Source organism: Anomaloglossus baeobatrachus, chromosome 2, assembly GCF_048569485.1.
Source record: "Anomaloglossus baeobatrachus isolate aAnoBae1 chromosome 2, aAnoBae1.hap1, whole genome shotgun sequence".
Taxonomy (NCBI): Eukaryota; Metazoa; Chordata; class Amphibia; order Anura; family Aromobatidae; genus Anomaloglossus; species Anomaloglossus baeobatrachus.
The window spans coordinates 706,381,070-706,453,158 of record NC_134354.1 but is presented as its reverse complement, the minus strand read 5'-3'; the positions used below and the strand labels follow the sequence as shown (position 1 = coordinate 706,453,158).

At 44.7% G+C, this 72,089-nt stretch overlaps 1 protein-coding gene and 1 long non-coding RNA gene across 3 annotated transcripts in view; both read left to right on the top strand.

Annotated features, from left to right (window-relative positions):
• The window catches only part of LOC142290624 (uncharacterized), a 119,853-nt gene extending 105,513 nt beyond the window's left edge, over positions 1-14,340 (top strand). For both annotated transcript variants that reach the window (XR_012750353.1, XR_012750354.1), the window contains exons 2-3: positions 1,460-1,554; positions 14,276-14,340. This is a non-coding gene — a long non-coding RNA (uncharacterized LOC142290624). The remainder of the gene's footprint in view (positions 1-1,459; positions 1,555-14,275) is intronic.
• A 1,400-nt stretch (positions 14,341-15,740) lies between these two features.
• On the top strand, positions 15,741-64,822 carry LOC142290621 (mitochondrial ornithine transporter 1-like). Its single transcript, XM_075334591.1, has 8 exons — positions 15,741-15,793; positions 15,877-16,168; positions 36,067-36,168; positions 38,456-38,714; positions 51,130-51,267; positions 51,350-51,522; positions 58,912-59,070; positions 64,360-64,822. The coding sequence occupies exons 3-8, from the start codon at positions 36,114-36,116 to the stop codon at positions 64,479-64,481; spliced, it is 906 nt and encodes a 301-aa protein (XP_075190706.1). The 5' UTR covers positions 15,741-15,793; positions 15,877-16,168; positions 36,067-36,113; the 3' UTR covers positions 64,482-64,822.
• The last annotated feature ends 7,267 nt before the right edge of the window (positions 64,823-72,089 follow it).

Below are 72,089 nucleotides of genomic sequence, written 5' to 3'. Positions count from 1 at the left end.
CTGCACCTGTAACAGCAAATCACTCGAGTGACTGAAGTGAGCCGTGCGATCAGCAGTGCATTCATTCAATTGATTTCTGGTCACAGCTCAGGACTCACCTGAGTGACGTCGCCGCTGATGGCGCAGCTCACTTCAGTCGTGATCTGAATCTCACAGCGGTGATACACTGTGACACACGCCGTACTACGGGTCCCGCAGCTGTGATGTCAGGTTCACCCAAGTTCATTCTGATCACGTGGCTCTGTCTACACTCACAGTAGGCGATCATGTTCTATGACGCTCACTGTGACAGGACAGAGATGTAGCAGAGCTGAATCACCGTGGGACTTCGTATGAATTACTTCGGACCTGGAGGGGTGTTTGGGGGTGAAAATGGGGGCTTTTATTTTATATCAAATATAGGATTTTTTGGGCTGTTTGTGGTTATTTACTTTCACTTACAGATTAGTGATGAGGGGTGGCTCATAGACGCTTGCCATGACTAATCTAGGACTTAGTGGCAGCTATGGGCTGCAATTAACTCCTTATTACCCAGATTGCCACCCCACAAGGGCATTTGGGATGAACTGGGTAAAGTCCCAGGTCTGTCGCATCTAATGGATGCGGCAATTCCTGGCGGCTGCTGGCTGATATTTTTAGGCTGAGGGGCTCCCAATAACGTGGGTCTCCCCAGCCTGAGAATACCAGCCACTAGCTGCGAAGCTTTATCTTGGCTGGGTATCAAAATTGGGGGGACCGTATCCCGTTTTTTAAAATTATTTATTTATTCCCTGTACAATATAGACCCGCCCACCAGCAGCTGTAATTGGTTGCAGTCAGACAGCTGTCACTCAGCGTGGGGCACGTCTGACGGCAACCAATCACAGATGGGGGAAGCAGTGAATATGTATGAGCCTAATGAGCGGGTGCAGTGAATATGTAATGAGGCTAATGAGGCGGTCGGGAGGAAGAATGAGAGGCTGCAGGAGCAGTATGACAGCCGTGCCACGCCGGTGATCGGTGAGTATGAAGCGGAGAGAGAGAGACAGAGAGAGAGAGATATGTAAGTGACCTGCATTTTTGTTGACAAAAATGCATCCAGAACGCATTAAAAGTGCGGTGCAAACGCACAGCTAACATTTTGTTTGCGTTTTGACACACCTCATTCATTTCAATGGGTCACAAAACGTGACCAAAGTGCAAAAAGAAGTGACACTGCTTTTTTTAGGCAAAGATTTTGACAAATTTTTGTCAAACAAAACTCTGCCTAAAAAAAAGCAACGCGTGCATGAAAATGCTGACTTCTCCTAGACTTTGCTGAGGAAGCACAACACATGCATTTTGTCATTGACACAGTGCAGTTTAAAACGCAAGGGAAAAACTCAACATGCGCTCATAGCCTAACACATTGTACTTTATTTTCATCAAATCAAGCTTTATTGCTAAATTATTTTTTTTTTCTTTTTTCTTATATTTTTAGATGCATGATGGCAACAAGAAAACACAAGTGGTTGCAAAGAAGGGATGTAATTTACCAAAAGAAGTGGTAGACGTTGTCTGGAGGAGATCAGTAATGTAGCCACAAATGATTTAATTTAGGATGATATTTTTTTGTATTTATTTGTGAAAATATCAGAAATTTGCAATTTTCAAACTTTGGGATTTTTGTTAAATATTTTTACAATTTTTTTTTTACATTTTTACTACGTCCCCCCTTTATGGGACACTAACTTTTCTTGCCCTAATTGCTGATATAATCTATTGCAATGCACCAGTATTGGAATGAGATATACCTGTCAGCGCTGCACTGACTGAAGCCTCTGAGACCGTGCTCCTGGCATTGTCTAACTGGCTTGCCGTAAGTTGTGATGACCTCGGGTGGCCATGGTAGCAATCGGGCCCCCGTGGTCACTTTGGGGGAGTCCTGATCAGGTTGGAGAGGGAGCAAACTCCCTCTACCAGCCTCTTAAATGCTGTGATTACCATTGATCACAGCATTAAGGAGGTTAAACAGCTAGTGGCGGTGCGGGGACCATTCCTGGCTATGACACCCAGAGCTCGGCTATTAATTACTCCTGATGGCAATTGTGCAGGCACAGCTGCTGTGCCCACGCAATTGCCGAGATGTAAGTTTACATCACAGGTCGTGAACCCCTATCTGACAATAATGTAAACTGACGTCAAAGTTCGTTAAGGGGGATTATGATAGAAGTGCAGGATAGTCCTGCAGCATAACTACAGAGACAGTAATACAAGGTAGAAGGGCTGGACGAGGTGGTGACCTGCCCACAGAGCACAACTAACATAGCACAAGTATGAGTGCCACAGTGGCATCCACTGCACTGCATTACTCTGTATACTTTTGTTTAGTGTACATAGTTTTGTTTCCAACCATCTGGCAAGGTGTGACATTTATGTCAGCACAGTTGCTATCTAGTCAGGACTGTATTGTGCTGTTAATAGGAATTGGACTATCTGCACTATATTCTCTGAGCGTGGAACAAATGGTATATCTATTGTGCTCAGTCGCACCACGCCAGAGGGTCAGATCACACAGGAATTTATGAAAAAACACAAACTGCTGAGATATTATAAAAGTTATACATGACACCTTACACATAGAATATTCACCAGCGCTGTGTTCATATTTGCATATAAGGGCTCTAACCCGCTGCATGCGGACACTAGTATTGTGTAGACCTCATTGACTACAACGTGGGTTGTTTTCATCATGGAGTCTGACATTTCGCCAGACAAAATAGTGCAGCATGCTGGGTTGTTATCTTCTTACCTCCATCTCATCTTCTGACAAACTGCTATTGTAAATCTTGGAAAATTACCAGCCCTGCAGCTTTTAGAGTAGGTCACCTAATCATGGCTCTCACTGTCCCAAACAGTGTACATTCCAGAACAAACCACTGATGGTTTATTGTGTTGTAAGGATGTGCCTGATTTACCCATCAGAAAAGGCACAAGTAAAACTTGTGTGAACAAACATCACCATCTGTTGGCCCAAGTTTTAAGAGCAGTTATTCACAAAGGAACTGAGATAAAAAAGAATTGGTTCCCAGGGTGAAGAAGAAGCAAGAAGGACAAAGTCATGTGACCATCTGTGTCACACTTAGAAATTATAAAAAGCCCCTGACGCCAGAACAGGGGAGAAGTCGTCAGCCAGAATTGTACCAAGTCGGATGTGTTAAGCAAGCAGAGCTAGCTTATAGCCGCACTCAGAGGCACAAGTGTAACGGCGCCCAGCCCATGAAAGAGGTTGAACATGGGAGCTGAGAAGACCGAGTTACCGAAGAGGATGACCGTATGAGCTGAGGAGAGTGAATTAACAATGATGATGGCCGAGGAGAGCAAGTTACCGGGAAAGGATGACCGTGTGAGCTGAGGAGAGCGAGTTACCAAAGATGATGGGCGAGGAGAGCAAGTTACTGGGAGAGGATGACCGTGTGAGCTGAGGAGAGCGAGTTACCAAAGAGGACGGCTGTGTGACCCGAGGAGAGCAAGTTACTGGAGAGGATGATCGTGTGAGCTGAGGAGAGCGAGTTACCAAAGATGATGGGCGAGGAGAGCAAGTTACCGGGAGAGGATGACCGTGTGAGCTGAGGAGAGCGAGTTACCAAAAAGGACGGCTGTGTGACCCGTGGAGAGCAAGTTACTGGAGAGGATGATCGTGTGAGCTGAGGAGAGCGAGTTACCAAAGATGATGGGCGAGGAGAGCAAGTTACTGGGAGAAGATGACCGTGTGAGCTGAGGAGAGCGAGTTACCAAAGAGGACGGCTGTGTGACCCGAGGAGAGCAAGTTACCGGAGAGGATGACGGTGTGAGCTGAAGAGAGCGAGTTACCAAAGAGGACCGCTGTGTGACCCAAGAAGAGAAAGTTACCGGGAGAGGATGACCGTGTGAGCTGAGGAGAGCGAGTTACCAAAGATGATGAGCGAGGAGAGCAAGTTACCGGGAGAGGATGACCGTGTGAGCTAAGGAGAGCGAGTTACCAAAGAGGACGGCTGTGTGACCCGAGGAGAGCAAGTTACTGGAGAGGATGATCATGTGAGCTGAGGAGAGCGAGTTACCAAAGAGGACCGCTGTGTGACCCAAGAAGAGAAAGTTACCGGGAGAGGATTACCGTGTGAGCTGAGGAGAGCGAGTTACCAAAGATGATGGGCGAGGAGAGCAAGTTACCGTTAGAGGATGACCGTGTGAGCTAAGGAGAGCGAGTTACCAAAGAGGACCGCTGTGTGACCCAAGAAGAGAAAGTTACCGGAGAGGATGACCATGTGAGCTGTGGATGCCGGGAAGCTTAGTTGAAGGACGGTGTACTCAAGAGTGCTAGAGGCCAGAAGATCCTAATAACGCGGTACAGATTTCAGCTACACCCCTGTGAGACGGAGGAAGCTGGTGCGACCCAATGGGGTAGAAAATCATCTGTGGACTGTAGTGAAAGACTTGATGCTTAATAGGGAAGCAGAATTAACCCCCATTAGAGCCTGTTGCGGTTACCGGTATCGATAATTCTAGTGAGGGCAGCAGAGATTCCTACAGTGACGATATGGACATTGACGGTTAATGGACAGTGAATCTATTCAAATATTATGTGGGGAAATGTAGAGCTAAAGTTTGTGATTTTATATTGTATTGGTTGTACAACTGTGGCACCCCTGAGGCTTCAGTTGCCACAGGGTACTGCACCTCACTGAAGGTGAGGTATTGTGAGCACATTTGGACTGGGTTCCGGTTTGGGGCTCCCTCTTGTGGCCAGTGCTGGTAGTAGAGTTAGTCTGCTTAACAGAAGTCAGACAGCTGAAGATGATTGGAAATCAGGCTGCTCAGACTGGGCCTATATAACTAAGTAGTGTTCTCTCGGTCTGGGCCGGTGATCAATGTTGTCTTCTGTAGTGCTGTGGACATTCTGGAGCCTGCCCTATCTTCTGTTCCCACCTGATCTCCTTGCAGATAAGTTTTGTCTTTGTACCATTTGCTGGTTTGTTTCCACTTTCTTGTAGTTTTTATTTCTGTGGTATTAAGGCTTGTTTCCTGGTTCCTGTTTGTGTGGAGTTCTTGGTGGAGTTGGATTATTCCCTGCTGGGAATGTCTGTGTACCCAGCTCCGTATTCTGCAATGTATTTTTGTTTTGTCATGCTTGATATTAATTTCAGTCCTTCCTCTATATTAGTGTTTTGCTTGGATCCCAGTAACACCAGAGTACTGATATAGTGGAGGAGAGATCGTGTGGTCTCATTTTTTTCATATCAGACATGTTGATTTTTTGCTAGGGTTTTGCGTGGCTGCAGACAGTGCTCTTTTCTGTCCTTTCCTATATAGATAGTTTGGGCCTCATCTTTGCTGAATCTGTTCTCTACTTGTGTACTGTGTTTCATCTTGTCTCACCAGCTTTACATGTTTGCGGGCTACCTATAATCTTTGGGGAACTGCTCCAAGGCACATTAGCATTCCTTGTTTTTCTCTCTTTAGAAACAATTAGCTCTCTGACTGTGTCAAGGCGACCAGGTCATCGTAGGCACGTCCCACAGCTACTTCTAGTTGTGTTGTCAGTTAGAGGTCTGCAGTCAGCTGAGTTTCCAACCACTCTGGTGATTCTGTGGGTTTCCAAGTTTCTACCCCTTTGATCCTACTAGATCACTGAATCACAGCAGTGCAGTACTCATCCTGGGTCTGGAGGAGGTCGGTACCGGTTTCGAAACACACCAATTCACACACATAGTAGGTTGCCCTCCTTTACTGTGGACCGGGCTAGGCTTGGATCAAAAGGGGTCACCAACGTGGTTGGGTCTTTAGGATACCACCACACCTGGGACCACCAATCCACTAGTGGCGGGAACCTGGGACGGGAGGAGCAGCCACCAGGGGGAGTTAGGAGCAACACAACAGTTAGAGAGTTCTCCAGCAGGAGAGGAAAAGAGCAGTCGGATTTTACCAGTTGCTGTAATGGGACGCAGCAGACAATACGGTTGCCGAGGGGAGAGCTGGATTGCTCCCTTGGGACTGGCGCAGTGCAGGGTGCAGAATCCTAGGGTGGATTATACTTCAAGTTGTCCATCAAAATCTGCAGGCCAGTGGAACTGCATGCCCCTCCAGCTCCCACAGTTCCTGGAGCACACTGCCAGATAGGATCCAGGGTCGTGTTCCAAGGCAGGCCCCACAACTGATCCGCGGCACCTGCATACGGGACGGGAGTAAACACTTTCTACAGAACCGGGGTTCCCAAAAAGCTTCAAGCCACGGGGATCCAATCAATACGCGCAAGGAGGAAGGGCCCACCATTCACTGTACCGGTTCTGACCTCCAACGAATTCGTGATCGGCTGGGGCCCATCACGGCGGGGACCGTCATCTTCCGGGTGAAACCAGAACTGTGAGTAAAGAGACCTTGAAACCACAGAGGCTATGTCCGCCTCTCCTTGCCGGCGCCCCGCGCTTTGGCGCCCGCCATTACTACTCCCCTCATCATCCTCCCTGAGGCCTGCTCCACCTGTCAGGAGCAGAAACATCTTAGCTGCTACCACCATGAGCCCCGGAGGACAGCGACAGCAGCGGCGGCCATTCCCTATACTGCAGGTGGTGTCAAAAAACAATCCTCCACCATCATCACCCTTCCCCCCTCCTTTATTGTACACCTCGGGGCCACGAAACTGGGCAGAAAGGGCCACCTGTGACATCCCCAGACCTCACATCATCAAGCCCGGCGACGAGTAATTTAACCATTGCCCCGTGGGTGCTACACAACAATATAACATCTGCTCTTTCATAATCTGACATTTTCCTTAAAATTGCACTTTGATCATTGAAACTGTAAATAGTTAATCTCATTCTTGCTCCACTGATTCCACTGGGTCTGCATTTTCCGTGCTGCTGCATTTGCACACCTTTTACAGTGGTATAGCAAAGTTGTGCTGCGCTTTATAGTTCTACTTATACTACAGCTCTGCTGATCACCAGAACTGTCATTAAGGAGGAGAGTCCACCCCGCCAGAGACCAGGACCTAAGGAGACTGCAGTGTAAGCTGCTCAATAAGCAATTTGAGAATATCCCTTTAAGGAGATTCTGTGGATCACTGTTTCTCCAGGTTGCTATCAGTCCAGGCAGATACAATTATTTTTCATGTAGCAGTGATCCTGAAGGGGTTAGTACAAACAACTGTCTCTATATCTTTCTTTTTTTTTTCTCTATGAGCTGATTACATGTGGCAATTATTGAAAAGAAATATTATGTATCAACTACTAAACTAATTCCATGAAAGTACCGCAAGATTATACACCAATGCATATTCCTGCATATATCACTTATAACATTAAAAGCATTTTTCAGAGAAAAAATCCTGCCACATTCAGAATCATTACATTTTATATAATTTTTTTTTTGTTGACACTCTATAGCTTCACAAGTTTTTTTTTTTGTTTTTTTTTTTTTGCTGGATAACTCATAAGTAATGATGGACGATTGTGTTCAATACTCAATCGAGCATCGGGGTGGTCGGGTATTCGCGGTGCTGGGTCGAGTATCGTGGATGCTCAGATGTGTCGTCCGTGAAACAACGAACCCACAGCCCAGGGTTACTTCACTGCATGTTGCAAGCCGGCACCCCAGTGAGATCTACTTGCAGTCTCTGAATGGCTTTGAATTTTGAATGGGGGTTAAAATCAGGGCTGTTGGGTCGGGATTGTTGAGTCAGATTCGGTGTCTATTTTGGTGGAGTCGGAGTCGGTATAAAATGGACCAACTCCGACTTCTAAAATATATAATAATTTATAATAATTGGGTGCAGCGGTTCAATGCAGAATGTGCTGAATATTTTTTCATAAGAATTTGGGAAAGTTATGAAATGTCCTATAAATGTCTATTCTTTTCCTGATCAAAGAATCTAGGCTTTTAGTTGAGATGAATCTGTGCTGCACTTCAGCTACATGATATAAGTAGTGAAGCTAAACCTCTACAGTTAAGGGTAAAAACAAAGACACAAACAACGCCTGCAATCATCTCAGTACTGCTAGTTACTCTAAAGTGAACAGGAGAATAGGATTAAGGTAAGTACTTATTGAAGCAATAAGAAAACAATAACCAAGTATAGCGGAACTCATATTAATAGTAATATCCATGAACCCCATAGAATGCATATAATAACTTGTGAAAAATAGGGGGTATTGTCATGTTAAAGATAAAACTATGATACCACAATTGTGAAAAAAGAGGGGGAATCTGTCAGTGATTACTACAGCGAGTCCCCGCCTCCTGCATTTTCCTTTTATCCACCGCCGGCGCACTGCTGGTCACGGTCTCCCGTCGAAGCACACGCGAAACACGTGTCGGGACCGGTTCCACATGTGAGGCTGACAGATTCCCCCTCTGGTGTGCTACAACTATTATGGGTAGGTCTTCAGGTGCCACTCTACCACCATGGTATTGTTATTTATGATGGCAATTACTACAGCAATATATCCTTGGTGGTTCTGACGATTTTTATATTGGCCCTGTTTTAGACCATATACTTTGTGAGTGTTGTTAGAGCACAAGTACGTGTTGCTCTAATGGTCCAAGGGATTTTTACCATATATACCATACATATATATACCATACATACATACATATATTTACCATACACTTCCGTTCTGGTTAAGGTGAATGTTTTTATGTGTCTTCCTTGGATCCAGGGACATCCCCTTATTATTTATTTTTTGCCAGGGGGCAGTCTGTCTCACCTCGTGGGACCCTTTTTCCTCCTCTTGTCTCGTTTAGACCTCGTTTTAACTTCGTATGTCTAACTTTCAATTGTTTACCACACGTGATTGTATTACTTAAAATTTATACACTTTTTTCACAATTGTGGTATCATAGTTTTATACTTATTAAAGCAAGCCTAAACTTTCAATAAACAGCAGATTGATCCTTTAGAATTAGATGATCTTGTTGAAGCTGCTTCACATCTCTCTCCTATTTATCACATGCGCTGTGTTGTGCACACGCTGCAGCTGGCAATTAGAGATAATCTGCAAGAAGGACATGCTGGAACTCTGATTGGCAATGTGAGAAAATTGGTTATTGCTGTCAGAACTCATAAAATTAATTCCATCCTGAAGAGATGTGCTGGAAAAGGGGCAATTGTCGATCAAACCACTCGGTGGGGCAACACTTTTTTAATGATTGAGCGATTGCTTGAGCTGAAACCCATTCTTGTAGACATGACCAACCCTCAGATAACACTAAATGAAGGTCAATGGACACAAGTGGCTTAATTGAAGGAATTACTTCATCACCCATTTATAGTGACTAAAAAATTACAAGCTGAGGATTTAACGTCCAGTATTTTCATAAAGGAGTGGAAGAACTTGCTGTTTTGCCTGTCCCAAAGAGGAGGTTTAATCGCAGATTCAATAAAATGAAGATAGACACTGCTATTAGAAAATAAATTCTTCTTGCAGCTGTGTATGTGGACTCAAGTCATCGTATACTGCTTGATGATCAACAGCTTACTAAAGGAAAAGCAACTCTGATAGACGTAACAGTTAGGATGAGTGGGTTAAAGGACAACCAAGAGCAAGATGACTTGGATCCTGCCAGTTCTACTGCTGCCGTGTCTTCAGCCTCATCAGATGAGGAGTTTAATTTTGAAAAGCATTGCTACAGGGAAAAAAGATTCCACTCCCATAGCAAACAGAATGACCAGATTTCAGCAAAATTTTTGATTTGCTCTAAAAGAAGTAGAAGAGTTAAACCGTTCATCAAAACTGACTGTGCATGAGGCAATTCCTTTATACCTTGTGATTGTTAGCGATATTGCCAATGTGGTCAGCTCTTTGCCACCAACCCAAGTTACTGTAGAGAGGTTGTTCTCCAGCATTAAAATAATTAGGTCAGATTTGAGGTAATCTATGAAGGAGGATCTGATGGAGGCCATACTATTTCTCAGAACAAATTCATAGACTGCACAAATGTTATTCCGCACATTTTTATTGAAAACTGTATTTTTTCCCCACTTACTGCACAGTGTATTGTATATTTACAATTTTTTAAAGTTTTTTGTGTTCTAAACTTGCATTCCAATAAATATATTTTATGTTCTACCTAAACAGTTTGATTATTGTATCATAATGATGTTACCACTTTACTACAGTAAACTTATCACAAACATGAGTCATGTATAAGGGAGTTGGAGTCAGAATTAGGGAAATTGAGGAGTTAGAGTCAGAGGTTTGGCTAACCGACTCCACAGCCCTGGTTAAAACAATGTTTTTGGATGTTGTGTGTCCACAAAAACAAACAAACCCTGCCCTCCCTTTCCCGGAAATACTCTCTTTATGGCTGGAAGTATGTGGGCATAGAGCCAAACTGTCCATTCATTGACTTCCATTATACTTGTTACTTGAGTTGAGCACTTTTCAGAGCATCTGACCTGCTCGACTCGAGTAACGAGCTATACCAGAGACTATGTGCCTGTCCACTACGGCCTTGCCTCCAGCCTTAGTTCACCCGGTGACCCTAGCTATAACAAAAACTGTGCCGGTCCACCACGGCCGTGCCGACAGCCTCAGTTACCCCGGTGGTCCTTGCTACACCTGAGACTGTGCCTGTCCACCATAGCCCTGTCTTCCACCTCATTCATCCCAGTGGTCAGAGCCTTGCTAGTGCCTCTGCCTGTCCATCCTGGCCGTGCTATGTGCCTCTGCCACTTCGGTGATCCCTGTCTACTCTTGATACTCAGCCCTTTCTACACCTGTGTCCGCCCCTGCCGTGGGAGTCAGCTGCCACAATCCCAGTCTTTACCACACAAAAGGGTAGGCTTGGGGTCTCCCTGTGGTCTAGTGGGTACACTTTTGCTCATCGCAGTGCCATCTCCAGCAGCAAGCGTTACATTACTCCCCAGCACATTGTCAGACTTCTGCACACATGCTGCAGGGCTGACTGTCAATGTGCCAGGAAGGGATTACAGGTGATCCACTGTGTACTGTGTGGGGAAGTGATTACAGGTGATCGCTGTGTACTGGGTGGGGAAGTGATTACAGTGATTACTGTGTACTGGGTGGGGAAGTGATTACAGTGATTACTGTGTACTGGGTGGGGAAGTGATTACAGTGATCACTGTGTATTGAGCGGGGAAGTGATTACAGGTGATCACTGTGCACTGAGCGGGGAAGTGATTACAGGTGATCACTGTGTACTGGGTGGGGAAGTGATTACAGGTGATCGCTGTGTACTGGGTGGGGAAGTGATTACAGGTGATCACTGTGTACTGGGTGGGGAAGTGATTACAGTGATCACTGTGTATTGAACGGGGAAGTGATTACAGTGATCACTGTGTATTGAGCGGGGAAGTGATTACAGGTGATCGCTGTGTACTGGGTGGGGAAGTGATTACAGGTGATCACTGTGTACTGGGTGGGGAAGTGATTACAGTGATCACTGTGTATTGAGCGGGGAAGTGATTACAGGTGATCGCTGTGTACTGGGTGGGGAAGTGATTACAGGTGATCGCTGTGTACTGGGTGGGGAAGTGATTACAGGTGATCGCTGTGTACTGGGTGGGGAAGTGATTACAGGTGATCACTGTGTACTGGGTGGGGAAGTGATTACAGTGATCACTGTGTATTGAACGGGGAAGTGATTACAGTGATCACTGTGTATTGAGCGGGGAAGTGATTACAGGTGATCGCTGTGTACTGGGTGGGGAAGTGATTACAGGTGATCACTGTGTACTGGGTGGGGAAGTGATTACAGTGATCACTGTGTACTGAGCGGGGAAGTGATTACAGGTCATCCACTGTGTATTGAGCGGGGAAGTGATTACAGGTGATCACTGTGTACGGAGTACCTATACTCTGGCTGTAACTGCTATGTGCACTCCCAATGCCTGTACACAATCTACTACAGAGAACATGTAAGTTCACTTATCTTCCTGTGTCCGCTGCTCCAGTAAGATATCCAGGTATTATTTAAATGCTATTTACCTGCATATTACCCCTTTTATGCAGGTAAATAGCATTTCTGGAGGTCATCTTTATTTCAGAGCTTTCTTTCCCTTTAGGCTCATAGAAAATATATAAAGCAAGTCTGAAAAGAGCAGCAGAAAAGTGCTGGTATCAGCAGGTCAATAATTACAAGAATGTTTCTGTCTATTAGTAGTTTGAGTTATACTTTAAATGTATTCCTTTACTGTACAGCATGTGCTGATCCTAAGTATATTTTTACCTTACAAAGTAAAATAATCATTAAATGATCATCACAGATACAAAGTATACAGTATGCTGCACTGACACAGAACAACAGAGAAAAAAACATATATGTTCAGCTCACCTTTTACAATAACCAAGAAAAATAATCCCTAGGGATCAATACCAAAAAACTACCAAAAAAATAAATCCCCATAAAAATATCTTTATTTAAGTCATCTTTTTAAAAAAAACTGTCAATACAGTGCAAAAAATAGCCACTCAGAGGTGGATTAATAGTGAGGGAGGGACATGTGCGCCAACCATGAATATTCAGAAGGGGGTTGTAGTTGAAATGATCTCAACGGGCTTCACTTTCCCTGTTACAGCGGAGTGTAAACACCCTAATACTCGGTGCCCCTGCTCCTCGTCGGCTGTCCCTCACTGACCCTATCTACCATCAACAATAAACTACCACCATCACCACATAAAGTGCCAGTGCAGTGTGCAGGCCAGCTATTTGTTAGAGTAATGTGCTATAAAATATTGAACACAGTATCTAAATAATTCTGTATATAGAAAAATGCATACAGGTTAAAGATGTATAATATATCCACTGAAAACGTACGATCAACCAACTGTGGATGAATCTCCAATTAGAATATCACATCAGAATTATTTCAGTGTCAGTGGAATAAGCATCCCGTCCAAATATACCTTATGCATATAGAAGTTATCTACTAACACATATATAACTGTCCCCTACACACAATAAAATAATGCAATACTCATCACTCATCCCAACGCGTTTCTCCCTCAGGATGTCTGGGGGTTCATTAGGTGATGTTTTCTTAATTCCGGACACACAATGGAAGTCCGAATATGAATGACCGGTGGATTCACAGGTGACCTCAAAATGGGAATCTCTTCCCGGATGGTGTCAGATGCAATGTCTTTGCATGACATTGCATCTCACACCATCCGGGAAGAGATTTCCATTTTGAGGTCACCTGTGAATCCACCAGTCATTCATATTTGGACTTCCATTGTGTGGGTGGTATTAAGAAAACATACATGTGGGTCATACATTACATAAAACTGAGGGATCCCTGCATGTAACAAGTTGTATATAGTGCCTGTCACTGTACTTCTCAACTAATGTCAGTATATTAGAATATTGCCAACAGGGCCGGCGTCAGCACCCGGCACACACGGGCAAGTGCCAGGGCCCTGAACTGCCAGGGGGGCTCACTTCCCATCGGCAGAGGCAGTGATGTATTCTATGGTGCATGGACCGATTTCCAAGGACCGCAGTGCTCGGGCCGTCAGCCGCACTTTCCTGGCTGCCGGCCTTTTAAATCTGCACTTGGTGTGTGCACACTTCATCTGTGGGCGGAGGTAGCCCGCTGTGTGCTCCTGTCCCACAGATGAATAGAAAGAGGAGCCGCAGCGCCAGCAAGGGTCCCTCCGGCGCCGAGCTGTATACCCGTCAGAGCTGTATGTCACCCACCCCAGTGCTGTATACCCTACCAAAGCTGTATATCACCCACCGAAGTGCTGTATACCTCACCAAAGCTGTATGTCACCCACCCCAGTGCTGTATACCCCACCAAAGCTATATGTCACCCACCCCAGTGCTGTATACCCTCTCAGAACTGTATGTCACCCACCCCAGTGCTTTATACCCTCTCAGAACTGTATGTCACCCACCCCAGTGCTGTATGCCCCATCAAAGCTGTATGTCCCCCACCCCAGTGCTGTATATCCTCTCAGAACTGTATGTTACCCACCCCAGTGTTGTATACCCCACCAAAGCTGTATGTCGTCCACCCCAGTGCTGTATTCCCCACCAAAGCTGTATGTTACCTACCCCAGTGCTGTATACCCCCCAGACCTGTATGTTACTCCCATAGCTAAATGTCTCCCTCTAGAGTTGTATATTCCCCATTGCTGTATGCCTCTTCCCCAGAAATGTGTATGTCCTTGAAGCTCATCAAGAGAATGCCAAGAGTGTGCAAAGCAGTAATCAAAGTAAAAGGTGGCTACTTTGAAGAGCCTAGAATATAAGACATATTTTCAGTTGTTTCACACTTTTTTGTTAAGTATTTCATTCCACATGTGTTAATTCATAGTTTTGATGCCTTCAACGTGAATCTACAATTTTCAGAGTCATGAAAATAAAGAAAACTCTTTGAATGAGAAGGTGTGTCCAAACCTTTGGTCTGTACTGTATGTCAGTGTATATGACTGTGTATAGATTTATGTCTGTTTATATGTATTTTTGTGAATTTGTCTTTAAACATACAGTAGATATATACATATGCCTGTATGTGTGTGCCGCTCCTGTGCCAGCAGCCGGGCTGCTCGGATCCGGATCCACGGTGGCTCGAGGGGTCTCCGTACCTGGGAATCATGTGGCCACTCAAATATAGGGGGTATTTACAGGGGATTGTGTTAGAGTTTGTACCGCCACCCGTGGTATGTGGTAATTTGGAGTACCACCGCTGCAGCAGGGAGTACCTGGGGGCGATGGAATGGGGCAGCCAGGTGTTAGAACCCTCCACGGGTAGGAGGGATGCCCCAGGACTCGGTGATGGTGAGGGGGAGTGCCGTTGGATGCGAAGGGGTCACTTGCGTACTCACTCAGTCCATTAAGCTGACACGACAACTGGATAAACCAAAGTTCTGGATACCGCTGCCACTGAGGGGAGCTAGTTCGGGTCCCATCCCCAATGGTGCTGCCTGGTGATCTGTGACCTGCCTTCTGGCACTAAGTTTGCTTCTCTGTTGGTCCTGGTAGTATGGAACTTGCCGGGTCCCACTCTCCACTATGGCTAAGTGTGGGAGCTTGCAATCAGGGTTCACGCTTGGGATTTCCTGGACCATTTGTGTGGAAAGTCCTATCCCCCTCGTTGCTCTAGTATCCTGATTTTGGAGTGAGTGGAGAGCGGATCTTGAAGGCTCCGTTCTCGTCGGGTAAATTGTCAGGTTGCCTGAAGCTACTCCCTGACCTAGGGGTCCATGTACCCCGTCGTGCCCTGGTCCCAGCCCGGTGATGGTGCAAGGCTGCTGGCTGTCCTCCTAGACAGTTCTGTGCTCCTTGCCATGATCCCCTGCGACCGAGGGTCCAGCTCCTCTAGGCCCAAACCACCGTCTGCCACCTAGTTAGCTTCCTAGGAGCCCTGCTCCTGACCTCCTCTCTCCTTCACTTCCAAACTACAACTCCCCTACTCCTGACACTCCTGACCTCCCCTAACCAACCCCCCCCCCCCAAGAGGGCGACCCTATTCCACTCAGGCCGTCCACTGGTGTGTCTGGTGGGTGTGGTGCAGATTGTACCTAGGATTTTGATTAGCTGATGTAGGCAACACCATATACGTGGGGACCCATAACCAAGATGGAGGTGGATATTGCACAGAAGGGCAGATTGTGCAATACCCTGTGACGACCTGATATTCCAGGGGCGTCAAATGTGTTTGTATCTGTATATGTGTGTCTGTGTGTGCATGGGGCCCACTGAGACTCTTTCGCCTGGGCCCACAAAAACCTGGAGCCGGTCCTGATTGCCAATAATGCAATATATTTTTTTTTTCCTAGGACAAGGTCCCATGGGCTTTGAGTTTGACACTGTACAGGACACTTTTCGCTCGGTATAAATATAGTGAGCTATGAAATGCTGATTCCTGGTTAATGCTTTGTGCTGACTCTCACATGATCTTCTAATCTTTCCCAGCTTTAGCTACAAATCTGCAATGTGAAAAGCGCTCACAGAAATCTGCTGAGTAAAGTCTTCTCATCTCTGTGCTACAAACTGAGGAAAAACAGAGTTCTCTGCTCTCCGTGGGTCTTCTCGTAACAGTGAATGATCTGACCATCCATATGTTCTAGATTGTTGCACGTGGCAGAAAGGGGCCGTGCATGCATTTACTGCCAGAGAACGCTGCTCCTTATACTGTTAATTCGGAGCAAAGGCCAAACATAGATTTATTATCGAGATGAAGTTTACCTTCTTACACACCGCATAGGTAGGTGAAGCTCTGTATTGAATCTTACTTTCATATGTTCTGTCTTTCAAGTATGAAGTATGCTTTGAAGGAAGATTGTTTCATATGATAAAATGTATATCATAAAGGATTCCTTAAGCATTACATTAAAGCCAGACGAACCCGCCATTATTTTCGGCATCAGCAAAACATCTAATGTGTGGGGACCTCTCTACAGTCCTAAAGAGATGATGTCAGACAGAAAAGGATCTTTGTGGGAATACAAAGGTATTATCCTTTTGTTCTCCAAGAAATAACAAACTACCAGATGTGGTGAGAAGTTGCTTTCTCCACTCTCCCCATTGAAAAGACATGAAAGCTCAGTTATGATTAAATGGGTTGTCTGAAGTCAAACTAAAGCTCATTCTAAATCCTTACCTATTTAGTGCCATAATCAAAGCTATTTTCCAATATACTTGTATGAAAAATGTGCTATCGTTCCCTAACTACACTAACTAGTATTATTTTTTTATTTTCCTATTTCCTGTATTATGATGCTTAGTTTGAAAATTCCAATGCTTGTTGGGATACTTAAACAAAGCGTCATCAGAGCAGGGGCAGAGGCTGCAGTCAATGTCACAGCCTCTGTCCCTTACCTGAAACAAAGCGTCATCACTCAGTGACGCTCGTTTAAGGTGCTGTGCTGATCCCTGTTGTGTCCCTTCCTGCACTGTGCATTGTGTAATCTGTATAGAGACAGCGTCCTCTCTGTTTTCTGTTCAGATCCATAATAATCAACCAGAAAGAGCAGTATCAATACCCTAAGCTAGTGACATCACTGGTCTCATGCCGGTATTGAATAGCACTAAATAGATAGGGATTAGAATCAAATTTAGTTTGACTTTGGACCACACGTTTAAGGTCTATGTGAGTAAGGAAGTGAGACCACTCTTTTGGCCAACAGTTATTTAAGGTGTATGGTCAGCTTAACTTGGACTTTTCACCACTTTTAGCATGCTAAACTAGCCATACCACGGAATAGTGGCTGTAAAGCTCGAAAAGCATAATTCATCATTTTTATTTTTTCATTTCTCATTTCTGTTGCGGAGATTTTAGCTTGAAAAGTTTAGATGTGCATTTTTACTAAGACCAAGGAGGTATTAGTAGAGATTCGTCTCTTAGGGCCCCCAAAGTTTGTCATACCTGGCTTTTTCTCTGTGAGACATGGAATCACAAACATCCCTACTCTCCTCACTTATCTTAGTGCCAGCATCTACTGTGATTACAATCATGGGAGGGGAGTAGAGCAGAGCTGTGTGTCATTACCAACATCTTATGTATCTGCTGCTCTCATCCCATGGTATTGTTAGTGTGGAAAGAGAGGGAGCAGAGTACGGCTGTCAGTGCTGTGGGATGAGAGCTGCAGATGTAGAGGTGTTTCTAATGATACACAGTTCTGCTCTACTCTCCCACAATTGTAATCACTGTAGGTACCAGCCTCGATATCAGTGACGAGGGTAGGGCTGTGTATCATTACATGTCTTTCCATATCCATATCACACTGAAAGTCAGGACTAATATTGTTCGGGGGCATATTCTTTTTTTTTCCATGCATGATGCCTTCTGCTCATAGTTGGTCAGTGCCCTGCATGGAAAAAAAGTAACAGTCCCCAGAATGAATGTCTGCTTATACCCACTTAGTCTTAGTGGAAATTAAAGGGAACTATTCACATGGAAAAATGCTATTAACCTGCAGATATAAGGTTAATCTGCAGGTTGATAGAATTTTGAACCTGCCCAGCACCTGCACATTAAACCCTGCTGCCGGGAGGAAATAAACTTTAATCCTCTCAGCAGCGTTCCAGTTCCAGAGGCGGGGGCTGTGCTGGTCCGCTCTGTTTGGAGAGTAGCGGCTGTAACTACACCCCCTACACTAACTGACAGCCGTTCAGCATTAGAGGAAGCTGTCAGTAAGTGCAGGGGGTGTGGTTTCAGCCGCCGTTCCCCATACACAGAGCGGTGACTGAACCCATGCCAGTGCCGCCTCCATGACTGAAACTGAAACACTGCCAGGCGGATTAAAGTTAATTTCCTCCCAGCAGTGAGGTTTAATGTGCAGATGCTGCGCAAATTCAGAATGCTACTAACCTGCAGATTAACCCCATATTTGTAGGTTAATAGCATTTTTCCACTTGACAAGTTTCCTTTAAAATACAAACTTTAGAAGCTAATATCTCCAGAACATAGTAGAGAAATTAAAAAACAGAAACCATGTTTTATTCAGCTGTATTCCATAATGTGGCCAGTATGACATGCAAAAACCAATAAAAGGTCCTTTTTAAGTTAGTTGTAAGACCAACAATAAGCCTGAGATGGGAAGAGCATCTCTCAAATTGTTGGACATGATGCCGGCAACAGCATGTGCAGCCAACAACAACCGCACTAGGATCACTAGGGTCAAGAGCTGAACCCACAGCACACAGGTGATCTTTGTACCAGTTCCCGTTTTAAAAAAAGCTTGTTCATTTGTGACATCCCCTATAATATAAACTATATGGCCAGATGTATCGGGACACACTTTTTAATTATAAAATCATTAGAACTACCAAGTGTTTTCAGTGACCCAGATTTGTAGTTCTAGTGATGACTCATGGAGGAAAACAAGACTATCTGTTTCTAAATAGAGTTTAGAAGCATTCAGCTAGTCAGTTTTTAATCATGTGATGTCAGAGACCTAATAGAAAAGAAAATAATTAGGTAGAGGGGCAAAATGAGCAATTGTAAGTTCACAGTGCTAAATAATATGATGATTGCAATATATTAACCCCTTTGCGAAGTGTTACATTTTCGTTTTTGCCTTTTCGTTTTTTGCCTCCCTTTCTTCCCAGAGCCATAACTTTTTTATTTTTCTGTCCACATAGACATAATGGAGGTTTGTTTTTTGCAGAACAAGTTGTACTTTTGAATAACACCATTCATTTTACCTTATAGTATACCGTAAAACAATATTCCAAATGGGGAAAAATTGTGAAAAAACACAATTCTGGCATCTTTTTTTGGGTGGAATTGTTTTTACGCTGTACATTTTCTATTAAAAATTACCTTGAAATATGATCCTCCTCATCAGTATGATTATCGCAGTATCAAACATTGCCAGTTTTATTATTATTTTAATGGTGAAAAAAAATCTGAAATGTATTGATTCCATTTTGGGAAATATACAATATTTTGATGACTAATTACATAATTTTTTGTAGAGACTAAAAAACGTAATTTTGCCGTTCTCTAATTTTTTTTGTTTCCAATCTTTACCAGTTGTGTTAATTATTTTTAGATTTTGATAGATCAGACTTTCTGAACACAGCAATACCACATATGTATATTTTTTATTATCTTTAATGTTAATGGGACAATAGGGGGTGATTTGAATTTTTATGTTTTCTAATTTTTTAACAAAAAAATTTAATTCAATAGTGTGGGAACTTGAAGTTGCGATCGTCTGATTGCTTGTGCTATATACAGCAATGCCACAGCATTGCTGAATATAGTGAAAATCACAGTCTCCTTTGAAGCTCGGCTGCAGGCAGGCTTCAAAGGAGCGCTGCAATGACAAGCACGGAGGTCTTCAGCAGTACACCTGCTGTCGTACCAACCCATCAGCGACCTGCGATCAAGTCACTAGCGTGCTTTGGGGTGTTTAAATGGCACACCACCATGCTGGCACATGTTAAATCCCGCTTTTAGAGTTTGACAGCTGGATTTAACAGATTAACAATTGCGGGTGGAGGTCCTGGCTGAAACACACAGCCATTACCTGTCAGGTATGGGGCCACCTCACCCCGTTAGCCCACTCAATACACCCACTTCTGATTTGTGCCATACATGTACAGCGCATGTCATGAAGTGGTTAAAAGGATAAAAACTTTGATATGGTGCCTGTTTAAGTTACAGTGTGGGGTCGGTGAGAGCTGAGGATCATAGTGTATAAAAGTCACCAACGTTCTGCAGTATCTAAACCTCCTCTTGCATTAAAGGGAACCTGTCAGCAAATTTGGGGCCTATAACCTGTGGCCACCACCAGAGGTCTCTTATATACAGCATTCTAACATGCTGTATATAAGAGCCCAGGCCACCGTGTAGAACGTAAAAATCAATTTATAATACTTACCTAAACGGTCGCTGTTGTGGAGTTGGGTCATATGGGCGTCTTCGTTCTCCTGTGCCGGCGCCTCCTCTTTCGGCCTTCTTTGTCCTTTTTCTTCTGTAGCCTGGGTGCATGACACATCCTACGTCATCCACACATGCCAGCATTGAGGTCCTGCGCAGGCGCACTTTGATCTACAGTCCCTGACAAAAGTTCTGTCGCTTATCAATGTTATGTAAATAAAAGCTTCTAACCTGACTTTAAATTCATCCATTGGTTTTATAAATTACTCTTTTGAAAGCTGAAACCTTCCCAAATTTGGTTTAGGTTATGAAAATAAAGTTGCTGAAAAGCTGAAATATTGATCATTTAATGAACACAGAAAGGTTATATTTTAACAAGACAAAAGTTTTGTCGCCTTGTCATATAATGCACCCAATCCTAGTTTACATGCTCTCCTGTGCTCACTAAATGATCGGTTAATTAGTGGGTGTGTATAAAAAGAAATCCAGCACCCCAGACCTTCAGTTGAACTGCAACTTTACCTCTGACAACAAGCCAAAAATCCACCCTGCGACCAAAGCCTTAATTATCAAGAGGCTGAAGACCAAATCCACTGCAGAGGTGGCTGGCACATTTAATGTGTCTCAGCGTCAAGTACAAAGAATTAAAAAAAAATTTCAAGAGACTGGAGATGATTTTGACAAGCCCAAGTCTGGCAGACCCCACAAGACAACTGCTCAGGAGGAACATTTGTTGGTTAGAAAATCCAGTGCCAGCCCCTCTTCCACTGCAGCAGAGCTCCAACAGGCCTGTTCAGCTCAAGTCCCTGTGTCAACTAGAACAGTTTGTAGGATTCTGTCTCGAAATGGCCTCCATGGTCGAATCAGTGCCCAGAAGCCAGAACTAAAAAAAAGGCAATTAAAAAACCGTGTGGCATTTGCTAAGTCTCACAGCCTGCTAAACAGATGGACGCTGGAAAAGTGGCAGAAGGTGGATTTTTCTGATTAATCTTCAGTTGCATTACACTACAGCTGCCGCAAACACTGCATGAGACCTACTGGAGCCCGTATGGACCCAGAAAACAGTTACGTTTGGTGGTGGAAAGAAATATTAGCTACCTCTTCTGCAAATTCTGCAGCAGGATGGTGCTCCATCTCATACATCTATCTCTACAACAAAGTTCCTCCTGGTAAAGAAGATCAAGGTGCTCAAGGACTGGCCAGCCCAGTCACCAGACATGAACATCATTGAGCATGTTTGGGGTAGGATGAAAGAGGAAGCTTGGAAGACAAAACCAAAGAATCTAGATGAACTCTGGGAGGCATGTAAGACTGCATGCTTTGCTATTCCTGATGACTTCATCAATAAATTGTATGAATCATTGTTGAACCGCATGGATGCAGTCCTTCAAGCTCATGGAAGTCACACAAAATGTTAAATATGACTCTAATAGCACCACAACTTCATTCACCAATGTTATGCAACATATCTTTGTATTAGAAGTTAATTATTTGTTTGAATTTCACATTACATTCTCTGGGTGACAAAACCTTTGTCTTGCCAAAATCTGACTTTTCTGTGTTCATTAAATGATCAATATTTCAGCTTTGCAGCAACTTTATTTTCATAACCTAAACCAAATTTGGGAGGGTTTCAGCTTTCAAAAGAGTAATTTATGAAACCAATGGATGAATTTAAAGTCAGGTTATAAGCTTTTATGTACATAACATGGATAAGCGACAGAACTTCTGTCAGGGACTGTACCCTGTGCAGGGCAGATCAAAGTATTGTAGTGCGCTTGTGCGGGACCGGTGAGTGTGTATGACTTAGGACGTATCATGCACACAGGCTTCAGAAGGAGGCCAAAGATGGCTGAAAGAGAAGGCGCTGGCACCGGAGAATGGAGACGCCCATCTGACGCAACTCCACCGCAGCGACCGTTTTAGGTGAGTATTATAAAGTGATTTTTACGTTCTACACAGAGGTCTGTGCTCTTATATACAGCATGTTAGAATGCTGTATATAAGAGCCCACTGGTGGTGGCCGCAGCTTATAGGCCAAAAAACTGGTGACAGGTTCCCTTTAACACCAGCACAAAAACTATGCACCTTGAGCTTTATGTCATGGGTTTCTATTACTTCATAGCTGCATATTGGCTGTACATCTACAAGCACAATACATAGTGCCAGATGGAGTGATATAAATGACGCCAACACCTGAACTCTGGACTGATCACATTTCACTATCTGGCAGCCTAATGGATGAGTCTGGGGTTATTGAATTCCAGGCGATCGCTGCCTGTCTGACAGCATTGTGCCAACTGTAAAGATTGAGGCAGGAGGAATAATGCTGTGGAATTGTTTTTCGTGGGTCGGCCTAGGTACCTTAGTTTGAATGAAGGGCAATCTTAATACTTCAGTATAGAAAGATATTGTAAGCATATGTAGCTTCCAACTTTGTGGGAACAGTTTGGAGAAGGTCACTTTTTGCTCCAGAGGACTAATAAATCTGTTGCCATTTAATCCTCCATATAGATGAGCTCTGTATAACCCCTTCTTCACCACTGATTGGCAGCTCTCTGCCTTTACACAGTGTACAAAGCAAACAGATTGACCTAAGGACGAGTCAGTGAAGTATAGCCTCCTGATTAACTATTTGGGGAAATGCGTTGAGACACTTTATGAACTGATGGTCTGATAAGCATCTTTTCATTTCCCATGTCATTGTCGGCTTAGGCGGCTTTCACACTACGTTTTTTTAACATGCATCCTGAATGTTTTTTTAACGCAAAAACGGATCCAGTGCAAATGCGCTTTCATTTCAATGCATTTGCAATGGACTCGCGTCAACATGCGTTCACCTGCGTTTGCGTGCGTTATAGTAAGGATCCAGCGAGTTGCAGTTTTTTAACTTTTTTCAAAAACGCTACTTGTAGCGTTTTTGAGCTGCATCCAAATACTGCAAATTGCTGGATCCTGACTAAACAGCATGCAAACGCATGTGAACGCTGGCATGCTGATAGACAGGATCCTGCTTGCTCTACTGAGCATGCCCAGAAACCGCCTCGCGTGATCAGTCTCTCTCTCCCCCTCCCCCTCTCCCCCTCCCTCTCTCTCCTCTCTCCCCCGCCTGAGAGCGGAGGATGCTCGTAACCAAGGTAAATATCGGGTAACCGCGGGCTTAGTTACCTGATGTTTACCTTGGTTACGTATGCAGGGAGCAGGCAGCCCCGCTCCTAGCAGCTGCAGACGCTCGTAACCAAGGTAAATATCGGGTATCCAAGCAAGTTACCCGATGTTTACCTTGGTTACGTGTGCAGTGAGCAGGCAGTCCTGCTCCTTGCAGCTGCAGACGCTCGTAACCAAGGTAAATATCGGGTATCCAAGCAAGATACCTGATGTTTACCTTGGTTACCAGCATCCGCAGCTATCAGATGTCGGCTCCCAGTCTTTCACGTTCAGTTCCCCTCACTCCCGATCACATGACTCCAGTGCCCGCCCATAAACTTAAAGTGACAGGATCCTGCAAAATAACACATGCGTTTGCATGCGTTTTTCTTTGCAAAAACAGGATCCGCTTTTGCAGCAAAAAAACGTTCATGACGCATGCTAAAAAAAATGTAGTGTGAAAGCAGCCTTACTGAATTATATTGTCTGACCATTGTTGCCCTGTGATGGATATGCAGATGTGATCACTCATTTTTCTGTTTTGCAGAAATTTACACTGTACTTTCTATCCGTTTAATAGGGTTGTTCAGGGCAGACTAGGGTTATTGACAAGGCACTGGGCTGCCATTATTAATAAATTTTCATGGTGGCAACCTCTGCTGCCCTCCCTATTTGTGCACCTGGCTGCAATGAACTATATGTTTTTATCTTATCTGTGTTTTTTATAGTCCATTGCTTTTTACATACAGTACAGACCAAAAGTTTGGACACACCTTCTCATTGAAAGCGTTTTCTTTATTTTCAGGACTCTGAAAAGTGTAGATTCACATTGAAGGCATCAAAACTATGAATTAAAACATGTGGAATGAAATACATAAAAAAGTGTGAAACAACTGAAAAATGTCTTATATTCTAGGTTCTTCAAAGTAGTCACCTTTTGCTCTGATTACTGCTTTGCACACTCTTGGCATTCTCTTGATGAGCTTCAAGAGGTAGTCACCAGAAATGGTCTTCCAACAGTCTTGAAGGAGTTCCCAGAGATGCTTAGCACTTGTTGGCCCTTTTGCCTTCACTCTGCGGTCCAGCTCACCCCAAACCATCTCGATTGGGTTCAGGTCTGGTGACTGTGGAGACCAGGTCATCTGGCGTAGCACCGAATCACTCTCCTTCTTGGTCAAATAGCCCTTACACAGCCTGGAGTTGTGTTTGGGGTTATTGTCCTGTTGAAAAACAAATGATGATCCAACTAAACGCAAACTGGATGGAATAGCATGCCACTGCAAGATGCTGTGGTAGCCATGCTGGTTCTGTATGCCATCAATTTTGAATAAATCCCCAACAGTGTCACCAGCAAAGCACCCCCACACCATCACACCTCCTCCTCCATGCTTCACGGTGGGAACCAGCCATGTAGAGTCCATCCGTTCACCTTTTCTACAAAGACACGGTGGTTGGATCCAAAGATCTCAAATTTGGACTCATCAGACCAAAGCACAGATTTCCACTGGTCTAATGTCCATTCCTTGTGTTCTTTAGCCCAACAAGTCTCTTCTGCTTGTTGCCTGTCTTTAGCAATGGTTTCCTAGCAGCTATTTTACCATGAAGGCCTGCTGCACAAAGTCTCCACTTAACAGTTGTTCTAGAGATGAGAAGGTGCATCCAAACTTTTGGTCTGTACTGTATATATATAATAAAATTAGGTTTTTTTAGGGGTTACTTCTATGCTAGACGTTACAGACTTTACTCAGAAGGCTGTCAATCAGTGGTGTGGGTGCAATTATACAACACTCAACATTCAAAGAATTGGTAGATCTGTAGCAGATAAAACAGTGATTTTATCAAAACTGCAGCAAACAGCCCAGTGAGTTATGCATAGCTGGAATCAGGGTCTATGCTCTTACATCATGCTGCTCTTAGATGTGACAGATTCCCTGTAAATCTGTCTGAAGTCATCAGCCCAAAAAAGCTAAAATCCAAAGACATGGCTCAAGCTACAACATTGAGAAAATTCTAGAGAAAACCCAATCCTCACAAAACAGTAATCTGTAACAGCCAGGGTCAGATACAAGGTGTTCAGTCAAAGCAAAGTCAGGTCAGGAACCATGACAGAACAAATATGGGTCACAAGCAGGGTGAGAATCAGGATAAAACCATCAGAAATAATACCAGAGAAGCAGGAGAAAAGCAAGCAATACCTGGCAACTCCCAGCAGTATACTGGCTAGTTTATATAGGGTATGGTATTGCCCCATTGTCCATACCAGAGGCCTGAATACACAGGTTAAGCTTTTGGACATACACAACCATTCTGCCCATCAATATTGATCATAACAACTCCTCTATCACAAGATCTTCCCAGAGGATAAGTACGGCCATGACAGAAGAAGCCATCCCTGGAGCACATCCACGAAGAAATGTAAAGCGGGCTTTACACGCTACAATGTATCTTACGATGTGTCGGTGGGGTCACGTCGTAAGTGACGCACATCCGGCATCGTTAGTGATATTGTAGCGTGTGACAGCTACATACGATTGCGATTGAACGGTAAAACGTTCATCGCACGCACGTCGTTCAATTCCTAAAAATTGAACGTGAGGTTGTTCAATGTTCCCGAGATAGTACACATCGCAGTGTGTGACACCCCGGGAACGATGAATATTGCTTACCTGCGTCCCGCGGCTCCCTCCGACTATGCGGAAGGAAGGAGGTGGGCGGGATGTTTATGTCCCGCTCATCTCCGCCCCTCCGCTTCTATTGGCCGGCTGCCGCGTGACCTCGATGTGACGCCGAACGTCCCTCCCACTCCAGGAAGTGGATGTTCACCGCCCACATTGAGGTCGTATGGACGGGTAAGTACGTGTGACGGGATTTAATCGTTTGTGCGACACGGTCAACAAATTGACTGTGTCGCACATACGATGGGGGGCGGGTACGATCGCATACGATATCGTATGCTTAATCGTAACGTGTAAAGCAGGCTTAACACTGACACAGAATAAACTCACTGTATCAATACAATTTTATTGTTAGATATATCAAATTTTAATATTTTAATATGACAAGGTAAGATACACAATGAAGTGGATTTCCATCTACAGTATATCACAAAACTGAGTACACCCCTCACATTTATGTAAATATTTTATTATATCTTTTCATGGGACAACACTGAAGGTATGACACTGATATAATGTACAGTGTCAGTGTACAGCTTGTATAACAGTGTAAATGTAGTGTGCCCTCTAAATAACTCCACACACAGCCATTAATGTCAAAACCGCTCGCAACAAAAGTGAGTACACCCCTAAGTGAAAATGGCCAAATTGTACCCGATTATCCATTGTCCCTCCCCGGTGTCATTCATGTTACAAGGTCTCAGGTGTGAATAGATAGTTGTTTTTTTGGGTGGAATTTTAAAAAACAATCCTTAGTATTATGACCCTTCGTAATCACCTAACACTGATCAGAGATCTAATAAATGAATATATATAAAGTAGAAAATATGTCCCAAAGGATCTCAAATCTCAGTTATGAAAACTGCCTCACAGTCAGACTGTTCTAATTGTCCACAGCAACCAATCAGAGCTCAGTTTTCATTTATCTAAGCAGCTTCAATGCTGAAATCTGCACTCTGGTTGCTATAGGAAACCAGAACAATTTTACTGTGAGGCAAATCTCATAAATGAAGCCCCAGTTACTTGTGCATTGCTGATAGACCTTGCTATAGTTATACACTTTAAAGTGACTTATCAGGTTCCCAAACTTAGTCCTCAGATCCTCACAAGATCTCCTTCTCTGCTCCTCTCTTATCTCCTCTTCCCACAATCACGTACAAGATTTCTCCCGTGCATCCCCCATACTCTGGAACGCTCTACCTCAGCACATCAGACTCTCCACTACCGTGGAAAGCTTCAAGAGGAACCTCAAGACCCACCTCTTCCAACAAGCCTACAACCTACAATAGCCCTCAGTCCAGTACACCACTGCGCAACCAACTCTGTCCTCACCTATTGTACCATATCCCTGTAGACTGTGAGCCCTCGCGGGCAAGGTCCTCTCTCCTCCTATACCAGTCTGTCTTGTATTGTTAATGATTGTTGTACGTATACCCTCTCTCACTTGTAAAGCGCCATGGAATAAATGGCGCTATAATAATAAATAATAATAATAATAATTATTTGGTTCTTGCCCCTTATGAGCAACTCTTTGAGCAACTAATGAGCAACTAACCTTGACCAAGTTTTCTGTGCCTTTGTAGCTCACACATCCCACATCATCAGCGATCCACCTCCATGCTTTACAGTAGGAATAGTGTTCCTTTCATCATAGGCCTTGTTGACACCTCTCCAAATGTAACGTTTATAGTTGTAGCCAACAAGTTCGGTTTTAGTCTCATCACTCCAAATGACCTTCTTCCAGAAGTTTGGAGGCTTGTCTCTGTGCTGTTTGGCTATTGTAGGGGAGATACTCTGTGGCATTTCCGCAGTAATAGCTTTCTTCTGTCGACTCAACCAAGCAGCCCATTTTTCTTCAAGTGCCTCCTTATTGTGTATCTTGAAACAGCCACAACACTTACTTTCAGTGAGCCCTGTATTTCAGCTGATGTTATTTGTGGGTTTTTCTTTGCATCCCGAGCAATTTTCCTGGCAGTTGTGGCTGAGATTTTGTTGGTCTACCTGATGGTGGTTTGGTTTTTACAGAGCCCCTGAGTTTTCATTTGTTAATCGCATTTTGAACACTGCTCACTGGCATTATCAATTCCTTGGATATATTTTTGTATTCCTTTCCTGTTTTGTACAGTTCAACTATCTTTTCCTGTAGATCTGTTGACAATTCTTTTGCTTTCCTTATGAGTCACAATCCAGAAATGTCAGTGGCTGGATGAAAGATGCAAGAGTCTGTCTGGATCCCAGAAACTCACTCAGCTTGTATGCACACACTGATTACAAGCAAACAGGTCACAGGTGATGAGCCATCCAAACCCATTTGTGTCAACTTCTGTGCATGTTATCAGGCCAAAATCACCAGGGTATGTGAACTTTTGATCAGGGTCATTTGGATGTGTTTGATTGTCATTATGATTTAAAAAGAGAGAACACAGTAGTCTGACAATAAATGGCTTCGCCCAACCCCTAACTGTGAGTGGATAAAAAGATTTTGTGTTATCATTCATATTCCCTGAAAAAAGGCCAAGAAAGCAAAAAATCCAAGGCTCCTGCTCTCAGTCTGTGAGCCTTATGTTCCTGCTGACTGTAATAAGATCCATAAAGCAAAACTAGTGAGATAGAGGCAAATCGAGACAGCATGATGGTTGTGTACAGAATGCAGTAAGAACCCAGGTGTGGCTGTGATACGGGAAAAAGTCTGACTAATATTATGGAACAATTAAAAAAATTATAATATGACATATCGCCTGTCTATTTATCACTTATGTTTAGAAATGAGAGGATCGATCTACGGAGGATCAAGTTTGAGTCCAATTTCCTGAAACTCGCTTCAAACATTTTGAGATTTGATTTGCAGTTTAAAAAAAAAAAACTTACCCCGCACCATTCTCTCTCTGCAGAGTATAAGCTCTTATGGTCAGTGTGGTCTTCTCTCTCCTGTACAGTGTAAGCTCTTATGGTCAGTGTGGTCTTCTCTCTCCTGTACAGTGTAAGCTCTTATGGTCAGTGTGGTCTTCTCTCTCCTGTAGAGTGTAAGCTCTTATGGTCAGTGTGGTCTTCTCTCTCCTGTAGAGTGTAAGCTCTTATGGTCAGTGTGGTCTTCTCTTTCTCCCATACAGTGTAAGCTCTTATAGTCAGTGGGGTCCTCTCTCTCCTGTAGAGTGTAAGCTCTTATGGCCAGTGTGGTCTTCTCTCTCTCTCCCATACAGTGTAAGCTCTTATAGTCAGTGGGATCCTCTCTCTCCTGTAGAGTGTAAGCTCTTATGGTCAGTGGTGTCCTCTCTCTCTCCTGTAGAGTGTAAGCTATTATGGTCAGTGGGGGCCTCCCTCTCTCTCTTGTAGAGTGTAAGCTATTATGGTCAGTGGTGTCCTCTCTCTCTCCTGTAGAGTGTAAGCTATTATGGTCAGTGGTGTCCTCTCTCTCTCTCCTGTAGAGTGTAAGCTCTTATGGTCAGTAGGGTCCTCTCTCTCCTGTAGAGTAAGCCCTTATGGTCAGTGGGGTTCTCTCTCTCCTGTAGAGTGTAAGCTATTATGGTCAGCAGGGTCCTCTCTCTCTCCTGTAAAGTGTAAGCTCTTTTGATTAGTGGTGTCCTCTCTCTCTCTGCTGTAGAGTGTAAGCTCTTATGGTCAGCAGGATCCTTTCCCTCTTCTGTAGAGTGTAAGCTCTTATGGTCAGTGGTGTATTCTCTCTTTCCTGTAGAGTGTAAGCTCTTATGAACAGTGGGGTCCTCCCTCCTATATAATGTAAGCTCTTATGGTCAGGGGGATCCTCTCTCTCTCTCTCCTGTAGAGTGTAAGCTCTTATGGTCAGCAGGGTCCTTTTCCTCTTCTGTAGAGAGTAAGCTCTTATGGTCAGTGGTTGTCCTTTCTCTTTCCTGTAGAGTGTAAGCTCTTATGGTCAGTATGGTCCTCTTTCTCGCTCTCTCTTTCTCCTGTAGAGTCTAAGCTCTTATGATCAGTGGGATCCTCTCTCCTCTATAGTGTAAGCTCTTATGGTCAGCAGGTGCTCTCTCTCTTCTGTAGAGTGTAAGCTCTTATGATCAGCAGGGTCCTTTTCCTCTTCTGTAGAGAGTAAGCTCTTATGGTCAGTGGTGTCCTTTCTCTTTCCTGTAGAGTGTAAGCTCTTATAGTCAGTATGGTCCTCTTTGTCGCTCTCTCTTTCTCCTCTATAGTGTAAGCTCTTATGATCAGTGGGATCCTCTCTCCTCTATAGTATAAGCTCTTATGGTCAGCAGGTGCTCTCTCTCTTCTGTAGAGTGTAAGCTCCTTTGGTCATCAGGTCCTCTCTCTCTTCTGTAGAGTGTAAGCTCTTATGGTCAGCAGTGTCCTCCCTCTCTTCTGTAGAGTGTAAGCTCCTATGGTCAGCAAGGTTCTCTCTCTTTATCTCTTCTCCCCAACATGTATTATACGAGCAGTTTCCAGCTTTCCAGTAATTACATTTTAGAAATTTATTTACCGGAATCAAATTTTTTGGTGTAAAATTCAGCAAAGTCAGCGAATTTGAATATTAAAAGAATCACTCATCTCTACTGATGTTACAATAGTCTTTTAAGAAGCATATACCATAACCCAGGTTGTATATGTCCAGCATTTACTGGCGACAATCACATGGGAATGAATTGTGAAAGTGTCACAATGGAATATGTAAACAGACAGAGGGGAAAATGTCATTTTAGTGACCGGGATTAGGACACTGTGTAAATAGACAGACTGTGCATAACCATGTGCTCCCTTTCAAGTCCCACAAATCTGAAATCAGAATCAGAGGAAACCGGAAAGCGGTGAGTGCACTTTCCTTTTCTGTCATTACTACGAGTCCTGTTGTTTTGTGTCTGTTTTACAAATCTTTCACTGACATCAAAACGAGCAAACGATTGTAAGATCCTGGAAAGGATATAAAGATAGGGGACTTTTTATGGTGTTTAAGGATATCTTCCATCTGTCATCCGTTTTTGATGGATCTCCATGGACTTAAATGGCACAAAAATAGATGAGAATAAGGCATGTACACACAGATACATTAAAAAATGGATGTGTAAATGGTTCTATTACATACAAGGGGTCAGAGTGCTGTCCTTTTAAAAAATAGGGACCAGGAATCGGATGTATGTACAGTATGTACCCTAACAAAAACATTGTTTATAGAAAAAAAAGCACAGAAATGTATAACACCTATAATATATTGTATAATATTATTATTAGTGCAAAGTAATAATTAAAACACTAGTTATAAAGCTGTTTTTTTGGGGTTTTGGGTTTTTTTTTAAGAGGAGAAAAAAACAGGTATTCAAAGAGGTTGTCTTCTGATGAGCACCTCTTTCTACCTCTTTTCCAGAAGATCATCAAACCAACTTCAATTTAACAATGCGTGGCCATTATACAGATCTAACAATGAGCTGCTATGGTCTATGGACAGGACTTAGATTTCTTTGAGTATCTGCCTCCAGAGCTTATTTTAAATGAAAGGGGTGAGATGTATATCAGGAAAGAAGACTGTCAGTCATTACATGTCTCACACTGGTAAAGCCCCCATTTCATTTAAAATAAGCTCTGGAGGAAGATTCTAGGTGAGATCTCTTTCTGGCTAATAGATCTTAACAGCTCATTAACATATTAAAGGGAACCTGTCACTGGATGTTTATAATACTCACCTAACGGTCGGTGCAGAGCAGACTGGTCAGATGGGCGTCTCCGTTCTCCGAGTCCGCGCCTCCTCTTTCAGCCATTTTTGTCCTCCTTCTGAAGCTAGTGTGGATGACGCGTTCTATGTCATCTACACTAGCCAACATTGAGGTCCCGCGCAAACGCACTACAATACTTTGATCTGCCCTACTCAGGGCATATCAAAGTGCGCCTGAGCAGGACCTCAGTGTCAGCTAGTGTAGATGACATAGAACGCGTCATCCACACTACCTTCAGAAGAAAGAGGACACAAATGGGCGAAAGAGGAGACGTGGACCCGGAGAAAGGAGACGCCCATCCAACCAGTCTGCAGCGCACTGACCGTTAGGTGAGTATTATAAACATCCGGTGACAGGTTCCCTTTAAGAAAAACATGGATTTCTCAGGAATAATATATCGGATCGCAGGTACCAAGGTATCACTTTATTCACCTTGCTATGACCGGCATACCCGTATAGACGGCTTAGGAGGATAAATTCTAATGACAGATGCCCTTTAAAGAAGTCAAGTGGGGTCCCCTGCTGATTCTGTCTTATGTCATCATCACACACCACCATCACAAGACTTGTTGCCCTCTTTACTCATTTCCATTGGAGAACACAAACAGAAGAGGGTCCCTGTGCAAGGAGAGTATATGCTATTTAAAGCCTAACAGCTCACGATAATACAAAATTCTACCTGTTTTGGAAGTAGAATTGGGCCCTCTTATCTCTCAGGCCCCTGTGCAGCCACACAGGTTGCACTAATGATATGTCAGCCCCTGCTTATTTCGTATTGCTTCTAGATGAGAAAGAAGGCGCTGCCCTCTGGTTTTATTCTCACATGTTTGGTAGTATTGCTGGAATTCTGGAGGTATACATTGCTCATAGCGAAGGTAATAGTTGGCCTCCTTATCCCATAGGCTCCAAAGTGTGGCCACATGGTCTACCTCTTTGAAATGCATAGAGAGAAATCCATTTGGGCTATAAAGCAGGTTGCTCATAAGGTGAAACATTTATGACCAAAATGAAGTTCAAATTCATCAATACAACTAATCTGTCCTGGAAAAAAATAGCACAGCAGATCATAGGATATAAAGGTCACATTACACTGCAGTCACCTGGCCTGACTTTTCACTCTTGCAATGTCAGGACAGAATCTGTTACACAATTGCCCGAGGAACATGGTCCCACAATATTGATCCATTTAAGAGATATATATATATATATATAAAAGTAGGTGTCTCCTCTATTGTCAGTGTGCTAAAAATATCTTTAGCAAACAAGTTCATGAAAATACATGATGAAACAGCTTCGTCAATAAGAAAGAATATATTAAAAAGATGTAAGAGTTAAGACAATTCTGGGCCACTTGTCATGAATTCTGATATAGACTGATATTATAAGCTTGGCTTATTTTTTTCCAAAGAAATTGATTTAATAATTCAGCTCGAAGATGCAGCAAATTTTTTAAGATGTAGAGATTTGGTGCATCTCACTGTAGTTTACTTTTTGTTAAAAGAGTTTGGTCATATCGATATTGATGAACTATTCTGAGAGTAAATCATCAATATAAGATTGGTAGGGGTCCAACATAAGGCACCTCCACCAACTGCTGGATGCCTCCCACCACTCTGATACTGATGACTTATTTTAAAGAGAGGTCATCAATATCATATAATTGGACAGTCCCTTTCATGTCTGTGATTCAGGCAGGTCCTTGCCTATGCTGCAAACTAGATGCAGACAGACGTAGATTGCAACATGGTTGGGTTCTTGGGCCTCATAATTTAATTTCCTGATTTATCTACCATCAATAGAATGAATGTGAGCCTTCAACGTGTTTGTTACGAGCTCAATCATTTCCAACAACCTATTGGCATCACGCATAGAAAAAAATGATAGTGCCATGCAACCAAATACAATGTTCCTTGTCCTACGGGTTCTGCTCACACATGTGTCATGGCTTCCATCCAGGGTTGCCAACTTGACTTTTTATTTTTTCTGGACAGCTTATCAAAAAAGCTTGGACAGACAATATTTTTTTAAATACAATTTGGAAAACCAGAATAGATCATTACAATAGTAAGTAATACATGTCTACAGCCTATAATTCTGATATGAAGACATCAGCTGCATTCACTGTGAACTGTAAAATGATAATTACAGTCAAAATAATCTGTATAACTTTCTTATGTTGAAAAAAAAATCATGGAAACCTTGAAAAAAAATTACGGACAGGGCAAAAAAGTTCCCTATTTTTGCAGACTGTCCTGGAATTTCTGGACACTCAGGACAATATTAGTGTCACGTCCTCACCAGAGTCCACTCCTGCGACTTCTACTTCGGTCACCAGGTGCCGCCGTATTCCCGCCATGGACTGTGCTGGTGATAGGAGACGAGTTGGTGCCAGTGGCTCTGGTGGACTAAGCTGGGTTTCCCTGGGATCTGCAGTACTACTGGCTTACTGTAGGTGGCGTGTGTCTTCCAGCTGAAGTTAAAACCATTCACTACAGCCAATGGAAAGACACCACACCCTTCTAATTCTTCCTCTTGTCTATTGGTCACTGCCAGAGATAGTTTTGTATTCCTGCTAGTATCTGGTTCCTGTTCTGTTCTGTCTATTGGTCCCTGTGTTTTGACCTCTGCCTGCTCATTGACCACTTTCCTGCCTGCCATTTTTGTACCTCGCTGCCTTCTCCGGTTTTGACCTCTGCCTGATTTCCTGACTACGCTCATGCCTGCTGATTTTCTCCCTTGTTGTGCCTCCTGGTTTGGACCCTGCCTGACGACAGCTCTTTCCTGGATTGCAGCCTTCCATAGGCAGCGACCTCCTGGACCTTGTATAATTCCAAATCCCTGTACAGGGGTTAAAGGTTTTGAGAGTTATTGAGATCCTGCCGACTTGGTGGCTAGCTCTAGTCTGTCTGAAAATGCTTAAAATACCTGCTAGGGCTTATTTTTGGGGGAGGCCTTATTTTAGGAAAAACACGGTATTGACATGACTTTGACACCAGATGTCGATAACTTCTATGAACTCTGAGCTTTATTTCCTTCCATAAATTTTCTATTGGATCCAGGTTAGGTGATTGGCTGGGTCATTCTAGCAGCTTTATTTTCTTTCTCTGAAACCAGTTGAGAGTTTCCTTAGCTGTGTGTTTGGGGTCATTATTTTGCCAAACTGTCCACCCTCATTTCATCTTCATCTTCCTGGTAGATGGCATTTTTATCAAGAATGTCACTCTAAATTTGTTCATTCATGCTTCCTTTAGTTATATGAAGTTTGCCAGTGCCGTCTGCTAAAATACAGTCTCACACCCTGGAAAATGGACCTCCAAACTTCACTGCTGTTATGGTGTTTTTGAGGTGATATGAAGTGCCTTCTGTCCTCCAAACATGGTGTGAATTATAGCATCCAAAGAGTTGCAGTTTGCTCTCATCTGACCAGACTATATTCTCCCAGTATTTCACAGGCTTGTCCAAATCTTGTTGAGCAAACTTTAAACGCGCTTGAACATGTTTTTTGTTCAGTAATGGAGTCTTGCTTGATGAGTATGCATACAGGCCATGGAGGTGGAGTGTATTACTTATTGTTTTCTTTGAAACAATTGTACCGGCTGATTCCAGTTCATTCTGTGGTTCTCTACAGGAGGTTCTTTGCTCTTGGACAACTCTTCTGAAAATTATTTTCACTCCTTTGACTGAAATCTTATGGGAAGCACCTGGTCGTGGCCAGTTTATGGTTAAATGATGTTCTTTCTAGTTCAATATTATTTTCCAACAGTGCTCACTGAAACCTTCAGTAGTTTAGAAATGTGTCTGTAACCAATTCCTTCAGTATGTTTTACAACAATAAGGTTGTGAAGGTGTTGAGATAGCTCATTGGTTTTACTCATCATGAGATATTTCTTGTGTGGCATCATGGTAATAAGACACCTTTTTATTGGCCATCAGTTGAGCCAGCTGATATTTTCACTAAGTGGCAGGATTGCTTTCTAATTACTGATAGATTTCAGTTGGTTTAATGACTTTCCATGGCGTTTTGCACATCTCATTTTTCATTAGTTCAATACTTTTTCCTTATGTCATTTTTCATTATACATATAACTTAATTTATGGATATCATTGGTTTGATTTATTTGCCCATGTGGATTGATTGTGTTTACTGATATTTGGTAATAATTTCATGTCAATAGCACCTTTAGAAATATATTTACTTAGAAATGTGGTGGTGTGTTCAATAGTTATTTCATCCGCTGTATACATTTATTGATATGAAATCTAATGTGCTTTTATCCAGAACTAAAGTATTCTACATGAAGACAGGGGACAGTCTACCAACAAAACATGAAAACAAATAATACCATTCAGGCAGTCATCGACCTGACCGCTGGTGCCGCAGGTAGTTATTATGCATTGCTTTTATAGTGCCATCATATTCCACAGTGCTTTACAGAGTAATTAAGTTTCCACTTTATTCCCTTATTCTTGTTATGCACATGTAGTAAATAATGTAACATAAGGCTTACTTAAAGCTACTGTGCCTTGTACTGACTAGAGGTCTCAGCTGTGCAGTCCCTAAAGACCCCTGCACAGACTGACACAACCCTAACTAGATAGCTCAGATGACGACTCGGACTTTTGCTTCCTATGTGGCCATCGAGGGTTCCACATACCTCCTTAAGAATTTAGGGGAATGTACAGAGTAAAATAAGGTAAACCAAAAGTTATAATCTGCCAGGAGAAACACAAGACAAACAGGCTGTAGTTCCAAGCAGGGTCCAGTACCGAAATATCACGAGCGGGAAATTGAAGCCCGGGGAAGCTTTAAATAGTTACACTCGCCGGATGATAGTGCAGACTAAATTACAGCAAAGGAAACACTTGTTGGCAGGATGGCAATGAACACACTAAGGGGCACTTTGCACACTACGACATCGCAGGTGCGATGTCGGTGGGGTCAAATTGAAAGTGACGCACATCCGGCGTCGCAGGCGATATCGTAGTGTGTAAAGCCTTTTTGATAAGATTAACGAGCGCAAAATCGTCGTAATCGTATCATCGGTGTAGCGGCGGTCATTTTCATAATTTGGAAATGACCGATGTTACGATGTTGTTCCTCGTTCCTGCGGCAGCACACAACGCTATGTGTGAAGCCGCAGGAGAGAGGAACATCTCCTACCTGCGTCCTGCGGCTGACGCCGGCTATGCGGAAGGACGGAGGTGGGCGGGATGTTTACATCCCGCTCATCTCCGCCCCTCCGCTTCTATTGGCCGCCTGCCGTGTGATGTCGCTATGATGCCGCACGACCCGCCCCCTTAATAAGTAGGTGGTTCGCCGGCCAGAGCGACGTCGCAGGGCAGGTGAGTGCATGTGAAGCTGCCGTAGCGATAATGTTCGCTACGGCAGCTATAACCATGATATTGCAGCTGCGATGGGGGCTGGGACTATCGCGCACGGCATCGCAGCATCGGCTTGCGATGTCGTAGTGTGCAAAGTGCCCCTAAGGCGGGCTTTGCACACTACGACATCGCAGGCCGATGCTGCGATGCCGAGTGCGATAGTGCCCGCCCCCGTCGCAGCAGCGATATGTGGTGATAGCTGGCGTAGCGAAAGTTATCGCTACGCCAGCTTCACACACACACTCACCTGCCGTGCGACGTCCCTGTGGCCGGCGACCCGCCTCCTTGTTAAGGGGGCGGGTCGTGCGGCGTCACTGCGACGTCACACGGCAGGCGGCCAATCAGAGCGGAGGGGCGGAGATGAGCAGGATGTAAACATCCCGCCCACCTCCTTCCTTCCGCATATCCTACGGAAGCCGCAGTGAGGCCGGTAGGAGACGTTCCTCGCTCCTGCGACTTCACACACAGCGATGTGTGCTGCCGCAGGAGCGAGGAACAACATCGGACCATTGCGTCAGCGTAATTATGGATTACGCCGACGCTGTACCGATGATACGATTACGACGCTTTTGCGCTCGTTAATCGTATCATCCAGCCTTTACACACTGCGATGTCGCATGCGATGCCGGAAGTGCGTCATTTTCAATTTGACCCCACCGACATCGCACCTGCGATGTCGCAGTGTGCAAAGTGCCCCTAAGTATCCACCCAGAGACAAAGTGTTCAGAACCAGATGAATACGGAGTGTGATCCTATAATGTCACAGTGACAGAGAGGGATCTCGCTCTTTGCACTAACCATGTACTTTACTAAGATGTTATTCAACGGTTACCATTATAATGATGTTACTGTTCGGCAACATATTAGTAAAGTACCCGGTATTGCTGCCTTAGTGCAAGGAGCGAGACCTCTTACTTTCACTATGCATTGCAGAATCGTGCATGCTCCATATGCTGGAATCCCCAGCTTTGGGTACAACGTTTACTAGAAAAGGAGGCATTAAGGTTACTTCTGAGCACTTTTGGCAAAAACTTATATTTAGACAAATTACCAATTAAGGACTGTCCACTCTTTCCTTAAATAAAAAAGGGCCTCCCCGGACTGGTGACAGGTACTCTTTAGCAACAGTGCAACAATGAAATGTAAAGAACTCAACAATTGTCGTAGTGTATCAATGTATACTTATGTCTAATATAGAGCTATAGGTACACTGCCAATGTATAGTTATTTATAAACATAATGTCAGGAAATTAATTTAACATGTATGCATTATATACATACTTTAGGTGGGACGGCATGTGTTCTGACCGGACAGCCATTTGACACTGCCAAGGTGAAGATGCAGACGTTCCCTAATCTATACAGAGGCCTTATAGACTGCGCAGCGAAGACATACAGACAAGTGGGGTTCAGGGGTTTCTACAAAGGGACCAGCCCAGCTCTTCTGGCAAACATATCAGAGAACTCTGTCCTTTTTATGAGCTATGGTTTCTGCCAGAGAGTTGTGAGGAGGATTGTGGGCTTGGAAAAGAATGCACCTCTCAGGTAAGGTTATGGGAGAACCAGGAACCAGCAATATCTGTTTAACTTGTCAAAGCAATACAGAAACTTACAGAAAAACTTTCAACAGTTTTCTATTTTCTATTTTTTTTACTATTTAAGGCCTCTTTCACACATACGTGCCTCCGGTACGTGTTTGGCAGTTTTCTCACGTACCGGAGACACGTACACACGTAGATCTAGGTATTCCTATGGTTTTGGATACACGTAAGTATTTGCGCACAGAACGTTTGTCCGTTCCGTACTTACACGTGTCCGTGTGTTTCTCACAACGACATGTCCGTTTTCTCTCCGGCATCACAGGTGTCACACGGAACGCAAACGTGTCACACATAATGCAAACGGACCACACGGATGTGTTCCGTGTGACACGCACCTTAGAGAAGACATGTGTCTGTGAGAAAAAAAAAAAAACTTTACTCACCTTCTCCAGCCCTGCTGTTTCTGCTGCTGCTGTCACTTGCTGCCGACCACCGCTCATTATGCTCATTGAATATTCACTTCACTGCGGCCGGAAGCAGCAGCAGTGGGGAGTCGGCAGGACCGGAGACCGAAGATCAGCACCACGGACAGCAAAGCCAGGGACAGGTAAGTAGAAAGTTCCCGTTCTCCGTGTGTTATCACGGATAACAGACGGAGAACACACGTGTGCCATCACGGTTAACACACGGAGAACACACGTGTGCCATACACACGGCACACCAGGGGCAATACGCACCTTTGACACGTCCGTGAAAAATGTGCGTGATTTTCACGGATGTGTAAAAGAGGCCCAAAGCATACCTGTTACTTCAAAAATGCCATGTTACAGAGCAGGAGGAACTGAAAATGTTGATGTAAAGTTTTGCATGAAAAGTTTTAGTAGAACTTGTTTTTCATTCATTGAAATCCATGTTAAGTTTTTGGTTTTCGTTAAGGTATGCATGTCATGGGTGTGACATGGTAACTTGAACTAGGGGCTCCAAGACTAGCGCTCAAACTAGGAACCTGTTACGGGGGGCTGTCTGATAATAACTGAAAGGAGTATCAGACAGTCAGGGTCCACCGTGCAAAGACTTTGCTGCAGACTATGGCAGAGTGCAATACCTCTGTTAACTCACAGAAGAATATAATAAGTAAGTAAAGCAATTCCTCCCTTACTTGGAGGGTGTGTGGAATGATCTCTGTTAATAATCACAGAGACAAAGGCAATGTGTGCGAAATGGCACCTACCTAGGTCCGCTCTTCTAGTGGTGCAAAAGAGACGAACAGCAGCGTAAGCCGCACAAAGCTCCTACCTGCGTTCGCTCCACTAGTGTGCGAGGACACGAACCACTAGATATGGCACCTGCCTAGGTCCGCTCTTCTAGTGGTGCAAAAGAGACGAACAGCAGCGTAAGCCGCACAAAGCTCCTACCTCTGTTCGCTCCCCTAGTGTGCGAGGATACGAACAACTGCCAGACGCAGTATAAGGAACGTTACCCTAGCGGCAACGTCCACCTACGAGTAGAATCACAAGGCCCAGCCAGACCATGTGCCTCAGGCACCTGCCTATGTCCGCTCCCCTAAGAGGTAAGGATACGGACAGCAGCCGAAGCTGTAAGGTATAAGAACGCTACCCTGCCGGTAGCGCTCACCTAGCATAGACAGAGGAATGCCTAGAGGAACGCGCACAGAGCGTCTACTCATATGCATGAACCAAGAGGACTGAGCACCATGCGGCGTGTGTCAGGGTCTTATATAGACTCTGTGCCTCATCCAAGATGGAGGACACCAGAGCCAATCCGCTGCCAGAACGACAGGAGTGACGTCATGCTGGCCTATCACCGAGCAAGACGTCACAAGCACATGACCAGCGACCAATCGGCATAGAAGGTGTCAGAGACATGTGACCTCGTGTCAGCGATGATGTCACCCGCACATGTGCAATGGCTCCAAGATTGGACTTAGTCTCCGGCGCTCGCACATGTGCAGTAGCAAGAAATCTGGACTTAGTCTCCAGCGCTCGCACATGTGCAGTAGCAAGAAATCTGGACTTAGTCTCCAGCGCTCGCACATGTGCAGTAGCAAGAAATCTGGACTTAGTCTCCAGCGCTCGCACATGTGCAGTAGCAAGAAATCTGGACATAGTCTCCAGTGCTCGCAGCAACCGTAACAGTACCTCCCCCTCAAGGGCCCCCCTCCCGGCGACGCAGGTAATCGGCAACTAAGTCGGGAGCATGGACAGCCTCCTCAGGCTCCCAAGAGCGATGTTCCGGGCCATAGCCCTCCCAATCTATCAAGAAGAACCTGCGCCCTCTAACCATCTTAGAACCAACTATGGCTCGTACCTCATAGCTAGAGCGAGAGGAATCAGAGGCAGGAGAGTGCACTTCACGAGCGTGAGGTAAAATAGCCGGCTTTAGCAGTGAGACATGGAATTTGTCATGAATCCTAAGATGGACAGGTAACTTCAATTGATAGACTACAGGATTTACCTGTCGAAGAACCTCATAAGGACCCAGGAAGCGAGGAGCAAATTTGACAGAGCTCACTCTAAGTTTCACGTGTTTTGCAGAGAGCCACACAAAGTCCCCTGGAAAAAAGACAGGAGCCGGGCGACGAAACCGATCGGACACCGTCTTCATACGGTCCTTAGCTGCTTGGATCGACTCTTGAGTCCGATCCCAAACCTCTCTGGCATTAGTTGCCCAGTCGGCCACAAGAGGAGGAGGTGCAGCAGCGGGAAACGGTACCGGTACCCTAGGGTGTTGCCCATTATTGAGTACGAACGGTGTCTGCCCAGTGGCCTCAGCCAGCGAATTGTTAAGGGCAAATTCTGCCCAGGGTAGGAGGGAGGACCAGTTATCGTGGTTCTCAGCAACAAAGTGTCGAAGGTATATAATCATAGATTGATTGGTACGTTCAACCAAACCATTAGTCTCCGGATGGTATGCCGAAGAGAAATTCAACTCAATTTGCAGAAGGCTACAAAGATCTCGCCAGAAACGGGAAGTAAATTGCGGGCCTCTATCACAAATGATACGATCTGGCATCCCGTGAAGCCTAAAGACATGCTTGAGGAATAGTTTGGCTAGTACCCTGGAAGATGGGATTCTCGATAACGGTACGAGATGAACCATCCGGGAGAAATGGTCCGTAATGACCCACACAAATCTATGTCCCTGTGAACATGGAAGATCACCCACAAAGTCCATGCCTACCACCTCCCATGGTCTATCTGGCACTGGTAAAGGATGCAAGAGCCCAGCCGGTCTCTGCCGTAATGGACGGTTGCGAGCACACGAGTAGCAGGAACCGACATATCTCTTGACGTGGCTGGCTAAGTGTGGCCACCAATACCACCTCTCCAGTAACTCTCGTGTCCGCCTAATACCAAAATGCCCACCCACCTTTGAGGTGTGGGCCCATGACAGTATATCATTCTGTCGATCAGGCGGAACAAAGGTCTTGCCCGGTGGGATTTGGTCTAACGTCACAGGGGAGAGCGTATGAAAAACCCTGGAGGGAAGGATAAGACGAGGTTCGTCAATCTCTTCCTGGGTAGAAAGCATAGAGCGAGACAGGGCGTCTGCCTTGTTATTCTTACTCCCAGACAGATAGTTGATGGAGAAGTGAAAGCGGGAGAAAAACAAGGACCAGCGGGCTTGGCGAGGATTCAGACGCTGAGCGGTTTGTAAGTACGTCAGATTCTTATGGTCTGTATAGACCTGGAAAGGATGTTTCGCTCCTTCCAGCAAGTGACGCCACTCCTCCAAGGCTAATCTCAAGGCGAGCAGTTCCCTATCCCCAATGGTATAGTTTCTCTCTGCCGGTGAAAAGGTTTTAGCAAAGAAGAAACACGGCCTTTTTCTACCTGCACCGTTCTTTTGATACAAGACCGCACCAGCACCCACTGAAGAGGCATCAACCTCTAAGAGGAAGGGCTTATTCTCATCGGGTCTTTGAAGAACGGGAGCAGTTGAAAAGTGTCTTTTTACTGCCTCAAAAGCCTGAGATGTCTCAGTAGACCAGGCTTTGGGATTAGCACCTTTCTTAGTCAAGGCCACCAAAGGGGCCACCAAAGTAGAAAAATGGGGTATGAACTGCCTGTAATAATTTATGAATCCTAAGAAGCGTTGCACCGCCTTCAAGGAATGAGGTTCGGACCATTGCAGGACAGCAGAGAGCTTCGCAGGATCCATAGCCAGACCCTCTTGTGAGATAATGTAACCCAAAAAAGGCAATGAGGACTGCTCGAATACACATTTCTCGAGTTTAGCAAACAATGAGTGCTCCCTTAAACGGGAAAGGACACGAACGACATCCTGACGATGAGTCTCCAGATCAGGAGAAAAAATCAGGATGTCGTCCAGATACACCACTACTGAGGATAACAGTAAATCCCTGAACACATCGTTTACGAAGTCCTGAAATACTGCGGGTGCATTACATAACCCAAAAGGCATGACGAGGTATTCATAGTGACCATCTCGGGTGTTAAAAGCGGTCTTCCATTCGTCACCCTTTCGAATTCGTACCAAGTTATACGCACCCCGCAGATCCAACTTCGTAAAAACTTGAGCTCCTCTCAGTCTGTCAAAGAGCTCCGAAATTAAAGGTAATGGGTATTTGTTCTTTATTGTGATTGCGTTGAGACCCCTGTAATCTATGCAGGGACGCAAATCACCCTCTTTCTTCCGAACAAAGAAAAACCCAGCTCCCGCGGGAGAGACAGACTTACGAATGAACCCCTTCTCTAAACTCTCTCTTATATAGGTCGACATGGCCTCCGACTCAGGTATCGACAGGGGGTAAACCCTGCCTTTAGGTGGAACCGAACCTGGGATAAGGTCTATGGCACAGTCATACGGCCTATGGGGTGGAAGAACCTCAGCACCCTGTTTGGAGAACACGTCAGCGAAATCCAAATAGGGTGTAGGTATGGGAGAGAGGTCAGTTGATGCAACCGCAACGACCTTAGGTGGTAAGGGAAGACATCGGGACTGACATTTCGAACCCCAACTAATAATGCTGTCAGACTCCCAGTCAATGTGAGGAGCATGAGTCCGAAGCCATGGAAGACCCAGAAGGACGTCGTCTATACCCTCAGGCAAAACAAGAAAAGAAATCTCCTCTATGTGACCCTGAGACAGGGAAAGGCGCAAGGGAACTGTCCTCAATGTAATGGAGTCAGACAACATAGTTCCATTAACAACACGGACAGGAATAGGCGCCTCTAACATGATAGAGGGAATATTGTGTCCCTTTACAAATCCTGAGGACACAAAAGTCCCGTCAGCTCCGGAATCCACAAAAGCCATAATAGGCCATGTATTCTCAGATAACGAGAGCTGACCTGGGATACAACACTTAGAGGGTGCAGAAGACGTCTCTAGTAACCCCCCTCTAATGGTTACTAGGCCAGGGAGTTTCCCTGACGACTAGGACACTTGTTGGCATAGTGCCCAGCCTGACGACATACGTAACATATAGGAGGACCAGACTTGCGTAGTCTGGAAGACGTATGACCTAACTCCATAGGAGTGGGAGATGTTTCAGATGCTGAGGAAGATGGTAGTGGACCCTCAACAACTGGAATAGCCCGATGCTTAGGGCGTGAGGAAGAGACCTCGAGTCTACGTTCCTTATGGCGTACATCGATCCTCGTTGCTACTGTGATCAAGTCCTCCAGAGAAGCAGGGACCTCACGAGTAGCAAGAGCATCCTTGACATAGCCTGCCAACCCTCTCCAGAAGATAGGAATCAACACCTTCTCTGGCCAATCTAGTTCTGCCACCAGAGTTCTAAAAGCAATGGCATAAGAACTAGTGGATAACGAACCCTGAGATAGATCTAACAGTCTCAGGGCCGCATCATGGGTAACCTGCGGACCCATGAATACCGCCTTAAGAGCATCAAGAAAGTCTTGATGTCTCAGAGTAACCACATCAGAGCGCTCCCATAGGGGAGTCGCCCATTCTAAGGCTTTGTCCTGAAGTAAGGAGATGATAAAGCCTACTCTGGACCTCTCCGTAGAGAAGCGAGAAGAGTTGACCTCTAGGTGTATCTGACACTGACTAATGAAACCACGACATGATCTGGCATCGCCAGAATATCTGTTTGGCAGAGCAAGTCGAGGATCATGTGCAGATGTCACCATGGTCTGAGGTTTATCCTCTATACTCTTGAGCCGTGACTCAAGTACTTGTATGTAACGGTGTAACTGCTGATATTCTGCCATAACTGCCAGACCCTTGGCTCAGTCCTAATGTTACGGGGGGCTGTCTGATAATAACTGAAAGGAGTATCAGACAGTCAGGGTCCACCGTGCAAAGACTTTGCTGCAGACTATGGCAGAGTGCAATACCTCTGTTAACTCACAGAAGAATATAATAAGTAAGTAAAGCAATTCCTCCCTTACTTGGAGGGTGTGTGGAATGATCTCTGTTAATAATCACAGAGACAAAGGCAATGTGTGCGAAATGGCACCTACCTAGGTCCGCTCTTCTAGTGGTGCAAAAGAGACGAACAGCAGCGTAAGCCGCACAAAGCTCCTACCTGCGTTCGCTCCACTAGTGTGCGAGGACACGAACCACTAGATATGGCACCTGCCTAGGTCCGCTCTTCTAGTGGTGCAAAAGAGACGAACAGCAGCGTAAGCCGCACAAAGCTCCTACCTCTGTTCGCTCCCCTAGTGTGCGAGGATACGAACAACTGCCAGACGCAGTATAAGGAACGTTACCCTAGCGGCAACGTCCACCTACGAGTAGAATCACAAGGCCCAGCCAGACCATGTGCCTCAGGCACCTGCCTATGTCCGCTCCCCTAAGAGGTAAGGATACGGACAGCAGCCGAAGCTGTAAGGTATAAGAACGCTACCCTGCCGGTAGCGCTCACCTAGCATAGACAGAGGAATGCCTAGAGGAACGCGCACAGAGCGTCTACTCATATGCATGAACCAAGAGGACTGAGCACCATGCGGCGTGTGTCAGGGTCTTATATAGACTCTGTGCCTCATCCAAGATGGAGGACACCAGAGCCAATCCGCTGCCAGAACGACAGGAGTGACGTCATGCTGGCCTATCACCGAGCAAGACGTCACAAGCACATGACCAGCGACCAATCGGCATAGAAGGTGTCAGAGACATGTGACCTCGTGTCAGCGATGATGTCACCCGCACATGTGCAATGGCTCCAAGATTGGACTTAGTCTCCGGCGCTCGCACATGTGCAGTAGCAAGAAATCTGGACTTAGTCTCCAGCGCTCGCACATGTGCAGTAGCAAGAAATCTGGACTTAGTCTCCAGCGCTCGCACATGTGCAGTAGCAAGAAATCTGGACTTAGTCTCCAGCGCTCGCACATGTGCAGTAGCAAGAAATCTGGACATAGTCTCCAGTGCTCGCAGCAACCGTAACAGAACCCTAAAGTATCCCTTATTCCAGAGGTATGCCAGATGGCGGCAAGGTCTGGACTGCCAGCGTGGCCCTAACTTCTGAGCAGCCCTGGTCTAACACCCCCTCTCCCCCACCCGCAGAAAGGTCTGGGAGAGGAGTAATGAATCCCACAAATACTGACAGACATGGGAAAAACAAGGCTCAAATTCACTGTAAGTACACACAGGGGAAAAGATAATATGTGCTTAGGGAGAAAAAAAGTACAGGGAGTAAATAAACAAACAACAAGGATATTTCCACCACACACCAAATAGCATACAACAGTTCACCAACAATTGGATCACCACACAGAAGGACCGGTATTGCTGGAGCAAAGCTAGAGCTACATTTGGTATGTGAGGCTAAGTTCCACTATTTTTTATTTGGCGAAGGTGGCTGTTAGGACGTCAGCAACCTATGACCTCAACAGCCATTCACCAGCCAGAAGGAATTAGCTCCTGGTAAACTGATGACTAGAGAGTCTGGCTCAGCAACTAAGAAGCACCTAGTTGCCTGCCAGACTCTGCAATGTGAACAGAGTAAGAAGAGCCAGCATGATCTGAGAGTGGCATGCACCATATAAAAGTGCAAATTCACGGATTTATTCCAACTGTACTATAGTACAAACTGAGATTTGAGCCACCCCTGCCACGTCACAGCAAATCTCTATAGGGGGGGTCCTACTATATATTATGTATTTTATGTGCCATGTGGCCTCCTCGATAAAAAAAATGAAAAGCAGAACAATATTGAAGCAAACATACCTGTAATCTATATATAACCACTTCCATGTTGCAAAAAGAGGCAACTGCAGATAAAAGGTCAGCCCAGGTCCCAGTGTGTGTAACAGACGCCACACACACCAGGAAAATGTCAGAACTGATCTTCACAGTGCCAGACCAGCAACTAAAAATAAGGCAAACCAGACCCAGGTATGGTGCCTACTTAGCATTGCTAGCATTGCCTGTGGAAAAGGGTGAGGCAGCTGAATGTTCACAGCTACCAACAGGAGGAATATATAGTGCAAACCAAAGACAAGCGTGCATGGCAATGGTGGTGGTCAGCCACCAGACCAATGTAGCTTAACTACAACCATAACAGAGAAAGAAGAGCCAGCACGATCTGAGAGTGGCATGCATCATATAAAAGTGCAAATTCACAGATTTATTCCAACTGTACTATGATACAAAATGAGATTTTTAGCAAATAATTGATCAATTCTTTGAGCCACCCCTGCCACGTCACATGAGACGCTACACACACCAGAATAATGTCAGAACTGACCTTCAGAGTGCCAGACCAGCAACTAAAAATAAGGCGGACCAGACCCAGGAATGGTGCCTAATTAGCATTGCCGCATGGCACATAAAATACATAATATAGAGTAGGACCGCCCCTATAGAGATTTGCTGTGACGTGGCAGGGGTGGCTCAAAGAATTGATCAATTATTTGCTAAAAATCTATTTTGTATCATAGTACAGTTGGAATAAATCTGTGAATTTGCACTTTTATATGATACATATCACTCTCAGATCGTGCTGGCTCTTCTTTCTCTTTTTCAATGTGAACAGAGTGAAGTCGCCATGACACCTAGTGAGTGAGGAGCAGAACACCGCATGACAATGCGGTTCTAATTAAAGATTGATGACTATATAAGCACTTGTGAATCGGATTTACACTGCTGAACTAATGGAAAGAGTTAAAAGGATCATTCACTTCCCAATAATCATGCAATGTAAACAGGCTGCCAATCACAGATAAATGAGAAAAATATTTGTTTGGTTAAATGGTTTCTAAATGGACTTAAAGATCATTATTCTCGACAGCACAACATGATGGGCTTCTGAGAACAATTGCAACCAATGTGCACAGAATGATCTATTACTAATTGTTTTCTCCGTATGAGTGATGCGGTTGGCCAGAGTAAACACGCATTTAATGCTGTGAATAATGGGGTGTAAAGCCGCCCTTTGTACAGAGAAGGCTGTTAATCCCTGATCAGAACTGAAATGGAAAGAATGAGCAAGGATTTCAATGAATAAATTATAATTCAAAAAAGATATACACCTGTTTATTCAGCTCCTCCTAATCTATAACATGCTGTCTATAACTGCATTTACATTTCCTTTAAATGTACTGTGACAATTAACTTACTTAATGTGATGGGGTACTCACTTATTTTTCTTCAGCGAGGTAGCACAGGAACGCAAACCATTTCAAAGTTCAACAAATTTATTAAGAGACACGTAAACCGCATCCTCAGGAACATAATACAACATGGATTTACAGTCTGTTACATGGGCGGCACGGTGGCTCAGTGGTTAGCACTGCAGTCTTGCAGCGCTGGGGTCCTGGGTTCAATTTCCACCAAGGACACCATCTGCAAGGAGTTTGTATGTTCTCCCCGTGTTTGCGTGGGTTTCCTCCGGGTACTCCGGTTTCCTCCCACATTCCAAAAAACATACAGTTAGGGACCTTAGATTGTGAGACCCAATGGGGACAGTGTTGCCAATGTATGTAAAGTGCTATGGAATTAATAGCGCTATATAAATGAATAAATTATTATTATTATTATTATTATTTGTAGTACACCAGTTCAGTTTCCACTGACTCCGGTCAGTACTCACACCCGGATTTCAAGTCCGTGCTATCCAGGAGGTTTAGCACACCTACACACACACTAACAGATTTCACTGACCCCGGTCAGATGAATGGCACCCTCTCTTCTCCCATGAGGTCCCTTCAGAGAGGCTTCAATAAATACCTCTTTCCACAGTTTAGCAGCCTCTACACACCAACTCCAGTCAGTGCAGAGCACCTCTCTTAGAGGCGCCTTCTCACAAACTGACCATGTGCCAGACAAACATTAAAAAATATGAGACACACCCATGGGTGGAGGTATGCAGATAGCCAGACTCAACCATATTTCCAGCTATCTGTAAATCTGGCCCTTGAACTTCTTAACCTCTTCACAACACATGACGTACTGGGTACATAATGGATCGTGTGAGGTTAATCCCCGTGGGCTGACGTGCCAAAATCTGACAGCGAGATGTATCAGCGCGCCTCCATAAGGATAACTTACCTACCCCATCGGAACTCACGTGACATGATTATGTTACTTCCAGTGGTTACTGTGGTAGCACAGGGTCATGTGATGACTCCTGTAGCTATCATGAGTCACTTTCTCTCACTGCCGGCAGAGGGCAGTGTGTGAGAGTAAAGCAGCTTTTCTCCAGATCTCAGCTGTGTAGCTGTGATCTGGAGAAATGGAAGAGCAATCAAACTGCTGATCGTTATAGTTCCCTAGGGGACCTAGTAAAATTAAAAAAAGTGAAAAAAATAATAAAAATAAAAGTTCATATCACCCCCCCCCATTTGCCCCTTGGAAAATTAAAGGGTTAAAGAATAAAAAATATACACATATTTGGTATCGCCACGTTCAGAAATGCCCAATTTATCAAAATATATAATCAATAATCTGATCGGTAAACAGCGTAGTGACAAAAAAATTCCAAACCCCAAAATTACGTTTTTTTGGTCACTGCAAATTTTCCGCAAAATGCAATAACAGGTGATCAAAACTTAGCATATGCGCAAAAATGGTTCCATTAAAAACGTCAGCTCAAAACACAAATAATAAGCCATCAATGAGCCATAGATTCCAAAAAATGAGAACGCTACGGGTTTCGGAAAATGGCGCAAAAAGTGTGCCACTTTTTTTGGACAAAGTTGTGAATTTTTTTGAACCCCTTAGAAAAAAGTAAACTTATACATGTTTGGTGTCTACAAACTCATACCGAATTGAGACATCACACCAACACATCAGTTTTATCATATAGTGAATAAAATATCCCAAAAACTATTGTGCGATCGCACTTTTTTGCAGTGTTTCCGCACTTGAAATTTTTTTGCTGTTTTCCAGTACACTATATGGTCAAAATCATGATTTCATTGAAAAGTCCAGCTCATACCACAAAAAACAAGCCCTTATATGGCAAGATTGATGGAAAAGTAGAAAAGTTACGACTCTCGAAAGAAGGGGAGCAAAAAAAAAACAAACAGAAAATCGCCTGGGGTGAAGGGGTTAACAAATCTCGTGACAATACAAGTACCAAAGTAGACATTCTAGGTTTACATCCCAGAAGACAACCACCACTGGGATACATACCGTCATGTATGCATGATGAGTGATCACAATTCATACTATATACATGAACCAGAACTACCAGTCATAACCAACACTAAAGTATAGTTATGGATCTAGAAGTTGATTTTTAGCATTATTCTAGCTTTTATGATTTTGCACAATGTGTGATATTATGAATCTGCATATAGATGCTTTGCTTCCAGCATATGTAGATATTTTTAGGAAATTTGGCATAAAACTAAATTAGATGGTCAATAATTAGGTGTGTAAGATAAGAGTCTTAGGGGTACTTTGCACGCTGCGACATCGCTACGGCAGCTTCACACGCACTTACCTGCCCTGCGACGTTGCTCTGGCCGGCTAACCGCCTCATTCCTAAGGGGAACGGGTCGTGCGGCGTCACAGCGGCGTCACACGGCAGGCGGCCAATAGAAGTGGAGGGGTAAACATCCCACCCACCTCCTTCCTTTCTCATTGCAAACGGGACGCAGGTAAGGAGACGTTCCTCGCTCCTGCGGCTTCATACACAGCAATGTGTGCTGCTGCAGGAACGAGGAACAACATCGTACCTGTCGCTGCAGCGGAATTATGAAAATGACCGACACTACACAGATCACCGATTTTCAACACTTTTGCGATCGTTTATTGGTGCTTCTAGGCTTTACACGTTACGACGTCATTACCGGCGCCGGATGTGCGTCACTTTCGATTTGACCCCGACGAGATCGCAGTAGCGATGTCGCAACGTGCAAAGTACCCCTTAATTAATGAGTGCAATATTTGTCCAATTAATAATAGTTTTTTCAGTATTTGCTTCTTACACAATTGTAACGTGTTTTTTCCCAATGTTTTAGTGACCTGCACAATGCAACCGCAGGCTCGTTTGCAGCAGCATTCGCTTCATTCGCCCTTTGTCCCACAGAGCTGGTGAAGTGTCGTCTTCAGGCCATGCATGAAATGCAGCTCTCTGGAAAGGTTATAGAAGGGCAAAAGTGAGTTGGGATCTATGTGAAACTCTTTGAGATCTATCAAGAGTAATCCACTTTCCTTATAACACTGATCTTTCCTACACAGTACAGTTTGGGCAGTGGTCAAGAATATCCTGCGCACAGATGGCCCAATGGGTTTCTATCACGGACTCTCCAGCACTCTTCTCAGAGAGGTTCCGGGCTACTTCTTCTTCTTTGGAGGCTATGAATTAGGTCGCTCATTTTTTACAAGAGCTGGAAAATCTAAAGATGAGTTAGGTATGAAAAAGATACTAATCTTCTTTATTTAAAAAATGCTTTGTACTTTGACAATGGTCCCTTGTTCTAGATTTTGATGTTTGTTAGTCACATCATGTAGCATCCAATGTTTCTCTCTCATGGGAGAATCAGATGTGATATGCAAATGATACTCGGCAAAAGCTGTGCTGCGAGTGTGAGCCGAATGTCATTCACTGTCCTCTGATTCTATCGCATGCGAGAATCGGATGACAAGTGTGGAGAAGAGGGAGAGTTTACTTTCTCCATCTTCTTCATTGTCTGTCTCTGCATATATCGACTGCACTCGGATGTCATCAGAGTGCATTCGATGTTTTGCATGCACCCATAGACTTGAATGGGTGTGCGCCATCTGAGATACACTGGCAATCGCAGCATGCAGAGATTTATTTTTCATGCTAAATTGGAATTAGAAAAATAACCCTAGTTGGCACTGCTCCATAGTATAACATTTGAGCAACTGCTATCCAATAAAACATCGGAGAACACTCCTTCAAGTTAAATCCTAAGAGGTACTTTGCACGTTGTGACATCGCTACTGCGATGTCGTCGGGGTCAAATCGAAAGTGACGCACATCCGGCGCCAGTAACGACGTCGCAACGTGTAAAGCCTAGATGCACTGATAAACGATCGCAAAAGTGTCGTAAATCGGGGATCTGTGTAGTGTCGGTCATTTTCATAATTTTGCTGCAGCGACAGGTACGATGTTGTTCCTCGTTCCTGCGGCAGCACACATCGCTGTGTATGAAGTCGCAGGAGCGAGGAACTTCTCCTTACCTGCCTCCACCAGCTAGGCGGAAGGAAGGAGGTGGGCGGGATGTTTACGTCCCGCTCATCTCCGCCCCTCCGCTTCTATTGGCCGCCTGCCGTGTGACGTCGCTGTGACGCTGCACGACCCGCCCCCTGAGGAAGGAGGCGGGTCGCCGGCCAGAGCGACGTCGCAGGGCAGGTAAGTGCGTGTGAAGCTGCTGTAGCGATAATGTTCGCTACGTCGGCTATCACAAGATATCGCATGTGCGACGAGGGCGGGTGCTATCGCGTTCGGCATCGCTATCATCGGCTAGCGATGTCGCAGCGTGCAAAGTACCCCTTAGGCCTCCTTCAGACATCTATTTATCATGGACCAAATACAGACCATGATGCCTATATAAAAGTAACAAAAAACAAGTTCCAGCTCACCACTCCTCTGCATAGAATTCCATTTGGGTCGGTGCACGGTATCAGTGGTTGGCATCCACAGCTGACATAATCATTAGAATGAAAAAACTGGGAGGGAAACAAATCCAGCACCGCTGTCTTTAAAAATCTTGAAGTTTATTAGGTCACATAAAAAAATGTTGATGGCTCAACAAAATCTCTCCATATGCCTTTCCACGCCTTACGCGTTTCAGAGAAAAAACTCCTTAATCATAGGCAAATACAAAGAAATGAAGTGTATAGTGGCTTTAAATAGATCACATTGACAACCGGATCTATATATAAAATAGTACCATCAGATGGATATCCATACACAATCCACCACAATATATTGAGAAAAAAACACCATAAAGGAAATACAAAAAAAATCATAGAATATACAAAAAATATATATATTTTTCTAACATTTTTTTTGTATATTCTATGATTTATTTTTTTTTTTATTTCCTTTATGGTGTTGTGTATGGATATCCATCTGATGGTACTATTTTATATATAGATCCGGTTGTCAATGTGATCTATTTAAAGCCACTATTCACCTCATTTCTTTGTATTTGCCTATGATTAAGGAGTTTTTTCTCTGAAACGCGTAAGGCGTGGAAAGGCACATGGAGAGATTTTGTTCATCCATTAACATTTTTTTAATGTGACCTAATAAACTTCCAGATTTTTAAAGACAACGGTGCTGGATTTTTTTCCCTCCCTGTTTTTTCCCTCTAATGATCATGATGCCTATATACAGTGGTGCCCAAAAGTGCTGGCACCCTTGAAATTGATCCAGAAAAGGAAGTATATCTCCCAGAAAATTATTGAAATTACATGTTTTGGTTTGATGCACCTGTTTATTTCCTTTGTGTGTACTGGAGCAACACAAAAAAACGAGGAACGAAATTCAAATTTTACATCATTTCACACAAAACTTTAACAATGAATCGGACAAAATTGTTGACGTCCTTAACTTAATATTTGGTTGCACACCCTTTAGAATAAATAACTGCAATCAATCACTTCCTATAACCATCATCAAGCTCCTTACACCTCTCAATGGGAATTTTGGATCATTCTTCTTTTACAAACTACTCCAGGTTTCTCATCTTTGAAGGCGCCTTCTCCCAACAGGAATTGCTGCCACTTCAGAACTCTCCAGCGCTTTGTTTCCATCCATTTCTGGGGGCTTCTTGATGCATGTTTTGGGGTCATTGTTCTGATGGAAGACCGTGACCTAGGATGCTATCCCAGCTTTCTGACACTGGGCACTACATTGCAACCCAAAATCCTTTGGTAATCTTCAGATTTCATTAGGCCTGGCATAGTCAAGTCACCCAGTGCCAGTGCCAGCAGAAAAATCCAAAAACATCTTTGACACACCACCATATTTGAATGTAGGTACTGTGTACTTACATGTAGGCCTCTTTCTATGTTCAGTAAACAAGTGTTGTGACAGAAATTACCTACTTATTAAAAACTTTCTTTATTCATATGCATTAAAAAACAAAACAAAAACATAAACCAAATGTGGACTAAAAATTCCTAAGGTAGCATAGAAGATACCATGAGCCCAATTTGAAAATACTGAGGCCCTTGAGTGCCAAAACAGATACCTCGTCAGATTAGGAGGCAAAAAGAAGGGGGGAGGGGGGGGGAAATGTTCCCTTTCCTCTCACCCTAATTCAATATATCACTGCCTGTCAATGGAGTACATCCTAATGTATATGATGCCCCCATTCCTCGGCGGCTCTCCCTTATCTGACCCTCACTCTTTACGTGTTAGGTCACTAGGGTCTCACGTGAAAATATTTACCACTTAGGGCTCATAGACAATATATAAACACTACCACTTATAAATTCAGTGCACTTAAAAGATCCTAACCTAGATAGCAGACACTTATATAGAAACATTAACCATATCTCATATATAGGGGACTGTATACAATGATAAATCTCCCTAAAAGGCTTACCCCTACCTGGCAATGGAGTACACCCTCAATTACTTGGTGCCCCCATTCCTCGGCGGCTCTCCCTTGTACACCCTCAACTTCCTCTCAATTTATTGGGGGTTGGTATTTAAGGATATGGAACAAATCATTCCAGGTTACTTCTCTGCTATTCTAGGAAGTGCTCTGCAACTATATTATGTCAAAAATCATGTCAACAGAATTTTCACCCAACCTAGATAACAGATACTCCAATAGTGACATTAGACCATATCTCGTATAATACAGGGGGTTGTTATAATAAATATCCCTTATCAGCTTTCCTCTACCTAGCAATGGAGTACACCCTCAGTTTTTTGGTGCCCCCATTCCTCGGTGGCTCTCCCTTCTATACCCTAAAACTCCCTCTCAATTTATTTGGGATTAGGGTTTCAAGATATGGAGTAATTAGTTCTAAGTCACTTATCTGTCATTCTAGGAAGTGCTCTGGAAACATATCATTTTCATGTCAGCAAATATTCCTATCTCATCTCGACGCGTTTCTCTCCGCCCTGATTGTGGATGGAGTTCATCAGGAGATTTTTGTCAAACAGCACAATGGCTTCATTAGATGTGTCACCTTCAAGAATCAAAGTGGTATAACATGTTTTTTTTATCAAAAAGCTCTACCTTTGTCTCATCTGTCCACAAGATGCTTTCCCAGAAGTATTTTGGCTTACTCGCATACATTTTGGCAAACTGCAGTCTAGCTTTATGTCTTTGTGTCATCAGTGGGGTCCTCCTGTGTCTCCTGCCATAGCATTTAATTTAATTCAAATGTGGATGGAAAGTTCGCACTGACACTGATGCACTCTGAGCCTACAAGACAGCTGGAATTTCTTTGGAACTTGATTGCGGCTGCTTACCCACCATCTGGACTATCCAGTGTTGCAAACTTTCATCAATTTCTCTGTTTACCATGTCCAGGAAGATTAGTTACAATGTCATGGGTTGTAAACTTCTTGATTATGTTGTGCATTGTGGACAAAGGAACATCAAAATCTCTGGTGATGGACATGTAACCTTGGATTTGTTGATAATTTTCAACAATTTTTGTTCTCAAGTCCTTAGACAGTTCTCTTCTCTTCTATCTGTTCTTCATGCTTAGTGTGGCACTGACAGACACACAATGCAAAGATTAAGTCAACGTCTCCTTTTTTTTTTTATCTGGATTCAGGTGTGATTTTCATATTTCCCACACCTGTAACTTTCCACAGGTGAGATTGAATGAGCAGCACATGCTTGAAACAAAGTTGTTTACGCACGCACAATTTTGGAAAGGTGCCAACAATTTTATCCTGCCCATTTTTGGGGTTTTATGTGAAATTATGTCCAATTTGCCTTTTTTTCTCTATTGTTGTTCCAATACACTCAAAGGAAATAATCATATGTATGACATAAAGTGTAATTGCAATTATTTTCTGGGTGAAATACATCATTTTCTGGAACAATTTCAAGGGTGCAAACACTTTTGGCCATAACTGTATGCCTATGAGGCTGTCAAATTCAAGTTAGGTGACTTGCGGAATACTAATATATCTCATGGTCTGAACTTGGCTCATGACACATGGGTGTTTGAATTGGACCTAAACAACCAAAAAGATTGACACTTGTGCTTGACCTAAAACTTATTTTTTCTATGGTAATGCTGCAAAGAACTTGAACTATAAGGCCTTGAGTCGTCAAAACGATTACACTAAAATGTAAATCACTTCAGATTTTTTGGCATAATTTTATTTGCGCAAAATTTAGCAAAATTTTGCTGCTAAATTCACACAGCTCCGGCAGAGTGGGCAGAGCTGGGACGGAACCGGGCGTGACCCCATACATTGTCTAATTTATGACAAGCTGTGGGGTTTCTTATGCCAGAAATCTTACTTTCAGTCTCAAAGTGCAGTAAGATTTGTCGCACGGTGCACGTCACTTTACAGACATGCCTGATTCATTAAAGGAGGTGTCCAATACTTGTACTACCCCTTCTCAATCAGTAGGTTTCCCCCAAGTAAAATAATAACTACACTCACCTCCAATTCCAACGTCGTTCCAATGATGGCACTTCAACATTTTAAACTGTTTTATACTAGATTTCTGCTACAAAAACGTTGATGAATCATCGGCTTGCAGCTTCATTCCCTACAGGTTAATGTTGATTGCTTAGGTAGGCAATCTTTTATCCTTTTAAATAGAGATTGTACAAAGTAGAAAAGACATAAGCCTGCTTTACATGTGTCGATTTCTCGTGCGATCGCATTTGCGATCACACCCACCCCCATCGTTTGTGCAGAACGGCCAATTTGTTGCCCGTGTCGCACAATGCTGTAACCCCCGCGTCACACGTACTTACTTTCCAAACGACCTCGCTGTGGGCGGCGAGCATCAACTTCCTGAAGGGGGAGGGACGTTCGGCGTCACAGCGACGTCACACAGCGGCCGGCCAATAGAAGCAGAGGGGAGGAGATGAGCTGGACGTAAACATCCCGCCCACCTCTTTCCTTCCGCATTGCCGGCGGGATGCAGGTAAGCTGCAGTTTGTCGTTCCCGGGGTGTCACACGGAGCGATGTGTGCTGCCTCGGGAACAATGAACAACCGGACATTCGATTTTTTGAAAATGAGCGACGTGTCAACGATGAACGAGAAGGTGAGTATTTTTGCTCATTCACCATCGCACGTAGCTGTCACATGCTACAATATCACTAACGATGCCGGATGTGCGTCACTAACGACGTGACACCGCCAACATCTCGTTAGATTATATCGTAGCATGAAAAGCCCGCTATAGACAAGTCTGATTTTTTTTTTTTTTTTGCTTAGTTCTACTATCTTATAGGGACTCTGTCACCAAATTTTTGCTATCTAATATGAAAGCAGCATAATGTAGAGACAGAGAGCCTAATTCCAGTGATGTATCTGTTAGTGGGCTGCTTGATGTAATTAAAATCATTGTTTTATCAGCAGGATATTATCATTGAAGGACTACTTAGTCTGCTGTCATGTAGTCCAACCACACCCCCAACTCTGATTGGAAGCTTTCTGCCTAAGCACTGTGTACACAGAAACCTGCCAATAAGTGGTGTGGGCGGGGCTATACAGCGCTCAGCATTCAGAAATCTGGTTGATTTGCTGCAACAAAACCAGTATTTAATCAAAATTGTAGCACCCAGTAAAATAAGAGACAGATTACTGGAATCAGGGTCTCTGTCTCTACATTGTGCTGCTCTCAGAAGGGGTAGCAAAAACCTGGTGAGAGATTCCCTTTAAAAGTGACAGTTAATTATTAATATTGAATGAAGCATGAACCAAAACAATGGCTAAGGCTAGTTTCACACTTGCGTTGAACGGTATCCGTTGCATTGCGTTGTGTGACGGATGCAACGGATGTGTTGCATATAGTGGCACAATGGATGCAACGGATGCTGCAAAATAACGCAATTCGTTTTGTTTTGTTTTTTTACAGTTATACCGTCAGCAGACTACTGTGAACGATCCGCTGATCGCTAACAGTAGTCGGCCGCCGGGTGATCAGCCGATCACTCACAGTAGCCGGCCGCCGGGTGATCAGCCGATCACTCACAGTAGCCGACCGCTGGGTGATCAGCCGATCACTCACAGTAGCCAGCCGCCGGGTGATCAGCTGATCGTTCGGTCACCGACAATGTGTGCGGGGGGCGGGGGCGGAGTGTGAAGTGGGTGGAGCCGAGCGACGCCATGGCTGAGGATGTCAGTGCCGCGGGGACTGCATCGCTGGGGGACAGGTGAGAGTGTGTGTGTGTGTGTGTTTTGTGTGTGTTGTGTGTGAGGGAGGGAGGGAGCGGAGCCGAGCGGGGAAGTGTCGGGCTCCCGGCACACGTAACCAGGGTTCCTTGATTACCCGATGTGTACCCTGGTTACGGGTGGAGGGAGCCAGAGAGAGCATGTGCAGTGAAATCCAAAGGATTCCGCTACTCAAAAAAACGTTACATGCTGCGTTCCTTCCGCCCGACGCAGCGTCAAAATAACGACGCTGCTGCGGATGCAACGCTGACACTTGCGTTACAGTACGTCATGCATAAAAGTCTATGGAGAATAGCGCAGTGCGTTAACGGACTGCGCTATTCTCCATAGTGACGGACTCCGCTGAACGCAAGTGTGAAACTAGCCTAACTCTGACTTACCACATCAGTATATTTACACTTATGGACTCTTTATGGATTTTTCTCCAGGAATAGTGCCATTGATGGTTAGTGGAGGATTCGGAGGGATCTCATTGTGGCTGGTTGTCTTCCCAGTGGATTGTGTAAAATCTCGAATTCAGGTCCTTTCAATGACAGGAAAACAATCAGGATTCATAAGGACATTTTTAAACATTTTGAGAAATGAAGGTAAGCATCAATACATTGTAATGTAAAACTGTGCATCCTACAGGGGTTATTCACTGCAAAATTTGTTTCTTTTTGTTTGTTTTTTTTGTTTTGTTTTTTTAAAACATCCAAAAATGTTCGAGCTAAAACATGAGTCATTGCTACATCAAGTGATCGGCTGCAGCAGATACGTGTCCATATAGCCAGAACATGATGTACAGAGGCCATACAGGAGACAAAGAAGGAGAAGAGGTGTCAAACAGGCCAAGTCGAAAAGAGTCAAATTACAATGTACAAGATATAAGGATTGTCTCTCCAGTAAAGGAGACAAACTCTAGCACAGCGCCACCTATTGGAAGTAGCGATCCTAAAAGTCACAAGTGGATTTTTGACAATCCTTTGCAATATGACTCAGGATATATAAGCCAGATCAGAATCCCAATTTGCAGACACGGTGTTTCGGGGTGCTTGCCCCTCGTCAGTGCAAAGTATGGGGGTGTCTGATCTGGCTCATGAGAAAGCTATGTGGGGACCACGGGGGAACACTATTCTCCTTAAGGAGACTTTGCAAGCCAGTCTGGCTGCCAGGTAAGGGGACTTATAGCTGCAATGCCCCTCTGGGAAATATTCAAATTGTCTCTCCAGTAAAGGAGACAAACTCTAGCACAGCGCCACCTATTGGAAGTAGCGATCCTAAAAGTCACAAGTGGATTTTCGACAATCCTTTGCAATATGACTCAGGATATATAAGCCAGGGTAATCAAGCTTCTGGCTTACAAACTGGATAGAGACCATCCTTGTGCAACCATGGTACCCGATCACAGTTGCAACAAACTCCAGAGAACAGAAGATTCTTGCCAAATACTTTTACAATACAAGGGTACAAACATTAGAATGATGGAACCTGTTAGTACCCCCAATTGGCCCTGTGTTAGGCGACTAAGACCTCTTTCACACATCAGTTTTTTGCCATCAGGCACAATCCGGCGAATCACAGATAAACCGGATCCGGCGTCTGATGCCGCCAGATCCGTTTTTTCCTCATTGACTTGTATTAGCGCCGGATTGTGCCGCATGGCCTCGCGTTTCATCCAGCATGTGCTGGATCCGGCGAAATTTGTGTGTATGGCCTCTTGAAGGAAAGTCCAAAGCAATGTTTTTTGTTACCGGCGAAAAAACGGAAGGCGACGGATCCGGCGCCGTACGCCTTTTGGTACAATGAAAGCCTATGGGCGCTGAATCCGTCATCATCTGGCAAATGACGGAATCAGGCAATGGATCCATTTTTTGTTTCTGGGAATACCCAGACGTTGTGTAAATTCACTTTTGGTCACAAAAAAGTCTCTCTCTCGCGCTCTCTCTCCCCCATAGCAAATAACTTTCGGCCTGAAGGGAAAAAATGAGACGGATCTGTTTTTTTACTGGATCCGTCCCATCAGTTTTCACACAATCTGTGACGGGTCTGTCGTATCAAGCATAAACCGGATTGTGCCTAATGGCAAAAAACTGATGTGTGAAAGAGGCCTTATGGAGGTTAATTATGTACCTTTGTTCCATCCTTTTTTTCATTCCTGACTAGAGATGAGTGGCCCTGTGGAAATTCAGTTCGGTGGGTTCAGCCGGACTTTATACGAAGTTCGATTTGGGACCCGGACTTGATCAGAACCCCAATGGAAGTTACCAATTGGCCAATTTGGATCGCCACACACATGCAGCCAGCCATAGGGAGGGTGTTCAGGGTTTTTCCATTTTTTAGGGAGTACACACTACATCCCATCACGCTGTTGTTACCCCCAGTGTGAGCTGGTCAAACACTGCAAGCAGCTGACACTGGGCTGAGCACCGAGCGAACCCGAGCACATCGATGCTCGCGTGAGTGAAGATCATACGTAAAGCACCTGAACTCAGTTGTTTTTTTTTTTTATAAAAGTCCAAACACCAAACCTCGGGTTTGCCAATTTCTATTCCCAAGTAATCACTTTTTTAATTCTTATGTAAATGAGCACAAATGACGAAACCTGACCCTGTTCTTAAAGCTCTCAGGAAACTCCCTTTAAATGATTTCAAAATCAGCTACATAAAAACCAATGGGTGGTCGTTAAATAGTGTGCTTAGACAGGCCAACTGCACTTTCATGCACACTGAATGATTTTTAATATAAAGCATATAAGGAATTGCGCAACCGACATAAAGTAAATAAAGATTTATTTATTAAGTGATTCAATAAAAAAAAATTAAATGATGGGCATGACATCGGCAGGGAAGTGAAGACAAAGGACAATTGTTCCACAACAGGTCAGTATAATTGCAAAATCTACTATCAGAATATTATATGAAGTACACATGCACAAAGTACACAAAGAATAATAAAAAATGGAATCCCTCAATGTGTTCAGCAAGATAAACTAGGGGCCAAAAATGCCACATGTAAAAGTAAAATTCAAAAGGCAGGGAGTGCGAACAGAAACCCCCTTAATACAGTAAATAGAAGGCAAATAAGAATTGGTAAGATAGTGAAGACCAGTGTTAAGGTACCTTCACACATAACGACTTACCTGCGATCCCAAAAACGATGCGACCTGATAGGGATCGCAGGTAAGTCGCTGGGAGGTCGCAGGTGAGATGTCACACAGTCAGATCTTACCAGCGATGCAGGAACAATACGGGTCACAGTAGCGATCTGTATAACGATCTCAGCAGTCACTGTGACCCTGTCACACAGTGTCAAACACAGCGATGTGTCCTGCCCAGCAGGATATCGCCTTTGAAGAAAATGGCCTGGACCATTCTGCAACGACTAGAGCTCTCACAGCAGGGGCCTGATCGCTGGTAAGTGTCACACATAACGAGATCGCTAACGGGATCGCAACTGCGTCACCAAACCGGTGACTCAGCTGCGATCTCGCTAGCGATCTCGTTATGTGTGACAGTACCTTTAGTGATCTAACATATAGTGCACAAAGGAGTATAGGTACGAGCACAAAATGCCTAGAAGAAAAAGCTGAAAGAGGGATCACAAGTGCATGATCATGGAATCATGATCATGCACTTGTGATCCCTCTTTCAGCTTTTTCTTCTAGACATTTTGTGCTCGTACCTATACTCCTTTGTGCACTATATGTTAGATCACTAACACTGGTCTTCACTATCTATGTTTATTGAATCACTTAATAAATAAATCTTTATTTACTTTATGTCGGTTGCGCAATTCCTTATATGCTTTCTATTGATTAGCGCTGACGCAGGGTCTTATATTCTATTGGGCATTTTGCCCTCTGTTTGACCTCTGTCTTCTGCAATTTTTTGATTTATATGATTTTTAATATGATCACTCGGTACGCATAGAATATTATTGTTCTCGGCAGCACATGTCTGAATCACACAGGACGATGTGCTACCGAGAAAGATGATTTGTACACAAAATTAAAACTAATTTCACCTAAAATAAGAGAATTTTGCTTGATTGTTGGTTGATTGGCAGCCTGTTTAAAGAGTTAAGGCCCTGTCACACACAGAGATAAATCTGCGGCAGATCTGTGGTTGCAGTGAAATTGTGGACAATCAGTGCCAGATTTGTGGCTGTGTACAAATGGAACAATATGTCCATGATTTCACTGCAACCACAGATCTGCCAAAGATTTATCTCTGTGTGTGACGGGGCCTTTAGATTATGGGAAATGGGTGGTAGTAAATGAGTAAATACACTCTTAGGCGGGCTTTGCACACTACGACATCGCAGGTGCGATGTCGGTGGGGTCAAATTGAAAGTGACGCACATCCGGCATCGCATGCGACATCGTAGTGTGTAAAGCCTAGATGATACGATTAACGAGCGCAAAATCGTCGTAATCGTATCATCGGTGCAGCGTCGGCGTAATCCATAATTACGCTGACGCGACGGTCCGATGTTGTTCCTCGCTGTGTGTGAAGTCGCAGGAGCGAGGAACATCTCCTACCGGTGTCACCGCGGCTTCCGTAGGATATGCGGAAGGAAGGAGGTGGGCGGGATGTTTACATCCTGCTCATCTCCGCCCCTCCGCCACTATTGGCCGCCTGCCATGTGATGTCGCTATGACGCCGTACGACCCGCCCCCTTAGGAAGGAGGCGGGTCGCCGGCCAGAGCGACGGTCGCAGGGCAGGTGAGTGCATGTGAAGCTGGCGTAGCGATAATTTTCACTACGCCAGCTATCACATGATATCGTACCTGCGACGGGGGCGGGGACTATCGCGTGCGACATCGCAGCATCGGGTTGCGATGTCGCAACGTGCAAAGCCCGCCTTAGGGCCCCATCACACACAATGAGATCGCTAACGAGATCGTTGCTACGTTACCGTTTCCGTGACGCATCAGCGATCTCGTTATGTGTGACACTTACCAGCGATCAGGCCCCTGCTGTGAGATCGCTAGTCGTTGCCGAATGGTTGGGACCATTTTCTTCAACGGCGATGTGCTGCTGTGCAGGACGCATCGCCGTGTTTGACGCCTACCAACGACCTCCTAACACAGTCCAAACGCCCGCCGAGATCGTTATACAGGTCGCTGATAGTTACTGCGTCGTTGGTAAGATCTGACTGTGTGACATCTCACCAGCGACCTCCCAGCGACTTACCAGCGATCCTTATCAGGTCACATCGCTTTCGGGATCGCTGGTAAGTCATTAAATGTGACGGGGGCTTTAGGATTCTATACAAAATTTCTATAACGAGGCTGTGATAATGTGTTGTAACAGTATTGTAGGTTTACAGTGTTTTTTTTATTGTGGTTTTACAAATCCGCTGATATTCTGATTCAATTTTGGAAAATCGTAGCAGCAAAATGTGAACAAAACCCAATTATAAGGTATTAGAACATTTTGAAATATTCATTTTGTTAAAAAATAAGTACAGAATAAATGGACGGATTAGGAACTGGGAAGCTAAATCATGCCATCCTCAATATCTGCTGTTTCAGGATCCTGTACGGTCTGTCACTTCATCGCTCCATACATATGAATCATTGGGTAATTAGTTATGAATTTCTCATCCAGCAGAAAATGAAAATTGCACATTTTTAAACCTTCCCTGAATTGGCAGATAGAGTTTTCTGAAAGTCTTTGAGATGCGGTAAATGTTAAAATGAGCAGTAAAAACGGGCCTAGTTTGGGTCCCAATGCAAACTCTGTAACTAGACCCTCATCTACCTTGTGCTGTTTTCTACCACCATTGTCCTCTTATTTCGCAGGGGGAAGTCTTTTGACTTCCTCAGGTACCAAGCTCCAAATGCTATTGCTACCTCTGATATCTACAGTGACCACTTCTCTGTTTTACAGGTATCCTGGCTTTATATTCTGGCCTAAAGCCGACGTTAATCAGAGCCTTCCCGGCCAATGGAGCACTTTTTGTGGCCTATGAATACAGCAGGAAGTTTATGATGCAGCAGTTTGAAGCTTAGCATGTCTAGTTACAACATCATAAAGGGACATTTCCACTGTTTGTTCCTTTTCCCTTCCACATTATGAAGTGCCATGAACTCTACCGTCACTACTGTCAGCCCAAATTTTGGTGTGAACTTTCTATTATATTTCTAAGACCTCCTGTATGTACAGGTTTTGACAGCACAATATAATGTATACATAATAAACATTTCAACTCATATTTCATTAAAACAGACAGAATTATGTGTTCCATTATATAATATGTATTATCCCCTTCCTGATGGGTCCAATTTTCATTTTCGCCATTTGTTTTTACCTCCCATTTCTCCAATACAAATAAACATTTTTTTTTACCATTAACAAAGCCATATGGGGGCTTGATTTTTTGTGGCGCGAGCTGTAGTTTTGAACTATAACGAATAACGTTTGGAACACCATTCTAAGTCTGAACTGGGTGCAAAAAACCACACAGCAGTTTCTGCTATTCCATGTATTCCCCTTACATAGTCACTGGTGTGCATACCTTATCTCCCCATAGTGATGTTTTTTTAGGTTTTTTGCACCCAGTTCAGACTTAGAATGGTGTTCCAAACGTTATTCGTTATTGTTAGTAGTTTTTCATTTGTGAACCCTCCCCACCACACCTATTGCCAATCCATATAATACGCATAAATAGCCTGGGTCTCAGCTTCCCATACACGGTAAGTTTTTTAACTGCATGAGAGGACACACACAAGCTAGGGACCCCAACGTAGAGAAATACTTTGGCGTAGTGTTGGGGCTCTATTGCATTGATCAATTCAGTAGCTAAATTTCTCTTGATTCATATGTTCATGGCAGTAATGCAGATTCCATTTTTCACATTTTTCACTCTTCATATAGCTATTGGATTTTTCAAGTCAGTATTCACACAGCAGTTTCTGCTATTCCATGTATTCCCCTTACATAGTCACTGGTGTGCATACCTTATCTCCCCATAGTAGTTTTGAACTACACTGTTCACTTTATTCTATAATGTACCCAAATATTGGAAACATTCTATTTCAAGCGAGGTGAAATGGTTTCTGTGATGACGAGAACCTGGATGTAATAAGACACCAAACCAGTAGGTGTCGCCAGGCACACTAGTAGAGTGGATCTGCTGGGTTTATAGACTAGGTGTCGCTTGACATACCTAGTGAGGGGCAGTCAAACAAGCCAGGGGTCAAAAGCCAGGAGATAACGTAAATGACAAAAGGAGCGAGCAGAGCCGGAGTCAGGGGACAAGACGGGGTCGGTACACAGAGAGGTCACGTAAGTACAAGGGAACGAGCAGAGCTGAAGTCAGGGGATGAGCCAGGATCGGTAAACAGAAGGTCACATAAATACAAGGGAGTGAGCAGAGCTAGAGTCAGGGGACGGGCTGGGGTCGGTACACAGAGAGGTCTCGTAAGTACAAGGGAGCGAGCAGAGCCGGAGTCAGGGGACGGGACGGGGTCGGTACACAGAGAGGTCACGTAAGTACAAGGGAGCGAGCAGAGCCGGAGTCAAGGAAGAAGCTGAGGTCAAGGAGTCAGGGAATCAAGTCAGTAGGTAAGGAGACTGGTGGGGAACAGCGAAACTAGGTAGTGGGACAAGATCGGGTCAAACACTTATAAAAACCAAAGACATGCACTGCAAAACAGGAACTATCACTGTCAGTGTTCCGGGTGAAACAGCTCCCAGATAAAGCGGAGAAATCACCCGCAACAAGGCTCCAAAGAACAGACCCTCCCATGCCACACAGGACTCAACCAGGAACTGAGGAAAAATGTGAGGCTCAGCATAGGCTCTGCAGGAGAGCAGAGCACCGCTGCAGAATCATGACAGTTTCATTGTTATGGCATTCGTTATGCAATAAATATGACCCGGCAACACTACAATAATACTAAACTTGTATAGGTTTTTACACTTTAGTAGTTAAAAAAAAGTTTGTGCCACCATTTTCTGAAATCAGTAACTTTATAAATTCTCCATTGATGTAGATGTATGGGGGCTTGTTTGTTGCTTGGCGAGCTATCGTTTTTATTGGGACCATTTTGGAGTGCCTGCAATGCTTTAATCCTTATTTTTGTATTCTTTTTTTTGGGGGGGGGATGTGCAGTTCACATAAACAGCAACTCTGGTGTTTTAATTTATTTTTCCTTCACTGCATTTACTGTATGAGTTAATTTGCTATATATTTTCATAGATTGGACATTTACAAACTTAGTGAAACCAAATACGTTTTTATTATTTTTTCTATTTTTTTTGTATTGTAAAAAGGGGGGGCAATTCAAACTTTTATGATTTTTTTTTCTTGACCTCTTTATGGGCCCCCCAGAGCTGAATGTGCCCTTCCAGAGCTGTATGTGCCCCCCAGAGCTGTATGTGCCCCCAGAGCTGTATGTGAGGCCACCCAGAGCTGCATGTGAGGCCTCCAAGAGCTCTATGCCACCCATCCCAGTAATGTGTATGCCCCCAGACAGAGTTGACCAAACCTCAGTCTCGAGGCTCGAGCTCAGAAAATGACATAAAAATCCGTGTGGTGAGTATCGCACTGTGCTTGTATCTGAGTGATTACCTGCTTTGTCCACACTGCTGGAAGTGCTTTTTTTATGCATTGTGAAAGAAAAAACGCTGGGAAAAAAAGGAAGGATAAAATCTGCAATGTGTGCACAGCACTTCAGGATTGTCAGACTTTGCTGCGATGTGTTTTCCCATGCGGATTGATTAAAATCTGCAAGAAAAAAACTGCAGCGTGTGCACTCAGCTTTACTATCATATTAGACCCCATTAACACTACCATTTATTATCTGAAGAAGACCAAAGAAAGTAAACAAACTATTAGGACACTTGTTTTCATTTGCTTGTTAAGAGGACATTGCGAACTGATTATATTGTCTGCTAAACCTTCATCTTGGCAAGAGATAGATTTGTTTCTTCTGGGAGAATGCTGATCTAGAACATTTTCACATACAAAGTCTAAAGTTCAATTTTGTGACATGGTCAAAAGTTTGTCTTGTGTTGTTTTCAGCTTTCCCTCTGTCCTCACTTCCACATAATGAAGAAAAACAGTTATTTTAAGTATTTCTTGTCCAATAAACAGCTACGTTCACACTTTCCATCAGGATTGCTGCACCCTATCAAGTCAAGAACGGCTTCATTTGAGGCTCTTTTCTGTCCGCTAGTGTAACACATACCTGCAAAGTCCATTAAAAGTCAATAAGATCAGGGGACACTAGAAAACCTGCCATATCAATCATGACTCTTGTAAAAAGAACCCAACATGCCACCATAAACGGGACCTTCTCTATGTTATATGGATATCGTATGGCATATTAAACCAATGATTATACAGAACAAGAGCCTTTTGTCCTTTGTGGCATCGCTCGACACAAAAATTGAGAGGTACCGACATTCCAGGACAGTCCGTAAAAATTGAACACTTTTTTTTTTTGCGCTGTCCGTAAAAAAATGGAAATCGTCTTTGATTTTCTTTGAAGCTGAAGAAACTTATAGAAATTATTTTGACTCGTATTATTATCATCTCACACTGATTGCAGTTAATGTCTTCATATCAGAATTATGAGTTGTAGACATGGATCACTTAGAATCATAATGATTTACTATGGTTTTCCAATGTTTTCATAAAAAAAATTGTCCCTCTGTGATTTTTTTATTAGTTGTCCAAAAATAATAAAAAGTCAAGTTGGCAACCCTGTGTGAGGCCCCACTTAGTCTATGTATGGAATTGTCCCCTGCTTATTTACCCTCAAAGTTCCTCTTAGGCGTTAGCGTTCATCACGTGTGAGTTGTTTATATTTTGCATGGACAGCACATGGTCCTTTACAGTCTACAGTCATGGCCAAAACTTTTGAGAATGCTACAAATATTAATTTTTACAAAGTCTACTGCTTACGTTTTTCTAATGGCAATTTGCATATACTCCAGAATGTCATAAAGAGTGATCAGCTTAACAGCAATTACTTGCAAAGTCAATATTAGGTAAGAAAATGAACTTTAACCCCCAAAACACATTTCAACATCAATGCATTCCTGCCTTAAAAGGAGCAGCTAACATTGTTTTAGTGATTGTTCCATTAACACAGGTGTGGGTGTTGATGAGGACAGGGCTGGCGATCAATCAGTCATGATTAAGAAAGAATGACACCACTAGACACTTTAAAAGGAGGCTGGTGCTTGGTATCATTGTTTCTCTTCAGTTAACCATGGTTATCTCTAAAGAAACACGTGCAGCCATCATTGCTCTGCACAAAAATGGCCTAACAGGGAAGAGTATCGCAGCTACAAAGATTGCACCTCAGTCAACAATCTATCGCATCATCAAGAACTTCAAGGAGAGAGTTTCCATTGTTGCCAAAAGGGCTCCAGGGCGCCCAAGAAGGACCAGCAAACGCCAGGGCCGTATCTTAAAACTGTTTCAGCTGCGGGATCGGACTACCAGCAGTGCCAAGCTAGCTCAGCAATGGCAGCAGGCTGGTGTGAGTGCTTCTGCACGCACTGTGAGGCGGAGACTCTTTGAGCAAGGCCTGGTTTCAAGGAGGGCAGCAAAGAAGCCACTTCTCTCCAGAAAAAACATCAGGGACCGACTGATATTCTGCAAAAGGTACAGGGAGTGGACTGCTGAGGATTGGGGTAAAGTCATTTTCTCAGATGAATCCCCTTTTCGATTGTTTGGGACATCTGGAAAACAGCTTATTAGGAGAAGAAGAGGTGAGCGCTACCACCAGTCTTGTCTCATGCCAACTGTTAAGCATCCTGAAACCATTCATGTGTGGGGTTGCTTCTCAGCCAAGGGAGTCGGCTCACTCACAGTCTTGCCTAAAAACACAGCCATGAATAAAGACTGGTACCAGAATGTCCTCCAAGAGCAACTTCTCCCATCTGTCCAAGAGCAGTTTGGCGCCCAACAATGCCTTTTCCAGCATGATGGAGCACCTTGCCATAAAGCAAAGGTGATCACTAAATGGCTCATGGAACAAAACATAGAGATTTTGGGTCCATGGCCAGGAAACTCCCCAGATCTTAATCCCATTGAGAACTTGTGGGCAATCATCAAGAGACTGGTGGACAAACAAAAACCAACAAATTCTGGCAAAATGCAAGCATTGCTTATGCAAGAATGGACAGCTATCAGTCAGGATTTGGTCCAGAAGTTTATTGAGAGCATGCCAGGGAGAATTGCAGAGGTCCTGAAGAAGGGTCAACACTGTAAATATTGACTTGCAGCATTAACTCATTCTGTCAATATAACCTTTTGGTACTCAGAATATGATTGTAATTATATTTCTGTATGTGATGTAAACATTAGACAAACACAATTAAAAACCAGAGGGCAACAGATCATGTGAAAATATAATTTTGGTGTCATTCTCAAAACTTTTGGCCATGACTGTACGCAGAGTTATTCACAAGTCTGATTTTCATGTGGATCAATGTAAAAGGGGGAGATTAGTGTTAAGCGAGTAGTTAACTATTCATACTCGCTATGCTGTTAGCGAGTACTGTCCGCTACTCGCATAGTCGTTACGAGTAGCGGGTGCAATGTAAGAAAGCCATGGACCCCATAGGGGGGAGGGGCGACATGACCAGAGGGAAGGGAGGGAGTGAGGGGTTAATAAAGTTATAATGAGGGGCATTATGGGAAGGTATAGGGGATTGGTGGAAAGGATCCCTGTAGAGGAGGGGGGGGGGGGAGTATAAAAGCGATGAGGGAGGGTCTTACCTCCCCTTTTGGACTCCGGACGGCGACAGATTGAGAGACCCAGGACCAGGACCACAAGGACCAGCATGGCGGACCTCCAGGAGCTGGATCGGCTGATTAGAGCGGCGATGGCGGTGCACGGGGCCCAGGCAGTGCAATCCCACGTCAGGGCTGCCTGTGTGTCCCCGTCGGCACCTGCCCCTCGCTCCCCCTCTAGACGCGGGCGGCGTTCGAGGCCCCCGCTCAGGTACTCTCCGGGCGCAGGGGGGGCGAGGAGGCCCAGTGAAAGCCCCACTCGGGACCCTCCGCGGCGGGGCGGGCGGCAGCAGCTTCCAGCGTCTGCCCCGGCCGCCGGGAGGAATCTCCGACGCGGCCGCGACGGCCGAGAAGGGGGCGTGGCCAGCCCGGGGCCTTCTTCCTGTCTCAGGCCTCGGGTTGGAGTGCAGAGCCCAGCGGCGTCTCCCGGCCGGGAGCGAGCCCGGCGATGGAATGAGGCCAGCGGTGGCCTGGATGGAGGCGGGCCCGGCCTGGGGCCTACTTCCGGTCCCAGGCCGCGGGCTCGAGTGAACAGGCCGGCGGCAGCCCGGGGACCGGGCCGTGCCCAGCATGAACTGGAGGCACGGAGAGGGGGCGTGTCCAGCCTGGGGCCTGCTCTGGACGCCGGGCCCCCGGCGGCGGGGCACGTCCCGGCGGCTGCTTCTGACCAGGAGCGGGCCCGGCTTGTGATGGAGGCCAGCAGTACCCCCCGGGGACGTTGGGGGGGCCGGGCGCAGGCAGCCAGCAGGGGGACCGGTGTGGGCAGGCGCCACCCGGATACCTGCACGGCTGCGGAGGAGAGGAGGGACGGTGGGACCCCCGCAGGGCGCGCCAGGTCCCTCAGATCATCAGCTCTGCGCCCGGCGGACGCGGTCTCCCTCGGGGGGGGAGGACCCAGCGGGAGGTCTCGGTCGGAGGCCCGGGGGGGGAGAACCGGCGGTGAGGAGCCCCCTGAGCTCGGGGAGAGGCTCCTCCAGGAAGAGGACTCGGTCGGCGGCGGCCCAGGGGACAGGACGGTCTTGTGGGCTGTCGCCGCAAAGAAAGCAGCGGACGCCCACCGCCAGTGCCCACGCGGCTGCCCAGGAGGGTGGCTGTGGTGGAGGGGGCGCATCGGCTGCGTCCTCTGGAGCTGGGACGGTGGAGGACGGCTACAGCGAAGAGGAAGAAGGAGCCCTCAGGTCGGGGACGAATTAGAGGAGCCGATGGCGGACGACATCGCAGTATCGAATTCCGTCTCCGCGTCACGGTCGGGTGAGCTAGCCGTGGATTCGGCATTGCTTGCGGCGCGGGGTGCGGGTGCTGGGGAGGTGGCTGCGGGCACGGCAGCGCCAGAGGGGTCAGTTTTGCTTAGTCAGTTGCTGGGGTTGTTGCAGGGTTTAGCGCGAGCGCCGGCGGCGGCGGCGGCCTGGACAGGGTCGGCGGTGGATGGCGCGGCGGCGAGCGGCGAGAAGGTGCCGGTGGGGGCGGGTGTAGGTAGCGGAGTAGTGGAGCCTGCAGGCGATAAAGCGGGAGAAAAGGAGAAGGAAAAGGAAGATGAGGTGGTGAGGCTGGATGATAGGGCTAAGAGCGAGGTGTATGTGTGCTTTGAGGGACCGCTAGGGGCGCACCTCAAAAAAGAGGTGAGGGAAAAAATTTGGAAAGGGGAGTATGTGGAGATATTTTCCCTGCTGCCCCTGGAAAAATTTAACCTAGACAAGGTGAAGCCGAGCGATTCCAAGAAGGAAAAGGAGGAGGAAGAAAAACGCCGTTATAGGCTCATTCCTCGTTCCTTTTCCAATTGGTTGCAGGCGTTCGCAATTTTGGCTAGCGTGGTAGGGGAAAAGGAGCCGGAGCACTGCTCGGCTCTATTCGGCTATATGGATGC

Coding starts and splice junctions, on each gene's coding strand:
- LOC142290621 (XM_075334591.1), top strand. CDS start 36,114: ATGAAAACAAATAATACCATTCAGGCAGTCATCGACCTGACCGCTGGT. Junction 38,715..51,129: donor GAAAAGAATGCACCTCTCAG/GTAAGGTTATGG, acceptor CCAATGTTTTAG/TGACCTGCACAATGCAACCG. Junction 51,523..58,911: donor AAAATCTAAAGATGAGTTAG/GTATGAAAAAGA, acceptor ATTTTTCTCCAG/GAATAGTGCCATTGATGGTT.